At 46.0% G+C, this 56,663-nt stretch overlaps 3 protein-coding genes across 6 annotated transcripts; 1 reads left to right on the top strand and 2 right to left on the bottom strand.

Annotated features, from left to right (window-relative positions):
• Positions 1–452: 452 nt before the first annotated feature.
• LOC119217015 (gamma-aminobutyric acid receptor subunit gamma-3) lies at positions 453–16,082 on the bottom strand. The gene is made up of 10 exons (XM_037470299.2): positions 16,019–16,082; positions 15,533–15,842; positions 15,262–15,410; positions 12,732–12,799; positions 7,953–8,173; positions 4,488–4,570; positions 2,912–3,049; positions 2,548–2,700; positions 983–1,182; positions 453–819 (listed from the first exon to the last, which is right to left on the bottom strand). Exons 2-10 carry the CDS (start codon positions 15,676–15,678, stop codon positions 541–543), a joined length of 1,437 nt encoding a protein of 478 aa, XP_037326196.2. The 5' UTR covers positions 15,679–15,842; positions 16,019–16,082; the 3' UTR covers positions 453–540.
• A 3,884-nt stretch (positions 16,083–19,966) lies between these two features.
• On the bottom strand, positions 19,967–31,704 carry gabra5 (gamma-aminobutyric acid type A receptor subunit alpha5). Of its 3 annotated transcripts, none has more exons than XM_037469324.2 (10): positions 31,458–31,704; positions 30,773–30,850; positions 30,465–30,589; positions 29,475–29,542; positions 28,984–29,204; positions 26,796–26,878; positions 23,834–23,977; positions 22,032–22,184; positions 21,457–21,668; positions 19,967–20,920 (listed from the first exon to the last, which is right to left on the bottom strand). In XM_037469324.2, exons 2-10 carry the CDS (start codon positions 30,841–30,843, stop codon positions 20,630–20,632), a joined length of 1,368 nt encoding a protein of 455 aa, XP_037325221.1. In that variant the 5' UTR covers positions 30,844–30,850; positions 31,458–31,704; the 3' UTR covers positions 19,967–20,629. The 3 variants fall into 3 exon arrangements, with proteins under 3 accessions (XP_037325221.1, XP_037325222.1, XP_037325220.2); XM_037469325.2 differs by lacking the exon at positions 31,458–31,704 and adding an exon at positions 31,232–31,449; XM_037469323.2 differs by lacking the exon at positions 31,458–31,704 and having other exon boundaries at positions 30,773–31,449.
• On the top strand, positions 23,026–50,895 carry gabrb3 (gamma-aminobutyric acid type A receptor subunit beta3). Of its 2 annotated transcripts, XM_037469321.2 has the most exons (11): positions 23,026–23,190; positions 33,494–33,541; positions 34,720–34,811; positions 34,890–34,957; positions 41,861–42,081; positions 42,619–42,701; positions 43,320–43,457; positions 45,054–45,206; positions 47,120–47,364; positions 47,987–48,067; positions 49,336–50,895. In XM_037469321.2, exons 1-11 carry the CDS (start codon positions 23,096–23,098, stop codon positions 49,693–49,695), a joined length of 1,584 nt encoding a protein of 527 aa, XP_037325218.2. In that variant the 5' UTR covers positions 23,026–23,095; the 3' UTR covers positions 49,696–50,895. The 2 variants fall into 2 exon arrangements, with proteins under 2 accessions (XP_037325218.2, XP_037325219.2); XM_037469322.2 differs by lacking the exon at positions 47,987–48,067.
• The last annotated feature ends 5,768 nt before the right edge of the window (positions 50,896–56,663 follow it).

Here is a 56,663-nt window from a genome sequence, read left to right as displayed (position 1 = left end):
TTTAAAAAAAGCTGTTGTTGAATGAGAGGCTTCAGCCGTTAGAGCTGTGACAAAATACATCAAATAACTATTCCAATCTTTCCCCTCTAGCCTGAGAAAAAGGAACAAATTATACCATATCATTATTCTGTCTGCCATCGGGTTTATTCCTCCCCAGGAACCCATTTATTTAACCACACCTTCTTGATGCCTAATGGCTCCCAGTCACCATAGAGAGAACCTCACGACTTCCCTGTTTTAAGAACGCAGCCTCAAAGCTGGAAGGGGAGCAGCAAAAATCAGTCAAAGCCAGGCCTTTTATTAATGAATCACTATTCCCTGATCATTGTAGCAGATAGCATCTGCCCCTCCAGAGGAAGGCACTAGGAATGGTTGGAACGTCCTTGGCTTTTTCATCACCTGGGTTTGACTGATCGCTGGATAACGGTTCGCTGACTCGTCGGGGTGGGGCGTCGCCCCCCTCGTCCCATCAAGGTAGCGGCTTCAGGCGTTTGATTGGGTGTTATCTTTTTAAAATTTATTTCCAACCAGTTCCTCCAGTCAAAGGTAGAGGTACCCCACCCAGTACACGATGTTGAACAGCAGGAAGGAGGTGGGGAAGAAGACGCGCGAGTACGCGTCCAGATCCAACAGGTCCAAGTGGACGCGTCCTCTCCTCCAGCCTCCTCCTTTGCACTCCTCGAAGCAGCAGAAGAAGCTCCGGCAGTCCTTCCCGTCCAGACAGTCGTACGCGCAGGCGTCCTCAAAGTCCTGCCAGTACAGCGAGTTGTGCAGAGCGATGACGGCGTGCGGCGGCCTCACGTCCAGGACCGAGTAGTTCTGAGGAGAAGAGCGGGTCTTAAAGCCGATTCCTGGGTCTGTGTCGCTTTTTTTTTGTCACCTATGACTTACATGACCTACCATGTGGCCTCGAGGCGGCGAGGCCAACGACACACACTATGATTCTAAAATATCTCTACACATCGATAGAAAGCCAACTCACGGATCGCTTGGGCTCCCTGCAGCTGGGCGCGCGGGCGCTGTTTGAATAGTAGTTCAAGGCGGCGTACTCCATCAGAGCGGCAAAGACGAACAGGAAGCAGACGGTGACGAAGAGGTCCATGGCGGTGATGTAAGACACTCTGGGCAGAGACGTCCTGGCCACGCTGCTGAGGGTGGTCATGGTTAGGACTGTGGTTATACCTGCGGAGGGGGACAAGCAGCACGTGTTTTGAAGGTCCTCCTGAAGGGCTGAAGGTCAACAACTGTCCCCCCGGTGCAGCGTCACCAAACTCACTCAATAGGAGGGACTTGGACAAAAAGTCAACGTGTTAATTAAAAAAACTAAAAAAAACAATGAGCTCAAAGACGCTAAAGCGATCGAACATACAGATACAAACATTAGCAGCACAGTTAAAGTAACCTCGTCTTCATCTTATGGCTCCGCCTAGTCGCTGAGTTAGAAGATGCCACGTCGTCATGACTACCAGATGTTTTTGTGGACGGATGAACGCGGTTTCATTCGTTTCTCTCTCTCTGCCGTCTGCTGCTCACAGAGGAGCCCGTGCGACCAAGACAAAACATCTGTGACTGTTTCACTGGGGTTACTATGGCAACAAGCTGGCACCATCTATTTCAGGCCTCGCACTTTTCCTCGAACCTCCGCCTGCCACATTGACTACGCTCACCTGCCTCCTGCAGGGTTCTTTAGTTTTTTTTTTACTGAAAAAAAGAATGAACGTTTGAACAGAATCGTTTATAATCTGCTGATTACTAAAACCTGACTTAATTAAGCTGTTGTTCAGGCTCGGATCTGAGCCACACCCGAGTCGGTTCATCTTTGCCAAAGTGGCTTCGTCCGTGTGTCTGCACGACAGCGTCCGTTTCCTGCCTTTGTCCCTTTCAGGGGACGTAGCTGATGGGGCCTGAATGACACAAACCAGGTGAGGAGTGGCAGGTGACATGTTTGACGCTCGGACGCGACGTGCTTTGTGTTTCCACCGTGAGCTTTAGGGAAAATCTCCTTTTCATACAAAGGATTCAGGAAAACAAGAAGTAAAGTTTGGATGGTTACTTGTTTCAAGCCGATTGAGCCCAATTCAACAGACGATGTCAGAAGGTGAAGAGACGGGATTATTCCTTGTGTCTGATGTCTGATTTAACTTGGCACGGCCTCGGTTTGTGTGAAGCATAAAAACGTTTCTTTGTGTCGACTCCGGTCACTTCACGCGCCCACGTTGCTGTCATGTCTGTCCAAGAAGGAGATTTAGCTCTTTAATCAAAGGCCTGGCCAAACACCACCTCACATAAAACACGAAGAATATCGATAAAACGTTACCAGACAAAGAAAAGAAAAAAAATGGATGTAGTCAATTACCTTCAGCAAAGCGTTCCACGGGACTGCACGAGAACGAGTGGAGAGCATGCACCAGAGAGGGAGCAAAGCAGATGGAGTGACTCCAGGTGACACAAAGATGGAAAGTCAAACGTAAAAGGGAGAACGGCGAATGGTGGCGTAGACGCCACTCGGGGGGGGGGGGGGGGGGGGGGGGGGGGCGGACGCCGTACCTAGAGCCGTCCTGGCCGGCGTGGCGTCTTTCTTGATCCAGAAGGAGACCCAGGAGAGGACCACGGTGAGGATGCAGGGGATGTAGGTCTGGATGGTGAAGTAGCCCATCCTTCTGCTCAGGTCAAAGTACACCGTCATCAACACGTACTCGCCTGTGTGCGAGAGGATCCACGTTCCATGAACTCTTTGTCTTCTCTGGTGGCATCGGTGAAGTAAACGCTCAACTGTAAACGTGTTTATTCCTGCTTTAAAGATGTTCATTTTAACTTTGAGTTCAATGGGGATTGAGTCACACAACCTTTAGTTACTCTTTAAATTAAAGGATATTTGTGCACAGGTGGAGGTGACAATAAACAAGCCGACCTGCCGTGGTCTTTATTACGTCGGTGGTGTTCCTCAGACCCATGAAATCAAACTGGTAGAGACGCCAGGACTTCTGGTCAGCCGCCTCCACCGAGTTCTTCCTCCACTTGTAGATCATCTCGTCCCGTGGATATCCGTCTGCAATCACACAGAGTGCATGTGTGTGTGTGTGCACGTGGGCCCAGTGATGGAGGTCCTGAGCAGACGGACCACCACTCGTCTCCTGCTAAAGGCCCACAATCGGCGAAGAGGAGAGTAGATCCAAAGAGAGCTTTGGTTCATATAATGTACGGGATCCCTCTTGACGTCGGACCTGACCTTCACACGGTGTGCGAGGAGCCTGGGGGGGCCTTCAACCATCCATCACAGGACGTTAGTGGTGGGTTAATGATTCCACCACTAGAAGATTGTTTTAAGAAGGAAACGCTAACAGAATTATCTACTTGCCTGGAAGCAGTTTGATGTAACAGGCTTTCAATTAACAAAAACCACTAAGGGTTGTTCAAACATGATGAATGAATTATGTTGTGTCTTTTGTGATTAATGATTCCATCAAACATCCAGGAATCCTGTAGAGCTGTAAACGACATTATACTGTTGGGGTCATATAGGCTTTTAAATATAACATCGCTAATCCGATTAAGTCACAATTTATGATGCAATTATTTTTGCATTTATTTTCTAAATACAATTAACTAGAGGACATAGGTCTTTTTTATGTGTCTTCACATCACAGCAGGACCTACTTTGGGTTTTCCTCTCTTTGCCTTTACTTAAACTCTTTAACTCCAATGAAAAGGTATTGTGTGGATCTGGTTACTGACAAGTACTGGGGAAGAAATCATCCTCTCTTTGTAATTTCAGCTTAAATTATTATAAAACTATTGTTATATTTTGAGACATGCTAAAGTATGTCTATATTTTTAACATATGAGCAAAACAGTTAGACTGAAAACAGTGATTTCTTATGTCGCTTTGAGGTTGTTTTGCATCTATTTGCAGACCTGCTCTTTGTGGTCATTTCTCATGGTTGATTTGTGTCTCCTATTTTGCATCTAGTGGTGTTTGTTTTTTGTCTCTGGAGTCCTTTTTTGTGGTTGTTTTCCACTTCTTTGTCGTCTTTTCCTCTGGTCCTTTTAGGCTTTTTGCTTTTGGTTTTGTAGTCATTTGATTGACAATTTAACAACACCTTTATACTTTATACCTTTGTGCTGATTTCCGTGTCCACGGGACTGTAATTGCACCTGGCAGCAATCCATCCGTTACACGAATAAACTACGCGTCTCTCTCTCTGATTGAGGTAGGGGGGCATCGGGGGGGTGGGGGGGGCGTTTTTGAATTGTCCTCCAGTCCCTTGGCCATGAAGGTCTTCCACCACCACTTTCACGACTGAAACCAATCCAAACACTTCCAAAAGGCCCCTCCGGGGGCCACGGCTCGACCCGTGGCCCCCACGTCAGCTCACATTCAGCCAGAGTTTAGTGCGTGGAAATAAAGAACATGGCAGCAGAGTCACCTGAGACGGAGGATCCAGTGTTTCATAGCGGGCCGACAGAGAAGACGACATTGTACTCACAGCTGGAGAAGATGAGCGGACAGGAGTGTTCGTCCATCGGAAAGTTGTGCAGCTGAAGCTGGCATTCTGCGTTTATTGTGAGTCTGTAAAGAACATAATAGTAATCAGCTCTTAAAGTACTTTGTTTTATCGATTTAATGTGACACCAAATCACATCAATACAGTATTTCGGTCATGTCGTCATGACTACCAGATGTTTTTGTGGACGGATGAACGCAGTTTCATTTCACCATTTTTTATATTTTAGAAATTAAAAAAGAATGTGGAAATGAATGCATCAGTGATCACCTCTCAACCTTGAGCGGAATAGCATTTTTTTTTTTACAGAATTCATCCACGTACAGAGTACAGAATGAAAAACCATAATCACTTCACGGCTGTGAGTGGAACCTGTGGGACAGTGAAAGCTACAGCACGGGCCCTACGGGGGGGAAGAATCCGTCCTTCGCACTTGAATCCTCTACAAGCTGCTTCCGTAGTTCCCCTCCGGACTTTCTGTAGTCATTAAATGATAATCGTCGGTGTCCCTCAGGGTTCGATCCTCGGCCCGCTCCGATTCGACCTTTACATGCTCCCACGAGGCCACATCTTTCAGAACAAAAACCGGTCGTTATTATAATTATACTAACATGCTCAAATATACTGGGTCCTCTCATCAAATGATTGGAGATAGACGGACAACTGGAAGTTTAAAAATGGCTTAGATTCAAAGAAAGACAAAAGAGAGATCATTATATTTGGCATATGAGAGGATTGTTTCTCCTCTACAGGAAACAGCACAGAGAGCTGAAGTGCAGGTTAACAACCTTTAGTGTTTTAATTGGCAACCAACAGCGTTGAGAATAATGGACCCGCTGGGAGGGGACCTTCTCTCCAGTTAATCACCGAGGCAAAGTCCTACAGGGGCAGACCTTCAGGAACAATCTGCCCTTTACGGCCTGGTTCTCCACAAAGTGCTTTTTGAACTCCACTCGAGGCCATTTGTAGCCGTCGTGTGTTAATGGTTTGCTTTTCTGGAGCAATTTAAAAACGGCTGAAGTTATAAGTCCAAACGAATGCCCTCGACCAGCGGCGTCCCTCAAGGTTTGATTCTCGAGGGCCTTTATTATTTTTATTATGCTGACGATATAATTATGACTCATACAGACAGGTAAATAACCATAGTCTCAAAATGGCTTACAATCCAACAAAAAAAAAGAACAGGAATAATTATATTTGGCGACGTAGGAGAGATCCGGATTGTTTCTCACCTGAAGGGAAAAGCACTGAAAGCGGAGGAGCAGGTTAAGAACCGCGGTGTTCTAATTGGCGACGTACGTGGTTTTAGGGATTAAAGGACCTGCTGTGAGGGGAGACTGTTAATCACCGAGCTGCAGCACGAGTCCTACAGGCTCATAGCTGGAGCAAAGAAATGCCCAAACAGCTCGATTCTCGGTAAAGAATTGAATTAACCTTAAGGTCATTTGAAGTCTAAAGATTTTATATTAGATATTTTATAACTAGAATAATTTATAAATTATTAAGTCAATAACTGGTGCTTTTATCCTTTTTGGGATTCTTTAAAATACACAATGATGTTTCTTGAATAAAATGGAAAAATCACCTATTAACAAGTGCAGATGCCGGGTCTTGTGGGCACCGATTTGGTGAGATTGGAAGATATGTGTCCAAAATAATCCTTCATAATCTGTGTTCCCTCATCTCATTGGAGTAAATAGTTCCTCAAGTATCTGCACAGCTTAACACGTCTGCCATCACAAAGTGATTATGATGCACCGACAAACTTCTTTGGAATCAGCAAAGTACAAACATTAATTGTCATGAATACCGTACGGGACCAGTCGCCCCTCAAGACAAACCCGTGGAGGTGATTATGCAGCTCGTCCGTCACTGACCTTCAAATGTGAACCGAAGGGAGCCCGAGGGAACAGGAAGCATTAAGCCTTAACACTGAACGGGAGATAAGCCTGACGCCTCAGTGAGGAAACACTCAGCATCAAGGAAAAGCCTGTTAAAGGCTCCGTTGGGTTCATGAAGCAGTGGTTTTGTTCTCTCAGACCCAGGAGGACAAGATAAAAACAAATGTCTGGATTCAATTGGGAACCTACTGTTCGATAGTGGACGCATACAACAGCAACTAGCAGAAGATTAACTTCTCTGCAGACTAATTCTGGTGTGATCTTTAAAACTTAATTAAAGCGCGGAATTGGGACAAAAAAATGACTGTTGGAGAGTCACGGATATCACAGAATGTCATCTGTGTTTACTGCGGACAAGCCAATGGACCATTAATACCAGCTGACATTTGATATTCTTTCTCGTCAGCGGATATTGCTCCTCAAAGTTTGCACTCGACACATTTTTGTCCATTTCAGTGGAGCAGCATCAGGAAGAGTCGTGCTGGTCTTTGGTAGATAGTTATTCTTCTCTTGTCGAGATGAAAAATAAAAAAAGTTCACTAGAGTTCTGCAGGAATAAGTCCAGAACGGCAAACTTGAAGTGACACGTGACGTATGAAGTAGCCCCGCCCCGAAAGCATACACTGCTTTAGGTCTTTTTGACTGATTTTCTCATAGACTTGTATAGGACCAGAGGAGTCGCCCCTTGCTGGTCATTAGACAGAATGCAGCTTAGCTCCACTAGCTTGAGCGTGATGCAGCCGTTAGCTTCTACGATAACACGTTGTGTCACGTTGCCATGTTCCTTTATAGCATAACACCGTCTTTTTAACGTTACACTTAAAACAACTCAGTAAAGGGACTGTGATGATGTTTAAGAAGAATCTGTGGAGGAAACCAGCGCTCATGAAGTACAGTGTGTAGGACATGAAGACTGGGGGAGAAATGTGGAGAAGCTCATTACTGAAGGAGCATTATTAATGCCTGGTGCTCTAATTACAAAGAGGGCTTTGGGGCATGAGGGGGGGGGGGGGGGTAGGGTCTTATAGCTCAAGCAGCCTTTTTGCACTCAGGGTGGTAATGACAGGAGATAATTGCGTTTTGCGCTGCTCTTTCTGGGAAATGTTGGCACCACAACATGCTTCTGCACAACAAACTGAACCGAATGAAGTTTTAACAGAGATTCATGATTCAGCGATCTAACAAACAGTGAATATTTGGGAACTATGAGGAAGCAAGGAGTCCAGACGGTGAAAGCCTGGAGCTGTGTGTGTGTTCGTTCGTTAATTATTAAACGGCAAAATAAAGTATTTAAGCATTTTGTACAAGGAAACATGACTCATATAAACTAATAAACCTAAAAAAAGCAACTATTTGTATTGTTAATTAACCCTTTGAGTCATGTGCTGACTATAAATACACCGGCTGCACCCTCTGAGATGTGAGGATTTTACAGAAAACAACGCATTCTGTCCGGGTATTAATGATCAAGTTGGATTTTCTGATGAAACCATGTGTACTATGGTGTCGTTGTTTTCCGGGTCTAAGGAGCATCAAGGAGCTTCACCTCAAAGTGTAGAGGATCCTCCCGTTGTTCCATATCCGGAGCAGCTGGTTGGGCGTCGTGATCCAGTGGGAATCCGCGTTCTTGGAGTTCCTGAAGATGGTGTCGGGCAGCCAGATGAGTCCCACCATGTTGCTGTTCAGAGTCAGTCGCTTCATGGTGCCGTTGTAGCTCAGGCGGCTGTCCGTCCACGTCTGGGCGAAGATGATGTCGATCTGGTATTCCTAGAGGATGGAGACAGACGGCGGAGTGGTGACACCAAGTTGAAGAAACTTTCTCATTAGACTCGTTCACAGACCGGACCTTTGCCCCTCGCGTTCAACAGCCATCATCAGACCACCTTCATTCAAAACAAGGCTCAAATATGTGTGATACATATTGTGACATAGCTTTAAGATCCAGGCATCGTGTCCATGTCAAGCAAACTGCAGCATTTCCTGCAGACAACCCATAAAATCCTGGGTATTTTCTCTCACTTCCTGCTTCTGAATGTGTTCGACGTGTGAAGTAAATACGACAAGTCGTCACAAGTCGCTCCATCCACACGCAGACGTGTGATCCGAACCGGTCCGATCGCCTCGCGCATTGATGCCCCTGATGGTCCACCGGGCTGCACAGATATCGGACGCGTGTGACTGTCTCAGGGGACAGTTCCCCTCCTTCTGGGGGACGCGCTGTTAGACGACCTACGTGAGCGGGGCCCGCTGAGGCCGATCCCATGGGGATGGGTAACGTCCGAGGTGACCCCAACACGTGAGGAGCATTGATCTCACTCCCGTCCCTGTTGTCTTCAGCTGCCTCACCGGGCCTCAGAGAAGCTGCTATTTTAAGCCTGCTGCTCTGAAGCTGCTGCATTTGCGGCACAGTAGGAAAAGATTCCAATCGAACCAGAGCAGAGAGCAGAGGATCTCCTGAGACGCGAGGACCTGGTGGCGCTCGACGCCGCAGGGACGGACCAGCCAGGAGACAGAGGAAAACTCTGTCAGTCAGCCTCGGAAGTTTGAAAAGTGCCCGCAGGGGTGGATGTGTCAAAAAGAAACGCACACAGCGGACGTGGGATTCGCTTCCACGTCACACCGAGTACGAGCCATCTCCTCCTAACGAGGAGCCGGATCCTCCTGCAGAGACCAGGCTTCTCCCCACTGGAGACCCAGGACGCGGCGCTGGACCACAGAGACCGAGAGACGCTGCTGCAGTAGAACGAGACACTCCTTTAAAAGTTATATAAAATATAAAATATATATACATATATATATACTTTGTGTGTTGATGGTCTTTTGGTGTAATTCTTCCCACAGTATCTGCAGCATCTGTGACATTCCTGTGAAAATTCCCAACCTCTTCCTAACACCACTCTGTTATCGCTCCTTCATCTTTGGGTCAGAGGGAAAAGGGAAACCAGCTAGCGATGCTAACAGAAACACTGTAACACACAGCTCCACATAATACTGTAAACTAGGACACAAGTGTGGCCCTCTGTGATTATGCAGCAAAAGGCACCCAGTGCACGCTGCATCTGTCCTGTGCCCTGAGACGTCTTGTCGTGTCCCCTGGTTCGCTTCGGGTCTGTCCGCGTGTCCTCATTAGCTGAAGGTTGTTCGGAACGAGGACACAAACTTTCCTCGTGCACCTGCTGTGCGCACACTCTTTAAAAGACTCAACATGCACACGGTGAGGCTGTGCTTTACCTTCTTATCTGCTGTAGGAAGTATGAAACATAGCGTTGCATTCTGTGTGGTGACCAGCAGGGGGCGACTCCTCTGCTCCCATAGACGTCTATGAGGAAATGACTCTACTTCTGTGTAGTGACCAGCAGGGGGCGACTCCTCTGCTCCCATAGACGTCTATGAGGAAATGACTCTACTTCTGTGTAGTGACCAGCAGGGGGCGACTCCTCTGCTCCCATAGACGTCTATGAGGAAATGACTCTACTTCTGTGTGGTGACCAGCAGGGGGCGACTCCTCTGCTCCCATAGACGTCTATGAGGAAATGACTCTACTTCTGTGTAGTGACCAGCAGGGGGCGACTCCTCTGCTCCCATAGACGTCTATGAGGAAATGACTCTACTTCTGTGTAGTGACCAGTAGGGGGCGACTCCTCTGCTCCCATAGACGTCTATGAGGAAATGACTACTTCTGTGTAGTGACCAGCAGGGGGCGACTCCTCTGCTCCCATAGACGTCTATGAGGAAAATTACTCTACTTCTGTGTAGTGACCAGCAGGGGGCGACTCCTCTGCTCCCATAGACGTCTATGAGGAAATGACTCTACTTCTGTGTAGTGACCAGCAGGGGGCGACTCCTCTGCTCCCATAGACGTCTATGAGGAAATGACTCTACTTCTCTCTTGATTTATTCCCTCAGTAAACATTGTAAACATGAGTTTATGGTCTCAGTCTCTAGTTTCAAGTCTTCTTCAATGCAGCATGATGTTCATTTAGTGAATGATGGTCTATTTAGAGTCAAATAAAGCATCAGGCCACAATGGGCGATGTCACAGTGTCCACGTCTTATTAAAAGGTTTTTGAGGGACGAGCAGTTACATTTGCTGCTCCTCATTAGCATAAACTTAAGGTCAAAACTACTTTATGCAAATCAGTGGCTCAAGCGTGACTTGCTGCCTCTGAAAGACTTTTAGACTGAAGGTTGTTGATCTAAAAGGCGTCCAATGGACTCTTCTGATCAGGTACCAAGTCGTTACTATCCAGGGTGTCTTCATCCAGGATGCAGGTAACAGATGAAGTCAACACAAAGCCTGAAAAATTCAAGCCTGAGCTCATGAATACCTGCAATAACATGTCATCATTAATCACCAAGTCAAACTCCTTGTAGGTCTAAACGTACATTTATACAAGCTGTAACTTGTTGATGCAGGTTTTCAGTCCCATAAAGCATTTTCATTTCTAAAGAGCAACTAGCAGCACATTTGTGTGTCTGTTGAGACAAAGGCACAGGTGTTGTTATTGATTCACACTGAAGTCGTCCTTCTTCAGACGCGCTGCCGACTGCCTTTGGACCCACAGGTAACGCAATAAAGTCACCTACGCTGGTAAAACAGGAAAATCGGTTTATATATATATATATATAGAGTGGGGTTATTATGGGCCGACTGAAACACAACAGAAGGGTAATTATGTTCTGTTTGAATGGAATCATCATCCTGTTGATGAGAAGCTTCCACACAGAAAAATAAGGAGGCTTATCTGGTGAGATCCTTTCTTTTCTTTCTTCTTTTTGTGGTTGATCAGTTGAACCAGCTGCACCGAGACGAAAAAACGATTGAAAAGATGAAGAATTGTGATGTTCGCATTAAAGACGTAGGGTTAGAATTAAAAGGTTCTATTTGCAGATAGATTCCTGTTAACAAAGACACTTCAGCATTAAGAGAGATGAAGGTAAAATGAATGTGTGGATGGAACCCAATTTAAAAACTGTAATTATTTTTGAAGTGACGACATAATATTTATTCAGTATTCTTGTTTTTGTTTGTTTGTTCTAATCCCGTTTCTTCCCTGCTGGATGCCGTGTAGCATTCAGCTATTCGGTGAATAGAAATCCGTGCAGAAGGTTGATGAAGGTCATGAAGAAGATGAAGGTGCGTTGTGAATTAATTTGGGACTAATAGCTTCCCCCAAAGTCTATTTGGTCGTGAAAGTGCACAATAAAAGTCAACTAAAAAAGAAAGATTGCTTCACTAATCATGTAATTGTATTTAATCAGTCTTCTTAAAAATATATATTTTTAAACTACTAAAAGTAAGTTTGTTTGAAATGGCCTTAAAATCGGTTTGAATCCACGTTCTATTTGAAGAGTTTCACATTTACTGAGTTTTTTTAATGCACCACCGTCAATAATAAGAAGGAGAGGAGTCTACATTTTAAAGTGATGCATCTTAAACAATGGAGTCCTTCTTAATATGATGAACCTTCGATAGAAGGTATTATTTATTAGAAGAAATGAAGCTCTTATCTGGACCTCGTTCTTCATATTAAAGAACACATTTAAAGCTAAATAGATGTAATGAAAGGATGGATAAATCGATCCAGGAGTTGAAATCCCACCACAGCTACTTTTCCTCATGTGAAAATGACCTCATTTCTCCTGAGTTCATTCCTAAAGCGGATTAATCACCGTCTGCCTCCAGGAAAAGTCACGACACCCAGAATTATACACTGCATTGTAAATAGAAACAATACAAGAATGACATGTGATAGCGTCTATGAGTTCTTCTCTCACAATGGGGCTTAAATGAGTCACACGGCGGGGGGGCGAGCGCTTTCTGTACTTCTTTAAGTTGAAATATATCAAACTCTAACTGATGCCACCTGAATACCTACATGAAGCATTTATCATTTCCCAAATCCCCCCCCACCCCCACCCCCCCCCCCCCCCCCCACCCCCCCCTCCCATGCAGCTGGGACATTTCCAAGCACAACACGATGAAGACAACGGGAGAAGTGATGCTCTCACGTCCTCACAGGGACGGAACTTGTCCCCCTCGCTGTTTGTCAGTGAGGAAGCAGAGTTCAGCCCCAATCAATAATCAACCAATGGTTGGAAAGCACGCCGATGCACAGGAAGGTCGTGTAAAAGTTCAGCTTCTGGTAAACAGGTGGAAAATCTGTCCAAAAGGGACTAAAACCTTCAAGTGGCTGAGGAAGACCCGCCTGGGACCAACAGCCCCGCGAGACGCTTCTGATTGTGATTGTTCCCACCTGCTCCACTCAGGATTGTTCTGAAGGAGCAGATGTGTGAGACAGATGTTGTTGAGGAGCAGGCTCACCATGTTGATGGAGGACACCGGCCCGATGCTGTTCACCAGGAGGCCCACGTCCACCACGGTCGGCCTGACTGTGAGGGAGCAGAGAGAGAGAGAAGAGGGGTCAGGGTGGTCCACCAGAAGCTCCGCCCGCCCCGCTAAACAACACCTGCATCGCACCTGGGGAGCTCCTCGGACCTCTGATCACAGCGGCGTAACGTAGAGAACATGAGAACACGCTTCCAGAGTGAAGCTTAAGTTTGTAATATTTTGGCTAAAACATTTTATTCCACAGCTTTGAGATGAGAAGATTCTTTTTGTCTCTGGTTGATCCATCATTTCATTTAACAACATGTCGAAAGTGCAAAGGTGAAAGGTCACAAAGCATGTTGTTATGGAGTAATAAAGAAGGGACGAGAACAGAAGCACGAAATCTTTCCCCTTTATGTCATACGTTTACATTTTAATTGTTTCTAAAGCTTCTACAAATTGTTCTTCTCTGTGAAGATGCTCCATCATGCACCTGGTGTTTTACTCAGTGACCTTTGCCTGACCTTCACGCGTGAAAGGCCCGCGATGGCTACGAGGCGCTCGTTTTAATGCGCGTCATTCAGATAATAATGAGCTGGATTACTTTGCTCTCTGGCTCTGACGCATTTTGGGTCACACGGTTCCTTTTTGAAAGCATCATAATTGTCACGACGCGCGCTCGCTGTTCGGCGCCGTCAGACACAGCCGCCGCGCCGCCTGAGGCCCTCCTCGCGTTCACCTGAGCGAGGAGGGTCTCCATCGCTGCCCTGTGGGAGAAGAGCTGTGTGACTCACGTTGATTGAGACACGGCCAACAATCGTTCACCTTCAATCATTAACTGCAAATATCTTATTTATCTTTGACATTTTCCAGTTAATTTAGTCAGAAACAACCAGGGAGAACTATCTGTGATCCACAGTCGTGGTGTGTGTGTGTGTGTGTGTGTGTGTGTGTGTGTGTGTGTGTGTGTGTGTGTGTGTGTGTAAAGGTCACTCTGTTTATGCCATTGTGTCGGTTGACGCTTCTTGGGTTTCCATTCAATTTCTGAGAGAATTTTAATCAAACCTTTGAAATGTATTGAAAATGAATGATGAATGTCAGTTGAATTGATTTAAATAAACCAATTAGTGCATCTTCTTTTACATGAACCCCTCAAACAGGAGTAAAACTGATTCAATAAAGCGATCCATGGAAACTTCCGTTAAACATCTCTGATCGCGACTCACTGTTTGACTGGATTTTTTAACTAGTCACTTTGAATAAATGTCACTTTCGTAGCACCACTGCAAAAAGACAATGCGGTCACATGATGCTTTGTCTCCATAGCAACAGCTTGAACAGCTGTTTGAAGGGTCAAGACACCGATGAGTGTCAGTAGGACATTGAGAGGAGCTAAAGGACGCTGAAGGTTTCATGGACCAGCTAATTTTTTATCTGTATCTGCTGAGTTTACTAAATGAATCCATGAATGTGATGTGTTGTATGGAGGAAGTCCTAAAACCAGAGATTGAGACCATTTCCTCAGAGTGGACGCTGCTTTAGGACAGAATGGACATCGGGTCTCAGCACACATTCTCACATCCTCACAAGCGTATCAAAGGCCAAATTATGAATCCATCGCTTGCTCTTAAAGTTTCAACCTCTAAATGTCATTTATATTCATGAGGATATGCAAATGAGTTGGATTTTGACCTGCAGGTCAGTTAGAAACAAACAAGCAAAGATTTGACGTTACAATCAAAAGAGGTTTAGGACTTTATTTTCATAGATATATTTTGGAGACAGCAGGTCTTCTCTGAGGTTTTCCTCCCTATTGAAATATTTTCTTCAGATCTTTAAAAAATAAAAATAAATGTTTGAATTGAATTGTATTGATTCTTAACGGACACATGTTTGAATTACTGTTTAACACATTTAATTATAAAGAAGATTACAATTATATGAAAATAATACACTGCTAGTTAGCCGTTGTCTGTATGAAATGTATTTGCACCCCAAACGGAGCCGGAAAGTTCTGACTAAAGATAAAGATCCTCCCCAAAAACCCACGAGACACGTGTTCCTGATCTGATGTGTTTTAACTTATCATTTACTTCAAGTCCAACAGCGACGATTGTGTACTTGTGTGATGACGAGTCACACTTTGACGCTGCGGTCGACCCGGTCAGTGAGAGCGGTGACCTTGGCGAAGGTCAGAGTGCGAGGACGAGTGTGATGACTGAGCCGGAGGCGAGCAGGTAGCCACACCTCCACCACACCACCACCACACCTCCACCACACCTCCACCAGCTACCAGTGGGGCAACAGCATGACGGGTCACCACCTTGACCCCTGGGGGGTCAGCGTCTCAGCCTCAACATGTGCATTCCCATGATGCACTGCTATCATGCACATCAGATGTTACACCTTTGACACTTTAGTTAACTACAGAAGAAATAGTGATGGCAAACCAACGGCGTCACCAGCTTGTGACCTCACGGGGCCTCTGACGTCATACTGAACCACAGCAGGGGGCTAAGTTTACCTCCGATGTCCGGCCGCAGCTTCTTGTCGTACTCCTTCAGCAGCTGGTTGAGGATCTGCGTGGCGCCGGTGTCCTGCGCTTTGGGGGCCAGCATCTGGCTCACGGTGACGTCCTCGTAGTCCTCGTCCTCGTCCTCCAGGGACAGAGAGCTGTGGAGGCAAAGCGAGACACGTCTGTGCACAAATCACGACGCGTCCTCCGCGCACTCGGGACAAAGTTTCCGCGGCGAGGAACAAACACCAAGTTTGGATTCTCTCTCTCTCCGTCTCACCAGGTGAGAAGGACAGACAGCAGCAGGACATACGCCAGGACTCTGGGGGACATGGTGGTCTCGGGGGGGCCGGCGCAGAGGAGTCGGTGCGGCTCGGAGACACAGAAGCTCCGCGGGGTTTGTAATCCGAGGGACGTGTCCCTCATCGTGCCGGACCCCGACCTCCTCCCGCGCAGGTGCGCAACGTGCCGGACGCACGGGGACTCGGGACCGGGTTCCGGAGTCTGTGACTCGGTCCCGACCGGCAGGGGTTCGGCGGGGGTTCGGTGTGCGTCCTGCACCGCCGCGTCCACGAGCTGCTTTACGCACCCTGTGAAACGAAGAGCAACGTGATCCTTGTTTGACTGATGCATCAGTTTTATAATGAAGACAATTGCATCCATTAAATAAGATAAATGAATATTCTGCATTGATTTGAAATGCATAAATAGATTTAGACTTTATATATAAAATTAGAAAAGGGAAATTATTTTGTTGCAGCAGCACCTTATTTAGATCCCCCTCTCTCTCTCTCCCATTGTATCTGTCTCTCTCTCTCTCTGTGTCTCTCTCTCTCTTTCTCTCTCTCTCTATAAACACACACACACACACACACACACATCTCGTTGCCGTTCATCCGAGGTGGTGTAAGTCAGCTGTAGCTGGTCTGTGACTCCTCTCATGAAGGTGTAGTCACTGGGATTCATTCAGTCACAATCATTGCATCAGAGGTGGAGATGACATTTGGCCGTTATAATGGGTCAGGATGTAAAAAAACACAGAATACTGCGTCTCCAATAATGCAGTTTCACACATTACACCATCATAATCCACTTCCACCCCACCTACACAACTAGGACCTGCATTCCGAGACATAACAATGACGTCATCAGAGCAGGTAAAATCAGCGTGCCTTTGGTGAAGAATAAGTGGAAATAAATAACACACAAAGACGTGCTGCATATCATGAGGTAAATATTAAATATCATAATCATTTCAAATGAATCTGTGGCTCAACCTCAGTGAGGAGGAAGAGCTTCTCGAAGCTGCTGAGGTCAGAGATGATGAATGTGTCCCGCTTGGGTTCGGGTGGTGTGAAGCAATGAGACTCATGAGTTCTCTTCACGGACAGAGACTCGAGCGGGTCTTTCCCAGAATGTTCGGTTCTCTGCTGTCGCCCTCTGCTGGTTCCAAGGAGACTCTGCACAGGGATCTCCTTTCATGCAGGTTACCTGAAGGTACCGTGAGTCACTTCCTACAAAGCCTGGCTGCTGTGTACAGAGACTAGACCTGGATTTGGGTCCGACCCGCTCTGACGGCACAGAGTGCATGATGGGAAACACCTGGGCACCTTTGATCTCTGCTTACCGATGTACACCACGAAAGGTGCACTGACGTCCTCCTGAAGTCTCAATTCTGAAAAACTCACTTTTACCTTCAGGGCTGAAAACTTTCCTTTCCGTGCGTCATTTGTAATTTGACAGAGAGCCGAATGGTTTGAGTTCTTACAAGTTTCCCCCCGACCTTTCAAAGACACAGACCCCAGATCAGTTTGAAGATGATTCACAACTCTGCGTTTCTCAGGTTTTTTCCGTAGTGAGCTGTGAAGATGAACATGACATGTTTGGCCCTGGTGTTATAAAGAGTCCGTAGGACGTTCTCTCCGAACATCGACCCTAACAACAGTGGAATCATCATGTGCTGGTGAAGGGGTCCTCTCCTATCGTACATCATAAAAACTGCTCCATATTTGAAGAATAGATATTGTTAAAACTCGGCGGCCTGTAAACTCCTCACTGATGACGCTTCGTGGTGTTTTTGCTCCACACAACATCTGTCTCCTCTGTCCTCTGTATGTAGAGAGAGTAAGACGATTGTCAGCCAGCAGCAGCTTAGCTTAGCTTAGCATAAAGATGCTTACATCATACAAATATGCTTCAGCTTCCACTGGGGACACAGTCGTTGTTTCAAATCCACAGCCTTTTTTTTGGGGGTCAAAATTAGGAATCTTGTACGAAGCTGCAAAAACTGTTTGAGGATTCAGTGTTTGGAGCTGTCAAACAAATGAGGACTATGATGGGCTGTGTGATGCTTCATCGTCGCCGCGGGGACGAGAGAAGAGATGCCGGTGCATCTCTATCGTCGCCATGGGGACGAGAGAAGAGATGCCGGTGCTTCTCTGCTCCTGCAGCTAGACGCTTTGATCGAAGTCATTTGGCGGCGGCTTAGTTTGCGGAAGGAAGCCACCGACCGGCTGAAAGGGAAAAGCAACTTAAATGCAGCTAAATCCTTGACAAACAGATGTGAGCCAGATGTTGAGACCCCCCCCCCCCGCCCCCCAAGATGGATTTACTAGCCCACCAGCCACACAGGCTGTGTGATCTGCATGCCGACCACAGACCTTTGTCCTTTGTCCTTCTGAGGCTTCCTGCGGCATCGTTTCCTGTTGAAACCTTTTATTTTAGACCAGTTCAGACCAATGACAGCAGACTGAGGGAGTCGGTGAAGCTTTATTGGGAATCAGTTCCGCATAACAAGTAAGAAAGAAAGCAACGTTTAGGTCTCCATTGTGTCCAGGACCCTTAAATCTGTGCAAGTACTTTACAAAAATAAAGGAATGATTGGTCATGGTCAGAGAGCACTGTGCTTCCACAGATGGACGAGCTAAAGACAATCAGGGCAATCATTATAGAAAAAGGATCAAATCTGGATAGAAAGACATCCACAAAGTTAAAGTCACAATTATTACCATCCACAAAAGTCATTAATTATATGAGCATTATTTATTGCTTCAGATATTTACATTTGAAGAGCTGCCTGCACCTAAAATACACACAGCTGTGTGTGTGTGTGGGGGGGAAATAGAGGAATAAAAAGAAACATGATCACATTCAGTAATGCCGTAACCATGACCCTGAAGAAGAGGGGGCGGGGGGGGGGCCTCTGATCGCTGACTGATTGGGGGGCTTTTGTCTTTTCTTTTTCCTTCCTTTCTTGTTTGCGTCTTTCCAATCGTTTATAAAACACTTTTGAATTGCGTTTAAAAAGGTGCTCATGAAATTAACATTAGTTTATTGATTAATTGTGTGTTCAAAAATGAAAAGAATTCTCTCACTGTTTCACTGTGACCTCAAAAACAAGCCTTTGTCAATAAGATTTGAACCGAAACGTCTGATCCAAAGACGGAGTGAAGACATTTCGGACGGACTTTGACGTAAACTCTGACTCTGACAAATTGGTGTAAGATCACAACTGTGAGGAAGTAACACAACGAGGAAGATCTGAAAATCTGTTCTTCAGCTTAAAGTCATCCAACTTCAACCAAGACGCGTTTCATATCCCATTTCAATAGTTGTGTTTGAACTACTTTGAAGTTTAGTGAACAAAACTAGTTTGTTCCATTTAGTAAAATAAAAATCCTTGTTTCACTTCGGGATTCAAACAACAGTCTTCTGGGTCCCCCCCCCGCCCCAGACCCGATGACCTCATCAAAAACAATGTCGATCCAAAGGCAATAAACCCTGTGTGACTTTCAGTCTCTTCACTGCTACTCAAAACGATGACAAACAAGTGACGCTGCTCTAAGGACCCAAACGCGTTCCCTCAAAGCTCGACTGAAAGAAAAGAAGCTGTCCCGTCTGGTCCAACGACGCACCGGAGTGACACTGAGAGGCACATGACGTAGAAGCGCAGGGCGTATGTACACGCGTACAAAGAGGAGGCTCAGCGCGGCTCTCCGTCCGTCCTCGTTTAGAAATGACGCTCATGAAAAAGTGGCCTTTCAAAAGTTTGAGGAAAATAGCAAAAAAGCAGCAGCAAAACCAGACCACGATTCAGTGACTACGCTCACCAGCACCACGCGATGCTCCCCTCCTTCTGAATATTCCACTTATAGTCCCGCTGAGAGACGTCCTCCTCCTCCTCCTCCTCCTCCTCCTCTTCATCATCATCACCAGTGAATCCCGCGGTCTTCAACCGCTTTGCTTCTCGGTGTCAGGATCTGTTTTTACCAAAGAGTTCCATGGAAAAGCTCGTCGTTGAGATAATTGTATCCAAAAACCTGTTGTCCTTCATAATGTTTGTATTAATGTTTATGAGGGTTTCTCCTTTATTTTCGACTGGTCAAACTTTACAAACTGCTGTAAAAAAACCTCCTAAAACCAGCGGAACATCCACAAATCACACACGTCTTCATCTGAAAATGAGCCACCTGAAATGGAACTAATTCTGAATACAGATTATCTCTTCAACATTAAAATGAGAATGTTGTCTTGTGTTATTCAGAATATTAACGGTCCATTAATGTGAACGTAGTCAGTGAAAGGTAAACGTGGCGTCTGGCAAAAGGAACTGCGGGAGTTTTCAGTGCATTCGACGAGTTCTCACACTCTGAAGGCATCGCATTTAGCATGGCTATTCAAGTCCCCCCCCCCCGCCGCCTGCCCGCCCCCTACCTCTTCTGTACAAAGTGAGCGCTGCGACACATCAGGAAATGTAGTTTTGCATAGCATTCGGCCTGGCTGCAGACTCGAGGAGGAAATATATATATATATATATAACGCCAAATGCTCAAACTCAAAGAAATGCCACAATATGGCAGAAACTAACCAGCGACTGAAGTTCTAAGAGGAGATTAAACAGTCTCTAGAGGAAAAAAAATGTAACTCAAGGCAACATGAAGTTGACGGACATGCAATGACCTACGAAAACACTCCTGTTCACCTCTTTGCACCTGGCATTAGATCGTGTTCCGGTCGTATCTGGATGTGATCCCACCTGAGCTCCTGTTGGCATTGGTTCGCGTGGGATATGCTTGGATTCAGAGAGCAGGCACCTCGGCCTTCGTCCCGACTCCATCGGTGAAGGTCCTTCCTGTTGAGGAGCTTACCAACTCGCCAACTTGCTCGTGGTGCAGGTCGGGTGGACGAGATCGGACCGTCCGTCGGGTGACCTTCGGGGAGGTCACGCCCTCTGTCCGGTGGCCATGCGATCAGCCAAAACCACATTTTAATGCCAAGTGTAAAGGGGATTCTAGGGTACAAGGACTAAGTGCCATTGGGTTGGGTTCGCGTTCCAGTGGTGAAACCCTGAAGTGGTTTTTCAGGAGGACGGAAGATCTTAAACTGCCCCTTTGATCACTGGTTCCCTGTTGAGATACGTGGCCCAGTAGACCAGGTTGAAGGTCCCAAAAAGCACCGGGAACACGATTCTGGACATCTTGTCGATCTTGCTGACACTGTTGTAAGTCTTTTTGGGGTCCGGAGCCTTGGCTTCGGAAGGTTTGAGCTGAACGGCCGTGCTGTTGGAGATGGTGGAGATGGAGGCGTCCTTGGTGAGGTTGGTGGTGTAATTCACGCCGGACAAGCAGGTGTTGTTCGGCTTTTTGGACAGAGCCGAATGGTCCTTCTTCTGTGGGCAGAAAGAAAAGCGCCGACCGCGCGGTTAACAACGTCCACACAAACAACTGACTGACTGAAGCCGATTCTTCTCCTCATTCGGAATCACGCGACGCTCCTTTCGGATGAAAAGAGTCGAGAAGAAAAGAAAGGCCTCAACACTCAAGTGTTTCTAAAGCTGCTGTGACGTTAACTAGGAATTTTTGCACAGTTCCCCCTAAATATCTAGTGACTGTCACAATGTATTTTTTAGAAGTTGAACAAAATAAGCCAATTTGTTTTTAGACTGTTTGGAAACAGGAATTCTAAAATAATCCACATAAATGACCGTACACTTTGGTCAGATTATTTAATTGTATTAAACACTCGCAAGTTAATAATAAATTAATAATAAAAACACAATTCCATGTGAAAAATATCATCCCTCACAGAAACAGACATATTTAAGAACATTTAATATGACAACGTTGAGGACTCCAGGGTCCCCACAACGTCAGTCCGACAGGCCTGGGTCTTCACACACACACACACACACACACACACACACACCTTGGGCTGTTGGGCCTCCATCGCCTTCTTTCCATCCCAGGCCCAGCTCCTCTTGGTGAAGTAGTTGACCGTGGCGAACTCGATGAGCGCGGAGAAGACGAAGGCGTAGCACACGGCGATGAACCAGTCCATGGCGGTGGCGTAGGCCACTTTGGGCAGCGAGTTGCGAGCGCTGATGCTGAGGGTGGTCATGGTGAGCACGGTGGTCACACCTGGTGGCGCAGAGAACTGGGTCAGCTTTGGCGAACCAGGCACGCCATCCGGGTTTTTTTTTTCACTCTCACAGATTAAGTAAATCGAGGTCAGAGACAAATCCTGCAGCAGCAAAACCCGGTTACACGTATATAGTATATATATATAAATATTTTAAAAAGTAATCTCATACAGGCTCACACACTGTATATAAGAAGTAGACAAAGTCTTTGTGACAGAATCAGACGTTTTGCTGTTGCCATTTTGGAATATGGCCACCTGAACTAAAATTAGATGGACTTGTAATAATAAACTTAAACTTAAAATAAACCATCGCGTCAAGTGCTTCCCATAACGCAACGTGGCGTCCATGGCTGACTCACCGAAGACGGTCCGCGCCGGCACCGACTCCCTGTTGAGCCAAAACGAAACCTGCGACAGGATGACGGTCATGAAGCACGGCATGTAGGTCTGGATGACGAAGTAGCCGATCTTCCTCTTCAGGTAGAAGTGAGCCATCATCACGGTGTATTGACCTGAAGGCGGACGCAGGGAGGGGAGACCCAACGGATGACTTCGGGTACGGCAGCAGATTCCCATTGGGAATCCCGACAGTAACATGTGAACTGATGTCACACATCGTGTCACAAGATAACACAAGAAATTGTACAAACAGTAGTACAATTAGTACAAGTAGTTATTTTTTATAGTGGTGTGTCTCCAGAATTGGGCACAAAAACTACTACTAATTGTATTAAAAAGAAAACTTATGACGGAAAATCTGATGTTTCATCAAAGTTGAGAAAATACGTCTGTATCTTCATCTGCGAGAGGTTTTAATTAAACTTTAACTCATTGAGAAAGAGTAAATCTTCACTTCCTGGTTGATCAGCTGACTTCTGATGCCCTGAAGAAAATCCACACGACTTTCTCCTGGCAAACGGATTTTCCCGTCCCACTAATCCCTCGACACAATCTGCATCCTGTGCGTCGCTCCGGTCACCCCCTCCCCCCACCCCCCACCCCCCCCACCCTCTCTCTCTCTCTCTCTCTCTCTGAGTGTGGGAGGGACGGACAGCCGGTCCCATTCAGGACACTCTTGACGGGGGGGGGACACGCATACTGAGCTCCGGCGTCCGAAACACAGACCTCGGGTCAGCGCAGATTACCAACAGGTGATCGGGTCAGATGAGTGGGGCCGGGGGGGGTTGAGAGGGACCCTGGCAGGAGCAAGGGGGGGGGAAGAGAAAGCGATGCGGCGTCGAGCATCATGTCCTTAGCGAAGGGGGACACCTGCGCTGCCTTCACTCCGAGGACGAACGCTCTGTTGGGAGGGGGTGGGGGGGGGGGGGGGGGGCAGGAGGGCGCGACCCCGCTCTGTCCTGACCTCCTGATGATGGGACCCTGGAACTGGACGGAAATCTCCGAGGCGTGAGGGAGGAAAAAGATGCGTCTGTGGTGGGTTTTACTGGTCGTCTTTGGGAGCGTCGGCGGCGAGCTGCCGTTCGCGGTGGAGAACAACGCGGCGATGCTGGTGGACTGGTGAGTACGGGGGGGGGGGGGGGGGTTGTGGGATGCAAACGACATGGCGAGGGCTGTCTGCTACTAAAGAATTCCTGTGTCTATATTTTCACGCTCTTGGGCTTAGGGTCAAAGGTCACCCTGGCCCAGAGCGGGGCTTTGCTGAGCTGTTCTCGGCTCGTTAAAGAGGGCTTGTACCTCAGATTAGCATGGCTAATTAAGGCCATGCTGGCTCCATTTGCCTGAGCAGTGCATGCTGGGTGTCGGAGGGGTGGGTGGGGGGGTGTAGGTCGGGGGGGGGGGGGCATCACGTTTGGCTGCCCAGTGTGATCCGGTGACCCAATGAAGCACGGCGACACGTGAACGCATCAAGCTGCACGCGTCTGTTATCATTTACATAGCAGAGTTAAGCAGGCGCCCGTTAACCCCCCCCACCCACCCACCCACCCCCCACCAACGTGTCCCCGCCGCTACCAGTGACATCACTGGGTAAAAGCACAACCGATGGGCCTGCGTATGGATTAACCCGACACACCCGGATAAGTGATTCCTCTCGTCTCTGTGGGAGACAGCTGGCCGTGTGAGGAAGGCAGGAAAGTGTGGGGGGGATGGGGGGGGGGGCATGAATGAATCTCTTTAATAGTTTAGTGGCGGCTGTGTGCACCTCGGCTGGTGTAGATGTCCTCGGTCCCTTCCGTCTGACCGATCAGGTGGTACTGATTGAGCCGGGACCCTTCCTCTGCCACCACCACGGACTTGGCCTGTTCCCCAGACCACATGTAGACCACCTCGGAGACCGGATATGCATCTGGGACAGCAGCGCCGACACAAGGGTTCATTCAATTATCATCTGCTTCTTGTTCAAAAGGCCAAAATGATTTGAGTAGATGTTGGTGAATTGAATATATCACAGTTAATTAACAAAATAAGACATATGCATACATAGTAGCCACAGTCATTTAATACTATTGGTTTTTTTTAAACAAAATGATTTCCTGATTTAACACAAAAACACAAATAAGCGGCATCTGCAGACACACACACACACACACACACACACACACAGCGGTGCATGTTTTGTTCATTACGTTCATGTTCTCTCTGAGCTTTTGTTGTTTCTTCTTGTACAGCAGAGATGATTTTGCTAAACAACATGTTGCATGAATACGATTATCTAAGAGTTGTGTTTTTCATTCATGTTTCTATTCTTTGGGGGGGTTTTGGGAAGCATTTGGCCGGCATTGATCAGCGCTTATTTCCTGTGGTTATTGCGGACGGACCTGGATTTATAGACAAATAACAGTGTTGTGACAGCACAATAAATAAAAATTTTTTTGAAGAATTGCAATAAAATGTTGTGCTTATACAGGGGTGTATGAAAGGATTCAGATACACTTTGTTGTTCTATGACGCTGTAGAACCCTTCATGTATAATTGCTGGCAGACGGAAGCTCGGACGGCACAGAAAGTAGAGCCAGGGTGAAGAATATTGATCAATGCAAAAGAAGATGGAGGTTTTTTATTGATGTTGAAACTAATTCACGCAAACTCGATTTTTTAAATAATGAAATGTTCTTTCTTGTAAGTTCCTCACGAGACTGGTGTTCATCACCAGGAACTTTACAAAGCCAGCGCTGGCTGCTCTGGAGGCTTCTGGTTCCTCCTCTTGGGTGACGTGCTGCAGCTGACACCTCACACACACACGCTCTAAATCTGCAGCATTAATCCAACAACTGTGGTGTTAGAACACAGAGATTTAGATTGACCCCGGTCCTCCAGGCGGCGGATTATCGCCTCAAAGACGCATCGCGTCGTCTCCACTGGGTCTTTGTAGGAACGCGTTACGTCATCGGTGGAGTCGCTTCTCCTCGTTATTATCCGTTTATTTTTGGATTGATTTTCTCCACAGTCGTAATTTGTTTGAAAAGCTCGACCTTCAATAATATGACAAGATCCAACATACTTAATATAAGGAGTATATTTAGTTCTGTACATTCAGTAGTCACACAGTTTAATCGTTTCAAGACAAAAGGTCGAAACAACAAATACTGTTTGAGTTCAATAACATTGAAGAGTTTGTGTTTTGTGGAAAAGGGTCTCTGAGCTCAGCATGAATCTCTAAACTTTATTATAAAGTCCAACATTAACCAGTTTTTTAAGCCTTTTCCCTCCAATGAGAGGTGGTGGTTTGCGAATGCGGATTCAATTTGAAAAGAATCTGCAGATATCAAAAGTCTAACATCCCACGGAGGGGATTTCAACCTACGGACCCAGAGAGGGGGCTGCTGAGTAACACGAACCCTCAGAACGAGTGATTTAAAGAGGACACAGAGGAGTTCATCCGGTAGAGGGAGTCCAGAGAGGTGATTAACCGACAGGTCTAGCTCTCAAAGCCCTGAGCTCATGGTGAGTGCCTCCCATTAAGGTCAAAGGATTAGCGAGGGTTAATGGAGACAACAGGATACTGATGAACTCCATGCATGATGTTTGACGATGACCACCATTTGACCTGAAGTTGTATTTGTTCGGCGTGCGGGACGTGCTTCCCGTTAGCTCGCCTGCTCGCCAATTCCACCGACCAGTCAGCAAGCTTCTTTTTTTTTTTTAACCAATGAAATGACACGTCTGTTTCCTACGACAACGGATTTGACTGGTGTCTAAACGTGGCGTCCGTGAACGTCTGTCCCGACTCAACAGCAGCCGCCCTGCATCTCCAGGACGCAGATTCGGGCCCAACCTGTATTTAGATCTTGTGTAATTAAATCCAGCAGGTCTTTGGATCTGTCAATCGACATCAGAGAGCACGCGGGCCGACGTGGGCCGGGTTACTTCCTCGGATTAGACCCGTCCTGGTCTTGGCGTCCTGAGGGACTGAATGGCACGCAGTGAGATTGCTCTCCTCACCTGAGCGGCGGGGGAAGACCTCAAAGTCTAATCCTAAGCCGACACAACAGGAGATCCTCAAATGTGAGGCCTGTAAGCGGCTTAGGAGTCACGGGGGAAGCCCGGGCACGTGTCACACGGCTGGTTAAGCTTTGCTATGGGCGAGGTGTGAGACTTTTAAAGGTTACCTTGGTGGTAAATGTAGCCTTTGTGTGTGTGTGTGTGTGTGTGGATCATATATTTCCCATTAAGTGTAGCCGAGGCAGGAGAGCAGCTGTGACATGATGATTAATGGTTTAATCAGGAGTCGCGTGTCGGCGTCTACATGGTTATTTCCTGCACCGCGGCCACAACAATAAGGCTTTGCACCTGAGGGACACGGGCTGTCGAAAACACACAGGTGCATCCGTCCCAGTGCCCTCCCCCCCGGTCCCACTCCCCCCCCCCTCGGATAACTGAGGCGTGAAGCATTGTACCTGTGATCTCATGTGTGTAAAGTCTTTTGTGAAATGTTGAAGTCTACAAAGAAACTCAATAGAAACATGAGCATAAAGGCCCTCCGTATTAGGAGGAAGATCTTAGCTTTCAAGCATGTGTTGGTTTGGAGGTCGTTTTTGTTGTGAAGTTTAAAATATAGACCTATTCACTGGATGCAGCCTCGGTGTCCCACAGACGTGGAGCACGTTTAATATCTGCTCTCTCGTCTCTCAAAGCCGCACCTCGCCGCATTTGTGTCTACTCACAGCTTCCAAATTTGAGGGGACAAGCGTGAGCGTCCATTGGGAAGTCCTCCAGCTGCATGGGACACTCTGCTGAGATAGTCAGTCTGCAAGAGAGGAGCCATTCGCCCAAAGTCACGACACATCATTACATCACGTCGTCATCTCATCATCATCATGATCATCATCATCACCGTGATCATCAGTTTCTCGTACTAGCTGATTATAAATCATTTATTTATTTTGGGTCTGTGCTTCAGTTCAGCCAACGAGAACCATGTTCCGTCCACTTCAGTGGCCTCGGCAATGAGCCACTGAGCCACCAGAGGGAAACCGTGAAGGTTCCTGAGAAGGGAGATGACCCGCCAGGTGGAGCCGTGGCTCGTTTTGGTGGAGCGAGGCCGCCACCTGTCTGTGGAGCTGAGCAGGAAACCATCGTCAGAGGCTAATGGAGGTTTTAAAATGTTTCTCTAACAACACAAACGCATTAAAGGGGCATCTTGACGACCTTTTCTAATGGCGCGTGGTCTTTGACCATGTGAGGCAGATCAATAGTCGTTGTTGACGTGTCCATTTCCTCCAACATCCTGTGTTAATATTTTATTGGGAGGATTTATTGTCCTGATAAGATGGAGACATGAAGGCGGATTTTTCTATTAGCAATACATATTATCTCTTCTACATTATGTTGCCCATTGTGGATTTATTATCTGAACCATATTCTGATCAATTAGTGCTTATAAAAAAGATGCTTTATGAATGCTTAAATGCGGGGAAAAACTGTCAGATCCTGACATCCTGAGTGTAGTGGAGCCTTAAAATGTTCATTCTAAACTCTCTAAAACAGAACAATTCTCAGTTTAAGTGATTACACATTAAGGAACAAGAGAGAGAGATCAAGCCTTCTTCTCCTTCACATCTTAAGATGCCAGCAGGGAGTTTGTTAAGTTCCTGAAGTGCCCTTAGCTTTTTTATGAAACTAAAGACCTATGTGGAATAACACAGCTGTAAAAGCACAATAGCAGAAGTTAAGCTACCTGTTGATTTTAATTTGAATCGGCTTCTTCGGCACAACAGCCTTTGTGCTACTGCCTTTCGTCACTTGGTTAGCCTTTATGCTACTGTGTTAGCCTTTGTGTCACTTGGTTAGCCTTTATGCTACTGGGTTAGCCTTTGTGCTACTGGGTTAGCCTTTGTGCTACTGTGTTAGCCCTTGTGTCACTTGGTTAGCCTTTATGCTACTGGGTTAGCCTTTGTGTCACTTGGTTAGCCTTTATGCTACTGGGTTAGCCTTTGTGCTACTGGGTTAGCCTTTGTGCTACTGTGTTAGCCCTTGTGTCACTTGGTTAGCCTTTATGCTACTGGGTTAGCCTTTGTGCTACTGTGTTAACCTTGGTGCCACTTGGTTAGCGTGTAACATTTATAGCCTTTGTGCTAAAATTACTGGGTTAGCCTTTGTGCTAAAGTCACTAGGTTAGCCTTTGTACTAAAGTCACTGGGTTAGACTTTGGTTTACTGGGTTAGCCTTGTGCTAAAGTCACTGGGTTAGACTTTGGTTTACTGGGTTAGCCTTGTGTTAAAGTCACTAGGTTAGACTATGACTCACATTCACTTGCGTCACTCATGGTTCCTCGTGTGCTGGAAGAACAGTCCACCTAATTTGACTCAGTAGCTAAAAACGACCCTCAAGTTACTTTCACTCTTAATATTTGCAGTGAAAAAGTTAATTTTATGAACATTATATTTGCCTCAAAATGGCCCTTTAAATTACTATTTACCTGTCCAATGCAGGTGTAACACAAAATCCTATAAATCTTGTATACCGTTCATGAAGTGATGGAGCCAAATATTCTACGTAGTTACTGTGACTTAGAGACGCGGTGGTTGGTGGTCAGAACGTGATGAATGGGAGAAGGGATACGAGGCGCAGGAGCACCAGGTCAAAGCAACCATTTCCCTCACCTCCCGTGTCCAGTATGGGGACAAGACGATGACGCATCAATGCAGCACCAACACACACAGTGCTACACAGTGTGTGGGCTCATCGGTGCAGCGAGGGTCTCACAAACCACCACGAAGCACTATCACAGGCCGAGGGATGGTTCGGTCCTCTCTAACATTTCCACACCTAACTCCTGGGCTCTGGGATTCAACCAGACCTCTCTCAGACCTGGTGCAGGAGAAACTTGGTGAACTCAGCGGAGGGGCTTACCTCATGGTGTAGAGCAGCGTCCCGTCGTCTTTCAGGCGCAGCAGCTTGTTTGGTGTTGTCATATTATGAGCGATGGATTTCTTCCCGTTGAGGAAGAAGGTGTCTGGAGTCCAGATGTTACTGGCCAGGAGATTATTCAGAGGAAGCATCTCCATCGGGCCTTTAAAGCAAAGCCTTTCATCTTTCCAGCTCTGACGAAAGAACACGTCGATAGTGTATTCCTACAGGACGAATCGCATTATTAACGCGTTGAAATTTAAACACACATCAATTAAGTAGCCCAGCTACGACACGTGTAATATGACCGGTGTAGAATAATAATAAATAAATAATGTAATCAGGTTGAATCCGCCACGATGCAAATGCTTTTATTTAAAGTAGTGATGTGTGATGTTCTTGTTTGAATAAGTTGATCACACAAAAAGCATTAAGGCTGGATTTTATTAAAATAATTAGTTATACGAGGTGACAACTCACAAGAAGGTTCTTACCATTTCAGTGTCAGAGACCGGACCAAAGCTCGTGACAAAGATGTTGGTTTTGATCTCTGTCACCTTCTCTGTTAGAATAGAAAGAATATTGATTATTATTGAGCCCTTAAAACACAAGCATGTTTTGTGCATTCAATATAATTGAGATTTGTTCTAAATACAAAGGCCAAATGCAGGTTTTTTCTTTGACTTTACAGAAATTAATTCATAATAAATCCCCCGATTTGAATTTATTAACGTATAATTTGTCGCAGCGTCTACTGCACATTAAAGCAAATACACACTTTTACTGGAAAATCCGTTTTAAATAGAAAAATTCTGCATTGAGGGAAGAACTGAGGGGTCAAACACAGGAGTCCAAGCTGCTCGTTTCTCGTGTGAAATAACATCATAAACTTAATTTGGATTACGTCTACCCTAACCCAAGAAGCAAAACAAAACAAACAAAAAGCAATCTTTTCTTATATAAAGTTTAAAACGTAGCTTTTGTAACCAAAACCTAATAATATTTTATTTATTAACGTATGCGCGACCATCATGATGCAGACAACGGGGAAACGTGCACCTCAGAGTGGGATGTTAATAGAGTTCACTGTACAAAATCATTTATTGGTGTAGGCATCCAATTCATGAAACAGATTCAGCATCTTTTCAGAAAATCTAGGGAGCCTAAAGGTTCTGTTTTATCAGGAATAAGGACCTGCTCAAGGTCACAGCAGCACACTTTCAGGTCACTGTGACATTAAATCAAACTTAGAAGAGGAGTGAACCGCATTCATGAATATAGACACATGTTCTTGACAGATGTTCTCCGTGTGGCTCTCATCTATCCAAACAAATCTTTTTTTATCACAGTCTCGAGCTCGGCGTATGGGACATTTATAGAATGACATGTTCGGTTCTCCCCCCCCGCCATCTGTGTGGTTGTCCCAATTAATGAAATGTGGGGGAAATAGACAGAGGTGTTGAGGTGCGTCCAGCGGGACCTACCCCCCAGTCCAGGCCGCAGCCGGTTGTCATACCCGTCCAGCAGCCCGTCCAGGATGCGCGTGAAGATGGTGATGTTGTCGTTCAGTTCGGCCTCTTTGGGGGTTCCAGCTACGTCCTGGGCGAGGCTGCAGATGAGAGGACCCCCTTAAAATCAAACTCGCTTTCAAAAAGCCCATTAAAAAATGCATTTCAATCATTTGAGACAAAACAGAAGCTTTGCTTTGCTTCTGTTTTTTTCTCCTCGTGTGTGTCTCTTCACTCTGAGGTTGTCCAAGATGTGCCGTGAAGTTCCAGCAGTCAGTTCTCACCTCAGACGGCAGGCGATGCTCACAAGCAGGACACAGACCCAAAGACGTCTCATTGCGGAGCTGCAGCACATTCCATTCCTGAAACAACACGTCCAAAAATCACAGCAGCTGCAATGTTCCCTGGATGCTTCGTATTACAGCAGTATCCATTCCATTTATTTTCTACTAAAGCACAAATTTGCCCCCAGAGGGCTTTGGAATCTGTACAATTAACAGGTTTGAATTAACAGCTTCTTTGTGTTGCGGTTTTCACTGTGGAAACTAAATGACATCTACGAGGAGATAAGTGCTCGTAACAAATCTTCTCGCATGCAATGCGTTGACAGCATCTACAGCACGCCAACGTGTGTGTGTGTGTGCACGGATACAACCTGCGTTTTTCTAAAGAGCGACATCTGTACAGATGTTAGCCCAAATAAAAAGAGGAAAAAAACGCTGATAATTCAAAGTTGTCTCCACCTCACTGCAGGCGCCTCTGGTCAATCCCACTCATGCACCTCGTCTCTGTGAGTTGGCGACGGACACGCTGAGCCGCTTCTACACCTGCACGATGTCACATCTGCACGCGCACAGCTGTAAATCCCGCTAACCGGGTCCGCGCCGCAGCTGGACTCTCCTCCTACACAGAAGCCCGCATAGCACATCCAACTCCCGAATCCCCCTTCAGTGAAAGTGTGATGCCTACAGTATCACCGGTGCAGGGTCCCCTTCCTCCTCCTCCTCCTCCTCCTCCTCCGGCAGCACGCCGTCAGCACACCGGCCTGGATATCAGCGCTGCGCACACCGCACAAGACGATGCGCATCCAACTTCTTTCTCCCGGCCCCGCGGATATATCTCACGCGCAGATCTCGCTGTTTAGTATTTGGCATCAATCCTGCAGAGCGTCCGCTCCATCCAGAGACAGAGAGAGAGAGAGAGAGAGAGAGAAGGAGGGAGGGAGAGAGAGAAGGAGGGAGAGAGAGAAGGAGGGAGGGAGAGAGAGAGAGAGAGAGAGAGAGAGGGGGGTGAAGATGAAGATGATGAAGAGGTGGACTAATTCCACAGTCAGCGAGGTTTATTTCTCCCCAGAGCGATTAAAAGGTTGGCAGCGGGAATGCAAAGGGCTTCATCCCAACACTTGTGCTGACTGACCATCCTTTGGTTTGCCCCGTCCCCCCCCCGTCCCCCGCCACGCGCCCCCAGAGCCCCCCACCCCTCCCTCCCCTCCGAGGAGGAGGAGAAGCGAGCTCTGCAAGAAAATCCAATACAAAGGCGAGGTGGAATGCAAATAGACGTTTGGTGCTGATGAAAGAGAGGAGGAGAAAGAGAAAGCATTGGTACAGTATTGGGGGTGTGTGTGTGTGTGTGGGGGGGGGGGGGGGGGGCAAAGGTAGAGACAATAAGAAGAGTAAGCATCTGCACAATAACACAAACCTCTTCAAATGTTATTATCATAATGCTTCAGCAGATAAAATCCTCCCACACATCTTTTATTTCATTGTGTTTAACTTCCATTGATTCTAACAGCGTTTATAAAAGTCAGCTGTGCCAGGTGCTTAAATTGAGCCACTTCAAGGACAATTTATTGTCATTATTCAACACAGAGATGCACTGCAAAAACACAACCAATCCTAAAACAGAAGTATCCTGTGGTGCATTTCCATTTCCATCGTGAAACACACAGAAGCCTAAAACTTAGATCATTGCGTAACTTGAAAGACGTTTTGTGTTATCGTTCAGACTGTTGTCAAGAGAAACCACATATAAGTGTGACAGGATGTTTCGATCAGGTGTTTGTGTCCAATGATGACGTATTTCAGTTCGTGGGAATGAACGTGGGTATACAGGTAGATAGAAGGCCAGACAGGTAGACAGTTAAAGGCAGGTAGACCGGTGAGTAAGCAGACAGGTAGGTAGACAGTTAGAGACAGGTAGACAGTTGGATAAGCAGACAGGTAGATAGACAGTTAGAGACCGGTAGACCGGTGGGTAAGCAGACAGGTAGATAGACAGTTAGAGACCGGTAGACCGGTGGATAAGCAGACAGGTGGGTAGACAGTTAGAGACAGGTAGACCAGTGGGTAAGCAGACAGGTGGGTAGACAGTTAGAGACAGGTAGACCAGTGGGTAAGCAGACAGGTGGGTAGACAGTTAGAGACAGGTAGACCAGTGGGTAAGCAGACAGGTGGGTAGACAGTTAAAGACAGGTAGACCAGTGAGTAAGCAGACAGGTGGGTAGCGCACATCGTTTACTGACCTCAAACCACCATCTTTGTCATTTGGGTTGTCTAAAGTTCAGCAGGTGAACTGATTATGTAAAACAAAGAGAGAAGTAACCTTTGATGGTTACCATAATAATTGAGGACACGTCTTCAGTATAAATATTGATTTTAAAGAGAAGACTGGCTCACAATCGGTAGTCCTACTTGTTTCAGATCAAATAATCTCTGCCTCCTCGAGGAGATTCACTTCTCAACTACTTCGGTTGCTTTTTCCTTTCCTGGTCGCGCGGCCTATATTAGGCCTGAATATGTGGGACACAAACCTGGGAAGGCCCTGATTCTTTTTGGGTCAATGGTCCAGATTGCAGGGGGAGACAAAACGTCTGGTACAGTTAATCTTCACTCTCCTCCTGCAGGCAAGCGGGTCGTACAAGTCCTCCTGGATCTTCAGAGCCGGATTCAGAAACTAAAACCATAAAAAAGTAGAAGAAATAAACCCTCTGTGTTTTGTGTTTGCAGGAACGCCATCGACGGGAACAAGAGGCTGTTCGCCATCTACGACACAAGGTGAGAATCCAATTTCATCACAGGTCCAAAGATTCACTCTTCTGCTTCCAAGAAGACGAAATACAAGAAGAAGACGAAATACATCCAAGCAACACGGACACCCTTAAATTTAGTTTAATTGTTTACTTTATTAATTTACTCCTATTTCTATTTTATTCTGCGTCATACTTTAATTGACTTTTATTTTTACACCTGTAATTGTTTACTTTATTGCTCACATTTGTTTCGGTTGTATTTTCTTCTGAGGATTAGATTTGATCTCATGTTATAACAGAATAAACACCGTATAGTAATAATAACAAATTACACAGGTTTAAAACCAGTGTTTTAGTCCATCCATAATGTGTAGCATTTGTTTTTCTGGATTTAAGTGAGACATATCATACTCATTTACTTGTTTCCAAGGTTTCTACATGTTTACATGGTTTTATTTTGATCTAATGGTAGGTTGAGTGCTAAAACTTTCTGTAGCATAAGCGTAGCATATAGAAGAAAAGAGCAATACATTATTTTGGAACGGTCATATGCTTATGCTGTCCCAAATTACTTGATGTCCCAATATACCTAAATTCACCCTATAGGTAGCCAGAATGCACCCAAACAGAATACTTTTCTATAGTCTGTTGTCTTCACACAGCAGGTGGACTGAAGCTGTAACACTCATGTGTTTCTTTGTATTGTTATTTCATTCATTGATTGCTGTCAAAAGGGAAACAAAAAATCAAATATATCAAATATATTCTTTCAGACAATTCAGACCCACACTGGCTTCAAAATAAGCCCCCTAACATAAAGTTATTGTGGTATTATGTTATAGTTTTATATACCTATAGTTCAGGTAACCTCACCTTCACCTGTCTTATAGACTTCACCTTGTGCACTCTGTCACGTGGGCTCTGGTTAGCCCCAGGGCATTATGGGGGTGATTAATGCTGATTTTGCCCACGCGGCTCTTTCACGGGACCTTTCGAGGTTTGCAGGGCGTTTATTTCGCGACAGATCTGTGGTCCGGAAGCATGTAAACCGAGCCGTACCGAGTTAGCGTGCGCCACGTGGTACCGGGTCTCGGCGGGCTTTAGCGCGGCTCAGTGGGAGTCGTCCTCCCCCCCGGTACCGGGAGAGTGTCCGTCCATCGCTTGTCTCAGTCACCGTGCCTGTTGTCTTCTGTGTGTTTTCAGCGCGAAGGAACCGAGGGACATGTCGCATGTCAAAGACACTGTGGACAAACTGTTGAAGGGATACGACATCCGTCTGCGGCCGGACTTCGGAGGTAAACACGTGCGATCGGCCCACACGCTCCTTCCTGTTTTCAATCACACGTGATGAACCGTGTTCGGTCTGTTTTAAGGCGCCCCGGTGGCTGTCGGGATGAGCATCGACGTGGCGAGCATCGACAGGGTGTCTGAAGTCAATATGGTGAGTTAACGGTCTGCACTGAGTGGTTAAGTTAGAATGTAGGGAACCACTTTCACAAAGGACACAAATTATCATTTACTGATGCAGTTTTGGAAACTTATGAATTTGTTTTAAGATAAAAGCATAGCCTACTGTATTAATCCTGAAGGAAGATTCATTAGAGATGAAAAAATAATTGTTTTTTAAAAACGAGAGAATAAAATATATGACAAATTGAATAACAATTGTTAAGGATGTCGGCAAAACATTTTAGAAACTAAGAGAAAGTCCTAAACTACAGTCCCTCTGGCTCCAGGAGAGCAGATGGGAGCTAACTAGTTCTGTAGATGTAGCTAGCTAGCTAGTCCTGGGTGTGCTAGCTAGCTAGCTAGCTAGCTAAGTTAGTCCTGGACTAACCCTGTAGCTCTGTAGATGGACATGCTAGCTAGCTAGCCAGCTAAGTTAGTCCAGGACAAACCATGTAGCTCTGTAGATGGACATGCTAGCTAGCTAGCTAAGTTAGTCCTGGACTCACCCTGTAGATGGACATGCTAGTTAGCTAGCTGGCTAGCTGTTTCCCCGTAAGCTCATATGCTCTCCTCGAGGTCAAGTTGTCTGCTAGTGGTGTTAAGGTGGGCTAATGCCAAAACATCCTTCTCATAAAGTAGTTCTAAGATGATTTCACAACTTTGTAGTCTACAAACGGTTCATGTAAATGGAATATATTAATCGTTTCATTATTATAACAATTATTAAACCAACTGGGGCTTTATCTCACTGCTTCAAAGCGTCATATAATGTGACATTTTGATTTCTGAATCAACATTTGAATGCAGCCTTTGAAGCTCTTTCTCTGCATGTCTTTTCATTTTTTTAAAGACTGTCCCAGGCACGGAAAAAGTTGCATTAATATTATCAGTATGATACTATTAGTAGAGTTAGATTCCACCGGTGGCTGCAAAGGGTAGTCTCTAAATCGTGTGATGAAAACACTTCCAATTACCTCTGGAAACCGATGGACTGCAAAGAATGCTTTTTCTTTTTTCAGATCCAAAAAATGTTTCTGGTTCAAACCATATTTGTCAGCGTTTTGCCTCTCAAAAACATTTTCCCACCTGCTGTTTACAGAAAGACAAGCCGGGCCGGTATTAACAGACTCGACTAGCAGCAATCGAACACCACCATAAATTACACTTATTTAACCACAATAAAACAAAATCAACTCCTCCTCCAATTTTTACCATTGAGGGTCATGAATTAGACAATTAGGCATTTCAAGTAAAAGGTAACTTGTTACAAAGGAATACCACATCTAGAGCAAAGATAAATGAATCTGCACAACAGGGCCGAGCAGTAGCCTGAATCGAGTGTAGTTTGTGAGCAGGGCGCCGTGTGGACGTCCAGAGCGGTTTGCCTCAGATAATCCTGGTACGGTTTTACGTCCTGGTTCAGTGGCCGTGTGACTCCAGCACTGACGCCCCGGTGCTCCTGCTACGGCCCGACAGATCAATGTCATTATGCCATCTACCATCGGCCCGGGCTGCTGACGGAGCGCGATGCGCCGCCACGTGCAACCAGGAGGAAACCGCGTCCACGCACAGCAGCCGAGTGAGAGGAGAAAATACAACTTTATTTCATTGTTGTCGATAATGGGATCAGGCTTTTTTGTTGTTGTTGCTATTCTTCAGTTGTAGGAAAGTTCCCATTTCCTCAACAATACATTTTACAAACATTATGCAATGTCATTGAAAACAAATGAAATGCTCAGCAGAAGCTTTCAAGCTGAGGCGACGCATTCTTTTCTGTTGTGTTTGTGAAAATGTGAGTTGTGGGGCTGTTGGATTGCTCGTTTCTTGGGTAAATGGTTCTTGCAGATGGAACCGACGGGAAATGCGTTTCCTCCTCATCTCCTGAGGAACTGGACACCACGAAGCCTTTGACATCCTGTCCACTCGAGCATCTCGAGGTGTCTAGTCAACCCGTGTTCTGTGTGTGTGGATTACTGTTATTTGGGGAGGACACACGCATCACGTTTGCATGTCCAGATTATATATTTGGGTAAATTTATTTATTTAAAGTCAAATCTTGTTTTTCAAGTAATGAATGAAATCCTTAATTCTTGCCAGAAAACTGAATATTATCAGATTACAACAAGTCAGTGGGATTTAAAACACGATCTGTTTTTTTTGTGGTGAAATGAGCTCAAATGGCACAGTTTACACAATCGTTTGACCTCATGGATTCGATCACACTCGGTTTTGACGGACGATGCCTTGTGTCCAGAGCGGAGACGCGAGCTGTCAGTCAGATGTTGACAGCCCATTGAAAGGACGCCTGTCAACAGCTGAGTGAGGCTCGGACGAAAAGGAAACGCAACTCTTCGAGACGCCGTCGAAGGCCTCCTGCTCGCCTCCGAGGGGGGCGCAGCGGCTGATTGGTTGCTCACAAAGTGTGTTTGTGCATGATTGGGTCATTAGTCTGTTAATGGGATCACAGACTGTCTGTCGAGCTCTCAGAGGAGCGGATCTTTTGCTTTGACTGCTTCCTGTTAAGCAGCCGGACTCTTCGTCGTCACGTGTGGTGCAGTCTTCCTCAGCCCGATCCCACTTTACGGAGCGATGACGAGCAGAGACGGTTGTCTGTCCCTCACAACATCCATCACACGGAGGAAACCCCTGTGATGGCCAACGTGTCTCTGGTTTCATCAAGAAGTCTCTCTCTCATTTGGAAACGTGTCAATAAGATCTAATTCAATAAGGATTCATCGTGGAACATTTGTCTTCCTAAGACTCGTGTTTTTTAACACGCTCCTCGAACCTCACAGTGAGACAGACTGACATCGCATTATACATCTGCAACAACAAGAGAACAATGTGGGCCCTTCACCAGCCGTCCGACGCATTGCATTAATTTGGAAGATGTGAAACGCGGTCGCAGGCGAGTTGAGAGTCTCATGAGTTTGTGGTTGAGGTGTCTCTCTCTCTCTCTCTCTCTCTCTCTCTCTCTCTGCCGGTCGGCGTGTTTTCACACGAGTCTCGTGCCCGTTTTAGCCGGCGTGGGCTGAGCCGAGGCTCGTTGTCTAGGAAATGAGAAGTATTTATATCGTTTCTCGGCCTACTCTGCCGCTCTCCTTTTTTTTTTTTTTTTATTTCTACATCGTAGAAACAAGGGGCAGCGCTGGTGTGTTTTTATCGGGGCGTCGCTCCTTCGGGCTTCGTCCTACCGGTTCCCTTTAAAAAAAAAAGAAGCACCCGTCCAGGAACTCCCGGCGGTGCTGTTACACAGTTATTCAGTCGGAGTCAGCTGGAAGACGAATCCATCACGCGCTAAACCTCCACATCCCTCCCGACACTTTAACATGATGCAGCGCCTGCCCGGAGGAGGCGTCGGCCCTTAAAACGTCGCGCCGCGACTGATGTTCCCCCAGCTTTATGTCCAACGGGTTGATTCGGTAGAATAAGTCACGGCGACACGTCCCGTGGCCCTCGGGGGGCCCCTTCGGGCTAACGAGGACTGAAGGCCCGCAGAGGCTGCGTTCAGGGACGCTACGTGAATCCAAACCTTCTGACGAGGGACTTGAAATGTGAACTGTAGCAGGTAGTTGTAGTGAAGGAGCGGGTGTCACTCGGTCGGATCATTAATGATTAATTTCATTAATTATGCACTAGCTTTAATAGGAGTTACATACATGTTCCTACAGGGCATCTTTGGCACAACCTCTGGATGTGATTCCATTTTTCCATCAAGCAATTCTTAAGTATAAAATGTCATCAAATAAGAATGACGCACGTTTCCATCATTTTTGTTCTTTTCCCCCATTTCTTCATATTTTTCTCCTCCATCTTCTTTTTTACGTTGTATTTTTCTTCTTCTCCTTCTTTCCGCTGTAAGTAGTTGAAAGGTCATGATGCTCTCAAACGGTTCCCACTGCACATCCTTCTACCAGATTGATAGGTTTTCATCCTTACTGAAGAGGTTTTAGTGTCTATATTGAAATGTATTTAATCAAATGAATAATCTAATAACAATTAGACTAATAATCTAATTGAAAATAATATGTTTTCTACCATGTTGAGTTCTAGCCCTTTTGGAGATGAGTAAGCTGATGTGAGTTTGGTTTCTTCAGTTATTGTTATATTTGCTTTTCATGGCTTCATCTCGCACATAAATACTTATCAATACTTATTCTTAATGGCCAGCATCATTTTGCATCACGTGAGGCTAAATCATGACTCGTTCTCACACGAGTTAATGTTTACCACAAAGCGCTGTTCATCTAATGTCACACCTGGAGTTTAAATATGAATGTGTATGAAGGTCAGGGAGTGCTCAAAACATCTCCAATGACACTTTGTCACCACAGAGCTTGTTTAGGACCCTCAAAACCGTGGCGTGTAGCTCGCCATTGAGCTCCACAGCGGCGTCTCACCGGGGGGGGGGGGGGGGGACTTCGCTCCAGTGAGACAGCAGAAGCACACCTGGTGTGGGCGGACGGCGGGGACGCGGGTTGTCTCCGCCGGGCGGACGTGGACGAGGTTTGACTGGCGGGCCGTGAGCACGCCTGAAGGAGGACGCCTCGTCCTCCCACCGGGCCTCATTTACTCACCGGTGCTGAAAGGCGAAACCTCCTTCTGTCCCCTGCGGTTTACGTACCTGACGGCCCCCGTGAATCAGAGGCAGGAAACGGGAATCCTCACAGACACAAGATTATAATTCATGGTTTTCACTGCAGTGGAGGATGGGAACAAATTGTGCCAGTATATCATATTATGATTCTTGAGACCAGCAGCCAACTAGATTGGGACAGTTGAAGCGTAGTCTACGCTTCAGAGTGTGTTTAGAGACTTGAAACTAGAGATTGAGACCATAAATTGTGTGTTTGTTTACAATTTTCACTGAGGGAATAAATCACAGAGAGAAGTAGTCATTCTCTCATAGACGTCTATGGGAGCAGAGGAGTCGCCCCCTGGTGGACACTAGAGAGACGCATAGACTTCACTGCTGCCTGCTTTTTCACACAATGAAAAACCCTCTGAGGCCTAGAATAGAGCCCTGCGGGACCCCTCGCCCCCCTGCGGCTCACACGGGGCACGAGGAGGGCGTTCAGCGCAGATGAGATCAGCGAGGAGGACGCGTATAGACGTGTTTCTCAGGCTGCTGCTGGGGGTGAAATGATCTGAAGGATCTGAAGCAGACTGAAATAGTGGCGGTCCAGACGCTGAGTGAGCGGGTTGATAGATGGGCTCCATGTTAGTAGAAGAGCTGTTGTGTAAAGCTGATTCACTCGGCCCACACCTCAGCTGTATGTGGGAGAGAGTGTAAAGAGGGCGTCTTCGTACCGAGCGGCCAAGTCTCAAGCCCCACATTTCCTACAAATATGTTACGTGGCCTCCTCCCTCTTCTTCTTTTTCTCTCATGCAGAAACATAGTCAGTTCGTTATATAACTGGAAAAATACTTTCCAAAACCCAAAAATACATTAAATGGAGGAAAACAAAATTTTCAACATGTAGAATAAATATGTCCTCTGACTGTACAAGCACGCTAAATCATTCCCAAGAATCAATACCATATTATACCTCATAGCTTAATTCATTCTAAACACTGATGCACACCATGCAGTTATGAGAGAATCAACCAAAATAAAGCAATCCTTTATCATGTCAAAATGAGATCAGAAGTTTGGAACCATACGCACTGGTGATAATTAATTCTTTCTGGAAGTTGTGCTATTGATCCTTGTATCCAAAGGAAAGATCTGGGCATTTCTTAAACACTTTTTTATGAAAATGAGATTGCACCAGAGGATTGAAATGTAGGCATTTTCTGCGATGCCAAGTTTCTTGTGTATTTCCTGCGACCTGCTTATTTATTTAAGAGAACATTAGTCAGCAGAACAGAGCCGAGCGAGCTGGTAAAGAGCTCCATTAAAGGACTCGAAAAGCTTTTGTGTCTGATGGATGCAGTAGTGGAGCGAGCTGCGAATGAACGGCCAATAAATTATTCAAATAGACTCATGTCGTTGCATGTATGGCTGTTAATATGTGATGAAATCTATCCATCATCCATCTCTCCATCTATTCACCCATCTATCTATCTATTGGTGTGTTCAAAATAAAGAACAAAGGATATCTTGGATCAAAAAGTTATATTTAAAAGAATTTAATAAAGAATAAGCGCTGCGCTAAAAAGTTAACACCTGGGCTGAGGATTCTCAGGCTTCTCCAAACAGAACTCGGCGAGTCCGACGTAGTTCACTGTGTCCCGGTTTCACCCACGAATCCCCAACAAGGGGACACACAGCCCACCTTTTTGATAGTCCAGATGTGTACCTAACTATCCCATTGGTCGAAGTTCTTCTGTGGTGATTGGGTTGGAGTTGGTGTGTCCACGCCTCTGGGCACATGACGCCTTCAGGTGACGCCATCCAACCTGAATCCATCCATTTATCTTTCTATCCACCCGTTCATCATTGATCCATCCTCCATCCATCTTTACCTCCCCATCTACACCTGATAAATACAGTGTTGTGTTGTCTGGTGAAAGTGGTCAGTCACTAAGTGACAGTTCTGCAGTACTGGGAATCAGTGTGAGGGTTAGTGCCAGACTTGTACACAGAACAGCTGGGGGATGTGGGTCTTGAGTGTTCACCCAGGGAAGACCAAAGAGAATCAGAGCAGTTTGACAATTCTATAAATATCCCCATTGTTCCAAAAAACAATCCTTCCTGAGCTGCGGGCTGCAGACACTGAAGATAAATTAGAAGAAAGAGTTTGGACATTTCTGTTACTCTGGCCTGGAGAACCCGCCTGGAACAAAAAGCACTTTATTCGTACCGTATCACGTCGTATAGTTGAGAATCTCTGACCCCTATTTATTGTTGAGTATAAAAAAAAACCACACGCTGCCGTTTTTCTCCCCTCAGGACTACACCTTGACGATGTACTTCCAGCAGTACTGGAGGGACAAGAGACTGGCCTATGCGGGGATCCCTTTCAACCTGACGCTGGACAACCGAGTAGCAGACCAGCTCTGGGTCCCAGACACGTACTTCCTCAACGACAAGAAGTCCTTCGTTCACGGCGTCACCGTTAAGAACCGGATGATTCGACTTCACCCGGACGGCACCGTCCTCTACGGCCTCCGGTGAGCACTGTTGGTTCTCCAATGGTCACTCTGATGTGCTCCACTCATCTCTACAGGTGTGATGTGTCGGAGGTGTATATAGCGTCTTCTCGCGCCAAATAAGGTCACTTCCTGTTACCTGGTTGCAAAAAAAAAAAACACACCTCATCTCGACGGTAGGCCAGCGATCTGTTGCTAATGGTTATCAGCCGCATTTCCTGGTGGCTTTTAGGCCTCTCGTCGCTGCCCCCGGGAGGCACGAAGTGGCCAAATATTTCATCTGTTGGCGTCTAGTCAGCTCACGTCTCCCTCAGCATTGGTTTATCTGAAGTGCCGTTTGCAGTAACTGACAGAGAGTCTGATCCTCAAATACAGAATAATGAATGTTGCCGTACCGCCGGGATGTTTGTGTCTTTCTGTGAGGCTTTGTTACATTTAATTTGTTTCTACAGGGCCCCATGAAGGAGCTCATTCACTTTGTATCTTCCCCTTTAATATTGTGTCTTCATTAGCTTTTTAAGAGAAGGTCTGAGCAAAGAACCTTGTGTGTTGCTTCAGAATCACGACGACAGCAGCCTGCATGATGGATCTGAGGAGATACCCGCTGGACGAGCAGAACTGCACTCTGGAAATTGAGAGTTGTAAGTTTCAGCCCCACATCTTGTTCTTATAGAAGAAATACAGTGGACAGCTTTACTCTCTCTCTCCCCTCCTTTTGAAAATATGAACCGCGCTGATTCTCATAAAAGAAGAATCTTCTCACACTCCTCATCTCCTCGAGACAGAAAACTGCACCGACGGCTGAACTGCTTTTCGATTTATTAAGCGGTCGTATCTCAGCGAGATTGCTTGCGTCTGCGTCTCCGGCAAGAGCTGCTGAGTCGCTTTCTGTAGTAAAGCACCGAAACTATATCAGTGAATGATTAAATGAACAAATCCATCATTATTAGCATCGTTATTTGATGCTGCTTGATTGTCAACGTAAATAAATACAGATTACAGATTAAATGTTTTATTTAATTTAATCTCCACATACCCATATTCATTTATTATTTTTAGTTTATTGGTTAATTTATTTATTTGATTTATTCAGATACGCAGCTTAAGCGTCTATTTGATTAAAACAATTCTCTGTAAATCAACAGTTACTTTGAGAATGCTACACTTGAGAATTTGCCAACAAATACTACCTTTCCACAAGTCCTTTCTACTCGTAATAATCTTGCCTCCCATCTTGTTCCCCGTGTCCACGTTTGCAGACGGTTACACGACGGATGACATCGAGTTCTACTGGAAGGGAGGCGACACCGCCGTGACCGGGGTGACGCGCATCAAGCTCCCTCAGTTCTCCATCATGGACTACAAACTGGTCTCCAGGAACGTGGTCTTTTCCACAGGCGAGTTCGCCCGGCCCCCGACGGAGCTGACATGCGCTAAAACTTGAAGCTAACGCTTGAAGCTTGAGCCTCTAGCTTACGCTTGAATCTCAGGCCTCAAGCTAACATTTGAAGCTTGAACCTCTAGCTTATGCCTAAAGCTAACGCTTGAATCTCACGCCTCATGCTAACATTTGAAGCTTGAACCTCTAGCTTATGCCTAAAGCTAACGCTTGAATCTCACGCCTCAAGCTAACATTTGAAGCTTGAACCTCTAGCTTACGCCTAAAGCTAATGCTTGAAGCTAATGCTTGAATCTCACGCCTCAAGCTAACGTTTGAAGCTTGAACCTCTAGCTTACGCCTGAAGCTAATGCTTGAAGCTAACGCTTGAATCTCACGCCTCAAGCTAACGTTTGAAGCTTGAACCTCTAGCTTACGCCTGAAGCTAATGCTTGAAGCTAATGCTTGAATCTCACGCCTCAAGCTAACATTTGAAGCTTGAGCCTCTAGCTTGCGCCTAAAGCTAATGCTTGTAGCTAACGCTTGAATCTCACGCCTCAAGCTAACATTTGAAGCTTGAGCCTCTAGCTTACGCCTGAAGCTAACGCTTGAAGCCTGGCTGGTCCCATCATTGGCAGAAAGTGTTGTTGCCACTAAGAGCCTTTAAAGTTTGACACAATGGATCAGACTGTTCACATTAGTCAGATCAAACTCTCTCCCCACAGCAGCAGAGCCCTGATTGAATTACACAACTCACAGTTGTGTAATTGATGAGGCAGAGCGCCGACACCATGAATTATTCTCTCATTACACAAAAAACTCAGAGCCACCGGAACATTATTATTCCCACAGACGATGTAATGGAGGAAGGGCAGAGGCCGGACATTTCTGAGAAGATGATACAGAGATCATTACGGTCTGGTCTTTGATCCTCATCCGCTGTGAGTGGGGTCTTTCAACATCTATGTAGCACCAGGTGCGACACGTTTTGGTGGATGACATCTTGTGGTTTTTGCGAGAAGAGCACATTTAGATGATGGGAGCGCCAATGTTAGCTTAGCAAATGCTAATGCCAGCTAGCTTGGTTAGCAAGATGCACTTTGACATTAATTTGGAAAGCAAACTGTGGCAAAACATGCTTGAAACCAATAGTTTTATCCTTGCTGTCATTGTTATTGTGTGACTTTGATGTTTTAAAAAAATTGGTTCAGATTCCCCAAAAGTCACACTGTAACACAAGCTGACTAACGATGGAGGATTTAGTGGACCAACGACTGATGTTTCCTGTGAGGTAAAAGGGATCATTAATAGCAGTTTCGTTTTACAGTACCCAAGAAAGTGAATCAGCATATTTCAAGCTGTTCCTTTAACATTGTGTGTGTGTGTATAAACAGAGGTTTCATACTTTGCTCTGCATTGTGCTGTTTCCTCACTAATAATCTGAATGCCAAGTTCTATAAGATGATTTTTGAGCCACGCTTGCTTCTTGTTTCTATGGTGATTAAAAAAAACACGCTCCCATCGCCATAGGAACCAAAAGAAAGTGCCAGACGTCTGCTTGTTCGTCTTGTATAACAGTCTCCTTTCTCCTCTTCTTTTTCTCCTCCTCCTGCAGGAGCCTACCCTCGACTCTCCCTGAGCTTCAAGCTGAAGCGAAACATCGGGTACTTCATCCTGCAGACGTACATGCCCTCCATCCTCATCACCATCCTCTCCTGGGTGTCGTTCTGGATAAATTATGACGCCTCGGCTGCCAGAGTCGCATTAGGTACGGCGTGTGGCGTGCGGCGGGTCGACCCCGGCCCGTTTCACCTCGAGTCGCATGTCTCCTTTGACCGACGAATGAGCCGTTCACTCCCGAGAAAGTTCCACGTGAGGCAAAGACTCGGTTGCTGCTCCCTGTGTCAGCTCAGCGTAGCGCTCTCACGCCCTCTGACCCGCTTTAAGGCCTTCAAGCTACTTTAAACTGCTAGTCCAGTTTAAACTCTTAACATAAGCTCAGTTTAAACGAAGCTGTAAGACTTTCCTCTAACGTCTTGGACTGAATCAATCACAGAAACACACTGATTAACTTTAGACCAAGCTTAACTTATAAACTTTAAGTGAAGTCCAACACATTAAACTTAAAAGACAAACTGGAAAAAACGTGAATACTTACAAAACTCTTAACCTAAATGCATTGATTTGCCTTAATAAAAAACTGTTCTTCATCTCTATTGTTTTTAGGAAGAAGCAAGTAATGCAGTAAAAATTGATAATAAATATAAATGGAGTTCCTTTTGATGCTCCGGTGAACTGTTGCAGTGACTGTGAGATCATTGCAGTCCGACAACATTACCACAGCATTAGATGTTTTACTTTTACTAATCATAATTAAGTATTTCATCATCTTTATTAAACCTAAATATGTTTTTTCACCATCTTTCCATGAATCCGACTGAATATTTCACAATCTCTTCTAAACCAAACTAAGTTTCTATTCATGAGGACAGAAATGGACTCGTATTGCTGGCTTTCGTAGGAAAGCGCCACAGAATACGAGCAGTAACATTTCAGAAGACATAATCCAAACTGTTACGTGAGCACCTAGGGGGAGGAGTTAACGTTACGAAAGGGAGACGACACCCTTTTCGTAACGTGTCCCGGTGCCTCTAACTGACGTTACACAAGTAAACTGCGCCGAAACGAAGAGTTTTTTTCTTTTCTTCAGAGAACTCCCCCCCCCCCCCCCCCCTCCTCCGAGCTCCCAGAGGCTCCTCTTTGTTCTGCAGAAATCGACGGCGTGAACCCACAGAGTCCTCGACTCCCCCGCGCTCGCAGCAACCGCCGCCGCGCTCGCGGTGTAATTATGTAAGCCTGAGTCGACAGGAATAGACGCGGCCTCCGCAAACACAACACGGACACATTTACTGTTGATGGTGCACATTACGGAGGAGAATTACTACGCCGCGCGCCGCTTGTTGTTGTGTATCTGCTGAGTGCGTTCGCGCCGAAAGCCGAGTGGTTTTCTGCTTATCCGACAACCAGTCGGGTCAAACTTTTAAGAAGAGACGCCCTGGAACCTTCATCACAAACTTCTCGGGTGCTTTTGAGGGTTTGGTGGGAACTGTTTGCAGTTTTCCTTCACATCAACCCCAGCAAATCCACACTAATGGATTTTTAATTATAGAAGAAGGAGGTCCGTCACATCTTAAGTCACCGATGTAGGTCGTCAGTGTCTTTGATAATGATGTCGGGCTTTGGAGATAAATGTTTCTCTGGCTCAGAATCCAAGAATTGCAAAGGACAAACATCCAGAGATTCCTTCCTTCACAGTAATGTAGTGTAATCCCCCCCACAAAGCATCACTTACTATTTCAGCTCAAATAAAGGACAGCAAAAGGAAATCTATATAAAAGTGGCAATAAAAGTAAAGAGGTTCCTCGGAGGAGCAAAAATAATTGAATTTGGAAACAATTCAAGATGGTGGAAAATCTATCCAGATGGATATCATGGTGGCTTATTTGGATATATTTCTATTTACTTTTTACTTTTTATCAGAAAAAGGGTTCAGACTGCCGGTGTTTTTAGAAGCATTAACTAGTAGTAAATACTCCTAAAAGCGAGGACATCTGTGTTTTCATTTGGGACTTGGCTTCAGTCGTGTTTATCTTTAATGTGTAACACTGTGAACTCCTGCAGGGATCACCACCGTCCTCACCATGACGACCATCAACACCCATCTGAGGGAGACTCTGCCCAAGATCCCTTACGTGAAGGCCATAGACATGTACCTCATGGGCTGCTTCGTCTTTGTCTTCCTCGCCCTGCTGGAGTACGCCTTCGTCAACTACATCTTCTTCGGGAGGGGTCCTCAGATGCAGAAGAAACAGGCTGAGAAGGTCCAGAAGGCCAACAATGAGAGGGAGAACTTTGATGGACCCAAGGTGAGTCACAGGGGGGGCTTCACATCTCTACTGTGGAGATCAGGGGTAGTGAAGGTAACACCGGGACATGCACCACCTTCTCAACTCGTCACATAGAGAAGCGGAGACGACCTGCGCTTCTGAACAGTGAAGCCAATGCTGCATTCTATTTAGTGACCAGCAGGGGGCGACTCCTCTGGATTTATTCCCTCAGGAATTTTACTGAACATGAGTTATCTAGTTCCAAGTCTTCTTCACTACAGCATGATGCTTCATTTAGGAAAATAATGGTCCACGATGACGATGAAGCAGGGTATGTTTTAAGGCGGGGCTACACAGAGATTGACAGGTCTCCACCAGAGACGTATAGGGCGTCTCTACCTCACTCTTCCTCATCCGAAATATAAAAAAAACAACATGGCATCTAGACCTCCATCAGTAAACAAGACCGCCAGAGAGAAGATTTCTACTCAACACAGTCTGCTTTGTTTGTCATGTGGCGCAATGATTATGTGCATCGAATGTCCACCTCTGGACTTCTCTGGTCCAACAACGTCCTGTGTCCCTGTCCGGTTCCCCGTGGAGCCCTCCAGCTGACCCCAGCTCAGTCAAAGGGCTCTCTGTCTGTCTTTCTCCCGGCTAGTCCCTACTGCATGGAGGCAATTGCAGAACTTGGTCTGTTAGACTGTCCAATCGTGCTGGAGGGCGTCGTCCCTCTCGGCGGGTGAGTGCCCGTCTCTGGCTGTTGTGTCTCATCCGTGAGAGACGTCCACTGAGGACGTTTGACCTTGTCTTTTAACACACCTCGAACCGGCCATATTCATGTCACCATCACCATCACACGGAAGCATGTTCATCCGTGGGTTCCCTTCTCGTCTGTGGTGCTTCATTGTCAACATCTAATATGAACAAAAAACATCCAGAACCACGAGGACTACAGAGGAGAACACACCCTGTAGGTCCAAACTGATGTGTGGATTACAATTACAGGTCTTTTTCATAAAGATTTAAAATAACTTATTTCCTCTTTTCTTAATCAATAACTGTCTCTGAAAGCTGTGCATGCGGCGTGAACTCTTTTCATATGAAATCCAGGATTCATGTCGTACGTCGGTACACAGGGGGAAATATCGGTCTCCTGTTTGAAGGTCACGAGCTCCTTAAGCAACCGAAATAAAATCTGCTCTCAGCGTTAATCTCACGCATCTTCTCCCGAGGGATCAATGTGAACTTTGTACCGGAATATGTATTTGTCTGGTTTTATTTATTTAAAAGGCTTGTTGCCATTCAAGCCGAGCGCCGCTCACAGGACTGATGTCTTTGTAATGTTGTTTAAATTATAGGACGGTGCGTTTTTATGAATAATAAAACCACCTCGGGAAGCAAATGGCTGTTTAACAGACCCCGAGTGAAGGAAGGTCATATTTCTGTTTTACAGGAGTCAAAAGTTAATTCATCTAGAATTCTTTTATCGTTTCATGCAATTAAACATGTTTTTATTTGGATCTTCAGAAAAAATAAATAAATGCAAAAAAGTTTAAAAAAGTAAGAGTGCAGTAGTTAAAAGTATGTATTATATTGGACCTGAATCCATCAACAACAATACATTCATTTTCACCTGAATGTCCTTAATCTGTGGGTGAGGATTCAGTTATTACTGATAATATTGAATGAAGAAGAGAATAAGACACCAGCAGGTTTTCATATCTGAGGAGGCTCTGAAAATGTCCCCCCCCCAGAAGATGAATGTTCAGCGCGTCGCTTCCCGCGGCGTCTCGTGCCGGGAATGATTTACGAGCGGCGACATTAGCATCGGAGCACATCCAGGCCGACCTTGAGCTGATTTGTGAGGCGTGATTTGACTTTGGGCCGAGGGGAGACCGGGTCATGAAGGCCGCTCCAAGTGGCGATCAGTTGTCGAAGCCGCAGCCCCTCCGCTTCTTTTTTTTTTTTTAACTTCATTTTTTCCTCCGGTGTTGTTTTTTCGTCTAGGTCGACACCCGCGGGAACATTCTGCTGACGACCTTGGAGATCCACAACGAGGTGGGTGGCAACGACGTTGAGACCCACAACTGCTCCTCTTCTTCCTCTTTCTCCTCCTCCTGCGTGGTGTTGGACAACTCTGGGGGGGTCCAGTACAGGAAGCCGAGCGGGCCGAGCGAGCTGCGGCGCCTCGGCTCGGCGAGGGACGCCCAGCTGAAGAAGGCGCGCCTGCGCAGACGCTCCTCGCAGCTCAGAATCAAAATCCCGGACCTCACAGACGTCAACGCCATCGACAGGTGGTCCCGAATAATATTCCCCTTCAGCTTCTCCCTCTTCAACACCATCTACTGGCTCTACTACGTCAACTAAACACGCGCCGTTGGTGGTTCTCTAAACTCCACCGGTCCCCGTGGAGGCCGTCACGTGACCATTTTTTTTTTTTATCATAGTGAGCGTCTCTGCTGCGATTTCCAGCGGAACATTTATCTCACAAGACTTTGAAATGTGAAAGACTCTAAGAGGAGATTGTTTGTACCTGAACGCAGCGCAAACGGACGCTGCTAGCGCGAGGTGTTGCTAACGCGAGGTGTTGCTAACGCGAGGTGTTGCTAACGACAATGTAGCTGACGAGGACTTGTTTTATCATTACAGTTCGTCTGTCACCACATGGACTCTTAGCGCATGATCTGATGGGAAATCCAGCCTAAGATAGAAGATCGGGCCTCCGGCCGCTGTGGTCACGTGACGATGTTTAAAACAAAATGGCGGTCGTGGTTATTGGTGGGAAAACACGTCAAGATTTGCCAACGCGGCGCACTGGGGATAACAGAGATTATGTAGCCTTTGACCTCCAGTGATGAAGGGTCGGGATACGTAATTCCCATATGAGCGCTTGAATGTGACTCCGGGCGGGTCGAACCGAGGCGGATTCATTGTCCGCCGTTACGATTCAGGCGTCAGTTTGCTTTGAAGCCGACGTTGGAGCTGCTGTGACGTCGCTGCGTTGATTAACTCTGACATTAATGAGAATTTTATTAGATGACGTCACCACTAACAAAGTTACCTTAGCTTAGCATTATACACACCTTAGACAGAGGCTGGCTAGCCGTTTCCCCTCCGCTTCCAGTCTTTGTGCTAAGCTAAGCTAGCCGGCTCCTGGTTGTAGCTTAATGTTTATCTCATAATAGAGGTATTGATCTCTACATCTATCTCCCAACAAGAAAGAAAAGGACAGTGTTTCTCAAAATATTTTACCCATAAATACTTGCACCCATTTCCTAATAATTTTTGTAATAATGTTTAAGTCACGTGACAACTGTTTTTTATTTTATTGTAAATCTGTTTTTGTGTCATTGTGCTTTCAAGATTGCTGTTATGATATTTTGTTGACTTTGTGAAATTCAATACAACATAAATCACAAAGCGACTCCCTTTTTTAAAATATATTTAATCTGCAAACTGCCTCGTTTTCATTGGTTCAACGTGAGTTTCTGTCTTTTCTCAGTGATTCCTGTCTTTGAAATGTTATCATTCCCTCTGTGTTGAGAATATAAAAAAACGATATCAAAGCCCGGGCTTATTTCCATTCTTTCCTAAAATGAGTGTTGTTAAATCCTATAAGTGAAGGAGCAATCTGAGGAATGGGCGGTGGGGGGGGGGGGGGTGGTTGTATCTCCTAGGCAACCACTGTGGGCGTTCACGGCTCTCAGCGCTCCATCTGTCCTGTTCGGTTGAGCGACTGGCAGCGTAGGAGTGACGCCACCTGTCACATGCCGCCTGGCGGAGGCCGTCACACACACACACACACACACACACACACACTAATGCAGCAGGACTGCTCTACAGTTTCATGCATGTTTCTTAAAAAAAAATGTTTTATCTAGTTTAAGAAGCGAATCAACTTTCGAAAAGTTTGCAATATATTTACAATGTGAATGGTTAATGGAAAAGATGGTTGTTTGGGTGAGATCAACCAATAAAGGACTGAAGTACAAATGTAGGAAAATCCTCAGCACTGACTTCTTGTTTCACACGAGAGATGATTTTCTGCCTTACTCTGGTTTAGCGCCGCCTCCCGGCCCTCCGTCCCGCCTCGTTCCTGTTCACACGGAGCGGACGAAGGGAAACACAACTTTAAATAAGTTATGGACCTGAGGATGTAAATGAGAGCTTTGCATGAGTTCAATCCGGGAAAATGGATTCACCTCAAAAAGGGAGCAGAAGAGCGGGGCGATGAAGATCATGAAACGCTGGTGTTGTGGTTCACATTTGTTTTCTGCTGTGGTTCGCTTCTGGTCCGCCGGTTCTCCGGGCTCTCCTTGTGAACCTTCATGTTTTGCAATAACAGCAATAAAGGGACCATTAGCGGCACGGAGGACGCTAATGAGACCACAATGACACCGTTTGAACACGTAGACATTCACACGGTGATTATCAACCTCAGCGAGCGATATTAAAACCAGAGGAGGAGCCACAACGCAACGATGTGGTCTCACAAATGTTAATAAGATACTTGAGCGGATTATTTTCTTCATGTTGACAAACAAACGAGTACAGTTCTTCAGAATGAACTCTTTTCCGTCACCACAACTGCGGTTGCTAGGTGATGCGACGTCTTCATCAACTGAAAATGACGATTTGAGAGAAGTTGAGTGTTGGTCTGAAAGATTTGGATTTCTCCACAAAGAATGACAAAGAATTTCTGATGCAACTGCTGAGTTTTATCTGACCAGTAAAACTCATTAGTTTCAAGGTCAGTAACCGAGACGACGACCGACTGTGATTACCGAGGTTCTGACGAAGGCGACTCAGAGACCAACAAACGCACACAAAGACACACAGGGAGGCTCTGTTTGACTCCAACTTCTCCTCCACCACTGGCTCCTCCTCTCTTCCTCTTCCTCTCCTACCACCATCGATTAAACATCTCGGGATGGAACCTTTGTGGACTCGTCTCTCTGCAGAGTCAGCAGTCTTTAGCTGCACATCGTCTCGGGCTCCTCAATGCGTCCGTTTCCAACGCTGCAGTCTTTAGTGATACGCTCATTAGTGCAATCAGCAGGAAGCCGTGTGTGTCCGTCTGTGTGTGTGTGTGTGTGTGTGTGTGTGTGTGTGTGTGTGTGTGTGTGTGTGTGTGTGTGTGTGTGTGTGTGTGTGTGTCACCTCGGTAAATGAATGTGATTACTCCAGTGTTTCCAAAAGAACGGAGAGAAAGAAACAAACGCAGCACAATGAGTTCATTAATCCTTGTATCATGTGCACAGTTCAGATGTGCAGCTTAAAGACCAGGCTTTTATTCCAAAGAATATATTTGAGGGCAAAATGCGGTTAAAGCGCAGAATGTCTGCGTTAATGTCGTAGAGCTCTCCCCTGAAAAGGATCGTTTTTTTTTAAAGATGAACGAGGTCATAACGGGTTCAAATGAGTCGACATCCTCAATTCTTCTTGATCAAACCATTCATTTAATGTGAGATTTACCTGCAGAGTGAGGCACTTTTTAAGCTCCTCCCACAAAGTGTTCATTTTAAATAGAGGACACGCCCTCTCACCGGACACACCTGCGTCCTCCAGATAGCAGGATGATCTCAGAGCCCGCAGTCCGCTCCAGTCGACCCTGTACAACACTCACCTTTGACCCCGCGTGTAACAAAGCCTCCTGAAATATGTCTAAATAACATTAGCTCCATGACGCTCCACCACTTTGGCGGGCCTCGTCGCAGTTGGCCGGACGCCCAGAAGCCCTTTAAATTGATGAGACAACTCTACGTAAGCTGTGTTCACCTGATACTGACGCAGCTCTCGGGCCTCGCGGCTCACTCTGAAGAGAATTTACACGGCAGTTATCGGGGGGGAGATTTCCACGTGGAGCAAGAAAGGAGAGAGAGCAGCTGCGTCTTTTTGCTTTTAGATAAAAGGTGGGAAAAGATCGTCATTCATGGGAAAATATGCAGCAACAGAGGGGACTTCACAACAATGAGACGCATGTAGATAGAACAAGATAAAAAACGGTATATTCAAATTAACTTGTGTACTTCTATCATCAGACTGATTTGTCACACGGCTCTCGTCACGGCATTAACTGAGCAGGCTGCCAGAAGAAAGCAGCGCTAACAGGGCTAACAGCGCTACGTGGACTATTGGTTTGTGTTGGAAACATTTCCCCCAATTTTTCCCGCCAGAATAATCACACACTTCAACTCCTCCACTGTTCATTTTTCTGAGGATCGTGTCCGTAAGTAAGAATCAGGAATAATACTAATCATTGTTGTGATAAAGCTTAGTCCGATCCTTACACCTAAAGAACCTGATATCTTCCGGTTCTCAGGACATCAATATGTCCGTTTGAGAGAGGTCGCGTTGGTTTCCATGGGAGGAGCGTGACAGTGGCTGAAGGTTAACGTCCCTCCGCGGTGACTCGCAGGCAGCGCTCGTAGCTGCTCCAGCGGAGGGGCGACAGATGGGGAGCAGAGCTCCAGTGTTCGAGATGTGCTGACTGTGGACAGAAAAACCTCCACGCTGTGATTTATTACAGCTTCAGCCACAAAGTCCTCTTTAAGACTTTACAGTGAATGCCAAATGAAAAAAAAAGGAGAGAAAGGAGTGGAGATTTAAGGGGATTTAAGGGGAGATATTCACCTGCTATTAAAGCAGGAACAGAAGGGCATAACTTAGAAACCTGTCTGAAGACAGCTATGAAGCTAAGGAAGTGTTTATGAGAGAATAGGTGTGTGTGTGTTGGATTACAGTGCTGCTCATGATGTGGATGATGATGTATGTCCTCAGAGGTCCTGACCAGAGCCATGGATTTTACATTTATTACACCAACATTCAAAATGAAAAGCTTCCGTCATCTCCGTGACGAATAGTGAGATTCGGTTCTTTTGGGTTGAATTCACCGTGACGTCGTACAAAGTGTCGCTAAGGGTCGATGAGACTGATGAGCATCATCCAACACCCTTTAACGCCACCCAATAGGCTTCCCAATGTGGCTTCACAACATTTCCTCAGCAATCCAACCTCTGGGGTCAAAAGCTGAATAAATGCAGGCAAACAGACACACAGTGTGAAATGTCCACAGTGACCCCGCAGAGCAGGAAGAGCTGAATCATTTAAATGATTTTGGTGCAATAAGTCTTCCTCAGGTCTGAGGGATCAATACCTGCCCGGCAACAAACTGCTGTTAATATGCAATTAAATATTGATTCAAGTTGTTCAACAATGTCATTGGAATCATTGAGAGCTGCTTTACATTAAACGGACGTTTCCATTCATTAGCATATACAGTATATATATATAAATGTGCAGCTTGCACAGGTACTATTGTTCCCCAGAGGATGAATCATCATCATTTAATGATCCAGACTGCTTCTCCAGCTCCACCTTTATTAAGAGTCTGTGAGGCTCGACACTATTTATTTGTAGCATCATCAGGTCAAAATGTCTTTATTTCAATGCGCTATTTCCTCATAGACGTCTATGGGAGCAGAGGAGTCGCCCCCTGCTGGTCACTACACAGAAGTAGATTCATTTCCTCATAGACGTCTATGGGAGCAGAGGAGTTGCCCCCTGCTGGTCACTACACAGAAGTAGAGTCATTTCCTCATAGACGTCTATGGGAGCAGAGGAGTCGCCCCCTGCTGGTCACTACACAGAAGTAGAGTCATTTCCTCATAGACGTCTATGGGAGCAGAGGAGTCGCCCCCTGCTGGTCACTACACAGAAGTAGAGTCATTTCCTCATAGGAGTCTATGGGAGCAGAGGAGTCGCCCCCTGCTGGTCACTACACAGAAGTAGAGTCATTTCCTCATAGACGTCTATGGGAGCAGAGGAGTCGCCCCCTGCTGGTCACTACACAGAAGTAGAGTCATTTCCTCATAGACGTCTATGGGAGCAGAGGAGTCGCCCCCTGCTGGTCACTACACAGAAGTAGAGTCATTTCCTCATAGACGTCTATGGGAGCAGAGGAGTCGCCCCCTGCTGGTCACTACACAGAAGTAGACTCATTTCCTCATAGACGTCTATGGGAGCAGAGGAGTCGCCCCCTGCTGGTCACTACACAGAAGTAGACTCATTTCCTCATAGACGTCTATGGGAGCAGAGGAGTCGCCCCCTGCTGGTCACTACACAGAAGTAGAGTCATTTCCTCATAGACGTCTATGGGAGCAGAGGAGTCGCCCCCTGCTGGTCACTACACAGAAGTAGAGTCATTTCCTCATAGACGTCTATGGGAGCAGAGGAGTCGCCCCCTGCTGGTCAGCAGAAGTTCCTGAATGTTATTTGAACATTTTGAGGTCAGCAAAATAAATGTGTAAATGGGCGAAGTCATCATACTGAATATGAAGCAAACAATCAGCCCAATTTGTCGCTCTCTTGTATTTTCTGTAAGTGATCCACACGCTCATCATAACTGTGAGTTGTTTAAGCCTTACAGAAATAATTAAAAAAGATGAGGCTCATTTTAGGAAATCACATTTGGGAATAATCGTTATCTGCTTTCCATTCTCTGCCTTAATGGTCGCACCAGTGTGGGATGTTTCCACCACTCAGTCACGAATCACAGGGTCAAATCGTGGCTTTAGATTCCACCGTCTTATAATTAAAAGTGTCTCACACTCTGGCACAATGTGCTCATTGTTTGTGTTGGATCTCTCTTCCCCGAGCCCCCCCCCCCCCCCCCCCCCGGCTGCACGTTTCTGCACATTTGGCAGAAACGTCTCCATTTTGCCGGCAAATTCATCAAATCAATTATTGAGTTAATTACTTTGATTTATTTGGGCCTCTGCACAGTGAACTTCTGACTGCATTATGCATTCCAGAGGCAGTCAGCTGGATCCTTTGATGAGCGGGTGGTGCACACGCAGCAGAGAGTGACTGCTGCTACGGATCAACAGTAATAACAAAACAGGAGCCACGTGAATTATTAATCAGTGCGGCTTTTTGTGAAAAACAAAGACTCTACAACCCCGCTGGAAGCTGAAGTTCACCGCGTTCAACGGTTTGAGTTAGCGGGACAGTGTTTGCTTATCAGCGCCGAATGAAAGGTTTTCCTTAAATTAACAAATGTAGAAAATAACCAGAGGATTGTTTTAGAACAATCTACTGTGACCCATATGGTAAAAGTCGTGTGTTTGAATGTCTTATTCCCCGAGTGGACCTCCGCTAACTTATTTGTGATCCAGCAGAAACAAACACAACCCACACCCAGTATGCTCCAAACGACACGCCGCCTGTGTGGAGTGAGTCACACAAACAGAAGCATCTCACAAGCTGTGCTTGGAAAGTCTTTGGAAAGAAAGTGATTGGATGAACTTTCTATCCATCAAACCTTTGCTGGAAGA

Source organism: Pungitius pungitius, chromosome 7 (assembly GCF_949316345.1).
Source record: "Pungitius pungitius chromosome 7, fPunPun2.1, whole genome shotgun sequence".
Lineage (NCBI taxonomy): Eukaryota > Metazoa > Chordata > Actinopteri > Perciformes > Gasterosteidae > Pungitius > Pungitius pungitius.
This window is presented reverse-complemented; position numbering and strand designations above follow the sequence as displayed.

Bases quoted from the DNA above. Each gene is read 5' to 3' on its own strand.
- LOC119217015 (XM_037470299.2), bottom strand. From the start codon at position 15,678: ATGAGGGACACGTCCCTCGGATTACAAACCCCGCGGAGCTTCTGTGTC. The intron at 4,571-7,952 runs GTGAAGCTCCTT...TGTTCTTTACAG, and splicing joins AGGATCCTCTACACTTTGAG to ACTCACAATAAACGCAGAAT. The intron at 820-982 runs GTGAGTTGGCTT...TCTTCTCCTCAG, and splicing joins GCAGGGAGCCCAAGCGATCC to AACTACTCGGTCCTGGACGT.
- gabrb3 (XM_037469321.2), top strand. From the start codon at position 23,096: ATGCGTCTGTGGTGGGTTTTACTGGTCGTCTTTGGGAGCGTCGGCGGC. The intron at 23,191-33,493 runs GTGAGTACGGGG...TTGTGTTTGCAG, and splicing joins GCGGCGATGCTGGTGGACTG to GAACGCCATCGACGGGAACA. The intron at 43,458-45,053 runs GCGAGTTCGCCC...CTCCTCCTGCAG, and splicing joins GAACGTGGTCTTTTCCACAG to GAGCCTACCCTCGACTCTCC.
- gabra5 (XM_037469324.2), bottom strand. From the start codon at position 30,843: ATGTGCTGCAGCTCCGCAATGAGACGTCTTTGGGTCTGTGTCCTGCTT. The intron at 30,590-30,772 runs GTGAGAACTGAC...TCTCATCTGCAG, and splicing joins AGCATCGCCTGCCGTCTGAG to CCTCGCCCAGGACGTAGCTG. The intron at 23,978-26,795 runs GTGAGTAGACAC...CTGCTGTCCCAG, and splicing joins TCCCCTCAAATTTGGAAGCT to ATGCATATCCGGTCTCCGAG.